Raw genomic sequence first — 62588 nt, 5'->3', positions numbered from 1 at the left:
AGGTTATGGGTTCTAGATTCACTAGAAGCACTCTCTTTTCTTTCCCTAGAGCCTCCTCTTCCACTCTCCTCTAAGTAGGATAAAGATTAAATTTAAAATTTATAAAAAAATCTCCTAAATCATATTTTATTACCGTTATTGAATTTGTTACATTATTATCATCATCATCATCATCATCATCATCATCATCGTCGTTCTTAGATATTATATAGAGAAGAGTAATTACATTTGTTTGGTTGATCAAGTTGTTTATTTTTGTTCCCTTCTCTTAAGTTGTGGATTTTAGATCCACTAGGAACACTCTCTTCACCTAGAATTTCATTTCTCCTCCCCTTTAGGTAATATTAGGATTAGATTTAGAATATATATATATATATAAGAATTGATTTTGGTAGTTTCTTTAAATAATAACTAAATTTAAATAGTATGTCAAAGTAAAATAATAACAAATCAATATGTTAAATTTAGAGTAATTATTTGATGAATTGATCGTTGAGGTTTTTAACTCAAATAAAATTAAGAAGTCAATATATATTCTTAATTGATATTCAAAATTTTGAAGATAAATTAAAAAATTATGCACAATGCACAATAAGAATTCTTTTATTATCATATTTAATAGCGATTTGAAAATTTTAATATTATTATAATTGTGATTTAAAAAGTTGTGAAAAATACACGAATCAACTTACTTAAGTGATTAAAAGAATCATTGTTATTCCTAGAGGTCATAAGTTCGAGCACCAACGACTGTAAAAAAATGATTGAGCGTTTATTGTAAAATTATTGAGAATATTTAAAACATATAATATTTTGTAATCATGTACTTAATAAAAAAATTGTGAAAATGTTTTTTTAACTTTATAAAAATAAATAAATATTTTAATATGTAGAGAGACAAATAAACACAACCATCTTTCTTTTATTTTCAGTAAATAAAAAAAACGTAATTGAGAATCCAATGCTTTTAATTTGTTCAGATCATCCCGTATACCCCTTAATTAATTTTTTTATTAAATTAAAGTGATTACAAAATAATATTTATTCTAAATATTTTTAATTATTTGACAATGACCGTTCAATCACCCTACTGCAACTTTGATGTTTGAACCCGTGATCTCTAAGAACAATAATAATTCTTTTAACCATTGAGGTAAGTTGGTTCATACTTCTACTTTCACCCTTGTGTATTATATATTCACATATTCAAATTAAATTTTAATATTCATACTCTTTTATCTTTTACAATATGATATCTTGAAAAAGTAATATTCCAAGAAGATGCGATGTTGCATAAACTTAGAGTAATTTAACAAATCATAAATACTATTTTTTTATCTTTTTAACTATTTAAAGGAGAATAATTTTAACAAATTTAATAAGATAATATATATTTTTTAGTTTTAATATATTTAATTATTTTTAGTTTTCTTGCCAGGCAAAATTTTGCCTTTACATCTCACTTGTCTTGCTATTTTATAGTAAAAACTCAAATCATTCTTAGTGTTAAATAGAAAAAATAACCAAACTCCGGTCCAGATCTTATATACCATATGTAGTGTCTCTCATGTAAATCAATAAACCTTAGTAATAAAAGAATTATTATTATTTTTGAGATTTTGAATTTAAGGAGCATTAGTATTAAGAATATGAGCGTTCAATATCAAATAATTAGGAGTCATCTTTAAACAGATGTACCTTTTACTTACCTCAATTCAATTCTACTTGTTCTATTTTATCTTTTCATAATTGATAGAGAATCATGTTTTTGAATCATAAAAAAATATGTCAATGTGGCGAATTACAATAATCTAAGATATTATTATCGCATGAAGCAAGCGATTTAGTGGTTAAGGGATTTGCTATTCTCCCTAGAGGTCCCATGTTTGAGTATCGATAGGGGTATGAGAGTTCATTGTCAATTGATTGAGATAATTTAAACATATACTACCTTGTATTTACCACAGATGTATAAAAAATATTATTATTTTTAATTAATCACCAATATCCGATCTATTGACTGACTAATCTAGATCAGGTACTGCAGAGGCAATGACGACCCCCAACCCAGTTTGATCCATTCACAGATGCCAGGGTTCGAACCTCTGACCTTACTTAAGGAATTTAACGTCTCATCCTATTAGACCAATTAGTTGTTGGTAAAAAAAATAAAAATTTATTAATCACAATATCATTTTTAAAGAATTACTTTATATTATCACGTTAATTAAAGAACTAAATTGATAAAATTTTAAAATAAAATATATTTAAATATAAAAAAAGTAAAAAACACAATTAATTTAATTTTCAAAAATTTAAAGACTTTACGAACTCTTAAGCCAAATGCAGTTAGCCTTGTAAAAGATCAAGTGCATATCGATTATTTTAGATAAATTATTCATTATAATTCAATATATTAAAAAATATAAAAAAATATGAAAATTTGTATTTCCATTTTATCGAAAGAAAAAGTAATGAATTTTTTTTATCTCCGTCCGTTAATTTCTAGATCCACCACTCCTTAAACCTTAATCAAATCAATGAAATTCAAAATAATTTTTTATTGTTTTTTGATAGTTACTTTGATAGTAATCATTTAATAATCAAAATTCATAAAATATATATTTAAAACTACTTGATTAAAGTTTTTTAAAATATATTTTTTATATTTCATTATTAATAACAAAATTTAAACAATAAAAAGTCAAATTTAACTTTTTTTTATGGATAATTTTAGTGGGAGGGTTTATAATTTATACAAAGCCTAGCAATGAAAAATCACCTAACCAATATGATTACAATGCAAACCTTACTAAATCCATAGTTTGGATGTCATATTCATCTTGAAGTTGCTTTCGTGTATTGTTATTATAACATTCAGCCAATGTTTATATTATTCAACTTTGAATTCATTTGAATGCTATACTTATATATATATATATATATATATATATATATATATACGACGTTAAATTTGAAACAAATGGGAAAAATATAACATATGTAATTAAGGAAGTTGATTTTCATAGGTCTTTCCCTTTGGGAAGAATGTAGCAAAAGTAGAAGGGAAAACTTGAAATAAGAAAGAAAATTTGCTATATTACCTAACCTTGCGGTGTTTTCTGGGTTTGGTTGCGTTGTTGTTCATGGGAGTGTTGATGCAGTTATTAAAACCAGCAATGTTGAGAATACCGCCGTGAGAGATAGTTCTAAGACCCAAGAAATCTCTTGTCAAGCATTTGCCTTGAGAATTACTAGTACCGCCAGTAGTTTCAGGATCATTTCTATCTGATCTTGTTGTTTCTGCTGGTGTAGTTGTTTTCGAGAATGGTTCGTCGATGAAACCCCCACTGGCCTTTGAGTTGAAGATCCCGGAAAACGATATATCATCGAACGAAACCGAATCGAATCCAGCGGCAGACGGCAAAGAATTCCTCATGTGTTGAAGTGGAGCCAAGTTGAGGCCAAAACCAACAGCTGCAGGTGTAGCAGTGGTAGCTACTGCCGATGATGAGCTAGTTTTGGTGCTCATGGTTGTTCCCATCTGGGCTGCTTTCTGAAGTAATGCAGTAGCCGACATGTGCGGTGAAGGCACTGCTGTTGTTGGATGGAAAGGAGGAAGAGAGGGGTTAGGGTTTTCTTGGAGTGATAAATCATGGTAATGTGCTTGTGTGAATTCTTGATGATAATCGAATGTTGGGGAGAAGATTGACGATGATGAAGGGGAAAGGTCAATCTTCTGGGGTGGACCAAGATTAGTCCCAAGCATTAGTTGGGTGACGAGCCATGGAGGAATCTCCGGCCTTACGGATGTGTAACTTTGTTGCTCCTTTTTAAGTGAAAATGCTCGGATATCTTGGGGATTGAGCTGAGCTGCTGCACCAGGTGGTTCAAGTGGGTTAGCCCTGGCACTCTCCTCTGCCAAGGCATCACAGAAGGCTCTGTGAGTGATGAAACTATCCCTCCTGGAGAAGATAGTCCCACAGTCGCATCTGTATTCTCTAGTGCCACAGGTCTTGGAGTGAGCTTTCCAATCCGATTGAACCGCATACTTTTTGGAACACTTTTCACATTTCCACTTCTTCTCACCATGTTTCCTGAAGAAATGCTTCTTGATTCCAGTCAAGTCACCAAGCACCCTTGATGGGTCATGGTGCACGCAGCTGGGTTCAGGACACACATACACTTTCTTCCTCACCTCTTTACTCGTTCTTTGCTTTAGCTTCCATGGCAAATTATGACCTCTTCTATGAAGCTGAAGGTTCTGGTCTCTTTGAAACCCTTTGCCGCAGATCTCACACATGAATCTGTTTGTGGACATCAGTGTTTTTGGGGACAAAGCTATTACTTCTGCATCCGGGTCTGGTTCAAATCAAACATGGACAACTTTTAAGAATGAAAACAAAAGTAAAAAGGGCTTGAAGACTGAAGCAAAACCAACCTGGGTTGCCTGGGGGGTTTCTCTTTCTCTTAACTGGCTGAGTTTGAGCTGGTGGAACAGCAAAGTATCCAACTTCACCTCTATTCTCTGAAGAAACACTTGCCTCACCAGATGCAGATGTCAAATTAGACATATTCTCTTCCAAAACTTGCAGCTTTTGTTGTTGGTGGTGGAATAACAAGCCTGTCATCATCCTTACCTCTTACATAAAACTCTCAAGTGATAAAAAAGATTGATACTTTGATAACTGACAAGTAGCTAAGCTTAACTCATATGAACAATACCATAATCTTCATCATACATGTATGTATGTACGTATGTATGTATTGAAAGTGAGTAAGAAGAAGAAGAAGTAAGAAAAAAAGAAGACTCAGTTCATGATAAAACTCAGATAAAGAGACAGAGAGAGAGATGTGGACGAAAGAAGATTCCTCTGTGATCTTGAAGCAGTCCAAAAACAACAAGCCAGAACCACAAAACTAACCCTACGGGGATAACTATGACGTTGTACTTTCTGTCTTTTCCGTTGTTCTCTTCCCATCCTCAGCCCTAAACAAAACGTCCCTTCTTTCTTTCTTTATTGTCCATTTGCCTTTAACAAAGCTTATTTTCCCCTCTTAAATTTATTTTCTACCACTAATATATACTTTGGTTCAATCTGCCACTTTTCCCCAACTCTCAACAAGCAAAAGAGAAATAAATAAAGCTAAACTACTCCTACCTTCTTCATCTTTTTATAGTTTTTACTTTGAGGAAATTACATAAATATTCATTAAATTATATTAAAATATTTCTTTTGACCGTTAAAGTTTCAGAAAATACAAAATGATCATTAGCATTATCGAACTGTTACAAAATAATCATTGCACATTATAAAATAACGCTAAATTCCGATAAGTTTAAGGAACATTTTTAATATTTTGATTGGTTTAATGACCATTTCATAATAATCCAAAAAAAGTTTAATAGTCAAAAAGATTATTTTAACATAGTTTACTGATTATTCATATACTTTACCCTTTGCTTTTTTACCCATAGATCTTGGGGTGGTAAACCTTTCTTTTAACTTTCTACATTTGAGGGCGACATGATTGAGCCATTGATTAAATTTCTAGTAGGCATAGCTAAAAGTTACGTCCACTTAGATTTCTTTTCTACTTTTTATGCTTCATTTCACTATAACTTCACACATTGTTTTACTATTTTACAAACCTCGGACAATTGAATTTTGTTACTCAAATTTCCTTGTAAAATGAATCATGATTAAACTAAATATAATTAATGTGTTGGTGCAAGAAGAATTAATTTCAGCTATGCTCATGATTGTGGAGGTTGTTAAAAATCAAGGTAATTGATAATCATAGACCATATAATAATGATATGTCGAACGCACTGTGGTTGACTTCAGTGGCGGAGTCACATAGAGTTGAGGGTGGACACGTATTCACCCTGAAATTCAATTTTTTTTCGATTAGTTCTTTATTTTATTAGTGGTGCCCACCCTGAAATTTATTTTGTGCCCTAAAATTTTATTTGTACTACCCATTCAAAAATTTTGTGATCCTAATCTATAGGTTCCTACCCTTAAATTTTTTTTTTGGCACCGATTGACTTCCTTGTCAATTTCAGTAACTAATGCAAAGCAAAAACCCATGACGAGGCCTTTACACGAAATTGACCTGCTTAATCATGATAATAATACCAGTTGATTAAATGTATCTTAACTTGATTAGTTGAATAACAACCAATTTAGCATCAATGTCCAACTTATCATCTTTCATAATTAGTTTAGACTATTTAACTACATCAAAATAGAGTTTTAGCAGCGTTTTTAAGAGCCGCTAAAAGCACTCGCGGCGAGAGCAAAAACGCCGACCATATCAGCGCTGCTAACGTTAACGGCATTTGAGAACAAAAAATGCCGCTAAAGGTCAAGATCTATAGCGCGTTTTTGGAACAAACGCTTCAAAAGGTCGAAATCTATAGCGACATTTTTGGAAAAACGCCGTAAAAGGTCAAGATCTATAAGTGCATTTTTGGAACAAACATCGCAAAAGTTCAGATCTATAGCTGCGTTTTTGGAACAAACACCACAAAAGGTCTAGACCTATAGCGACGTTTTTGGAACAAACACTGCAAAAGGTCTATAGCGACGTTTTTTGAACAAACACCGTAAAAGGTCAAAGCTATAGCGGCGTTTTTGGACCAAATGTTGCAAAATGTTAGATCTATAGTGGCGATTTTGGATACAAACGCCGTTAATTACCTTTCTTTAGCTTAGATTAATTGATTTTTGCATATTTCATTTTTGCTCCACATCACCTAAATTTAATATCATGTAGCTTTATCTAATTAACAATAACCATAAATTTTAATTAAGACACAAATTATGCAGAAAAATTCTTAACAAAAAAATAAATTAAAATTTATAAACATTACAATTAAATGTAATGTAGTTTGACATTGTTATGTAGAATTTAGTCTAGGTTCTTTCACTTTCAATTAAAAAAATATTGTTCACTAGAATTTAGTCTTCATTGCTCCTTCGTGGGGAAAGAAAGTGAAAAAAAAGCAGCTTTTCTTGTTTGATGAAGCATGGTTAATTTTTCCTCTGCGTAAATTGTATATGGAGAAACTCTTCATCCATTTCACCAAATATATCCCCTAGGTCTGGTTCACCAAGAAGACTCCTTGCGCGCTTCAGTGAAGCACTTGAAACAGATAACGACCTTTCACTTACAATATGAAACTTGATTGGAGCTGGCTTGGGAATGAATCAAACATTAAACAAAAAAATTAAAGTAAAAGAGAGAAGTGTTTACTTGGAGTAACAGTAGAGGCAGCGTCATATTCATTGAGGATAGATAATGCTTTTACAATTGAAGATTCTTTCAGCGCCATAGATTTCCCCAATCCGGTTCTAAACATTGGGTATTTATCCACTCCTCTATCATCATTCTCAATAAGCTTCAAACATCCTACGTACGATCTATGAAATTTGAGAGTACAAAATAAAAATATAGCAGCGAAAATATTCAGAGATTATTACCTTGAAGTAGGAGATCGACCATGGAAGGATATTGATCAATAGGAGTTCCTTTCGAGTCATCATCGGGTTTCGACGGCAAAACGGACCGAAAGCCTCCCAATGATAATTTGATTCATCTTCAGAGCTAATACGCCACTTGGACATTCTGATGATTTTGCTTAGGGATTGTGAATTAAATTCTCCAAAGTTTAATCCACAATCAATTTCTCTTACTCTGTCCATACATATGGGTGATCGAGTTACTTACTGCATGTCTTTTGATGTTTCAACATTAGTAAACACAAGTGAACACAAACCAAAGCAAACAAGAAAAACAAACATGCAATAACCGAAGCTAAATACTAAACTTGCTGTAGTGAATGAATGTCACTTTACCCTCTAAAAGTAATGTGCCTCTTCATAGATAATTCCTAAGTATTGGTTCATCATTATTTTACTAACTTATTTGATATATTATTTAAAACCAAAGAATAGTATAGATAAGTTGAAATGGTTACAAGTGAGTCAAGTTCATAACAGAATCCTAATCCAGCAAACAACAATAAATAGTAGCAAACAACAACATCAACAAGATTGAATTTCAAATAAGAACCCTAATCAGTTTTAACAAAAACAGCAACAAGATTGAATTTTGGCAGCTAAACAAAAACTAAATCTAACCTCGGTCCACAACAAGTAGCAAGTGAGGAAACCCCCGAATTACTCCTAGGGTAAACTACACTTTTAGTAACTAAACTATTAGTTTTGTTTGATTTTAGTATCTAAAGTTGCATTTGTTTCAAAATTATACCAAATCAAAGCAACATATCCAAAATCATAAAATAAAAAAGAAAACCGAAAAAACAAACAATACCCAAATCTCCAATTGGAGTAAAAACTAAGAAAATAGGGGAAATCTGAAGACTAAATGAGTAAAAACCCTAATACAAATGGTAATTCTAGTTGCTGCCCCAATTGCATCAGAACCCTAATAATTAGCAAACACATAAGCATTGGCTCTTCTTGAGACAAGATAGTAGATGGGTGGATGAGATGTTTATCATTTTTACAAATGCTAATCACCTAATAGAAGAATTATCCCAAGTTTTTTCAATGAAAGACTAAGCACCAGAATTTGTTCTATTCTATTTATTTTTTAAGTTCAAATATTTACCATTGCAGCATACCTAAATGTTGTGCTAAAATGCTTCCTCCCGTCCCTTCCCTGCTTTCACAGTTATGTTGCATCTATTAGCCTCTCCCACTCCATTAGCTGAATCTATAAATTTTAGATGATTTAAGTCATAAATATCTTCATCAATTTACTATAAAAAGTTTATAAACTTGCACCACCGAGTTCTGCTTCAGAACTTTTAAGCTCATGATGTCTCACTGCTCTTAAGAATATCGTACATTGTGAACCAGTTTGAAAACTCAACTACAGAGAACAATAAAGCAATTACCACCTAAAATGTTTAAATTGTCATTATTAAACATAGAAAAGACTTATTCAACATCTAAAAGTCCATACATGTTGGATAACCATTAAAAAGATAGATGCATTGATGTCAAGCCAATTGTTAATTATTCAAGATACAAAAGCAAAATTCAGTAATCACCAAATTTACCACATAGGAAAAAATAAAATAAAGACTATGGTTTTTACATGGTCAAATGAAAGGGTAAACAAACTATGATAAGAACTAGGTCACAACAAAGATATTAAACCAAATACAACTCGAAATTGGAATCACGTACTGAGAAGAGAAGGGTTAGAAGAAGCAGTTCCAACTTGAACTTCAAGAAACTCCAAACGACGTTCTAAAGTGTCGAGCTTCTCGTTCAATGATGCTAATTTGCTCTTCGTCGTAGCCTCTGAAAACAAAAGACAACTTAGAAATAATTTTGCTTTAAAAAGGGGTAAACCAGTAAAAGAGTACCGATTTTTTAGCCTTGAGGGGTGAGTGGCGGCGCGCCAATGATGATTGGTGGCGCAACAGTGGTCACTGGCAGCGCGTCGGTGGTGTGAGGTGCACCGATTTGATGAAGATGCACTGCTAATCAAAGGAAGAACTTTAGAGAGATAGAAGATGTGCTAAAAAAATAAGGATCAGGAAGGAGAATTGGGGATATATGATAAAGGATTGCACAATGGCGGCGTTTATATTAAAAACGCCATTAAGATACATAACTATTGCGGCGTTTATTACAAACAAACACCACTAAATTACGAGTATTTTTCGACATTTAATCAAAAAACACCGCTATATAGCTCTATTGCGGCGTTTGTTGAAAAAAACCGCCTTGTACTCATGGAGTTCTGAGGTAACTTCTTCGGGGGTTGTGAATAACACCTCTCCTGTAAAGTCAGTACTATCCGCCATCTTTGCCATCGCATCGGCTACTTGATTCGCCTCTCTTTTGATTAGCGTAAACTTCACTTCTCAGCTCTTCTTCAATAACCTGTCGATTTGCTGCATTATTGTCGGTGTTGTAGTCCCTTGTTTCGTCTTTGAGCATAGATGGAATGCCTCTGCGTTATCCGTTCCCACTATTTCCTTTCTAGCTTCCGCTTGCCAAGTGCGTGATAAATCTTCCTGCCATAAACATTTTTTTTTTAAAAATAATTAAATATATATTTTTTTTAAAAACCATTATGAATTTTATTTAAAAAATTGTTGATTTTGTATTAATTTGAATTAAATTGAAAGGGAGTCGCCATCGACCTTTGAGTTAGGTAGGTCGAATACCTAAAAGCGTATTTTAAAATAATTTTAAGGAAAAATCGTTTTTAAGAAAAAGTAGGTCGAATACCTAAAAGCGTATTTTAAAATAATTTTAAGGAAAAATCGTTTTTAAGAAAAAGTTAGTATTCGTTTACCAAAAATTCGATCCGAGAGTCGATTACGCGTGGGGAAGGATTAACACCCCCACAACACCCAAAATTGACACTTGATCGCTTACACGTTTTTGTAATGGTAGAAATCATGAATCATATGTAAAGTTAAAATATGATCTATTTATTAACTTGCTACAAATTATTTGTATTATTAGGAAAAAATTTAACTACAAAAGAAATCTCGAAATTAGCAATCCTTCATCGGGAAAGCTATCTCGGCTATTTCTTATCAGTAAAAGAATATTCCCTCCTCATTTATTTAAAAAATGTGAATCGAATATAAATGAAGAATCGACATTTGCGTTGAATAAATTACCGCATAAAAACACATTGAATTATTTGAATAAACAAGATTTAAGTAGTAAAATGAACTAGATTTATTTCAAGTTCCCATTTCATTCGAATGTCGTATCGGATCTCACTACTTCGACCAATCAGTGTTTTCCATACTCATTCTACAAATCGGTGTTCTTGAAAAATATTCGAGTGAAATATTTAAAATATTAAAATCAAGTACAAGAGATATTGACAATTGAGCATTTTAAAAATGAAATAGTTAAATAAGATCAAACAAAATAAATTAAACACTAATAATATACTGAAATACATGTAAGTAATATGATATATAAAATACATTCATCTTACAATAAAAAAACTATGATATGTATGTAGTAATAGGCGAATGTACAAAATATGTATGTGTAAGTCAAGGACTAATATATAAACATGGAATCATTGAAGACTGGAATGTAAACAAATGAAACTAAGCATACTATGTCATTAAAAAGGTTAAATAATAATAGTATTACCTTGGAAAGCTAAAAAACAACCAAAACAATAATCAGGACGAAAATAGGAAATATTAAACAATAAAACATTAAGGATGCAAATAAACTACAAATAATGTTTAGGACTAAAATGAAAATCATCACAAATAAATGTCCAATTCGAAAGATTATAAAAACACGAACCAAGAGATACTTAGGACCAAAATGAAAAGCGGGTAAAGTCATATGCTTAAAATAATAAGATTCCATTTCATGACCCAAATACAAGAGTTTATACAAAATACGAGGGTTGGGTATGCAAATATCCCCTCACATCAAAACACACAGCCCCATCTCCCTACCAAACGGCGTCGTTTCATGCTTAGGTATAAAGGGCCAAAAACCAAGCCAAACCGGCCAAAGTCCCCCCATTCCTCTTATCTCTCTTTTCTCTTTTAACCCTAAATAAAATAAACTCTCTCCCCTCCCATAGTTTTTATCCGTCGCAAAAAGAGAAGAGAGTGCCACAACCGCAGTAAACCGGTGGTGAGAGCGAGCGAATTAAACCCTAATTTCCTCTCTACCCTCATTCACCCTAAAGTTTTAAGTCTTGATCTTTCTCCCCCTTAAAACCCTAAAATCAAAACCTAAACCCCAAAAGCAAGAGTTTTACCTTTAAAGCTAGAATATGGTTGCTCCGACGAAACAACGGTGGCTGAATCTTTGCCTAAAGGTGAGTTTCTTTGGATAGTGGTTTGTTTTTGGTTCGGAACTCCCCTTCGAATAGTTTGTTTTGTTTAGATCTTCTTTTTTCGATTCTTGAGGGTTTTTCTCTCTCTGTTTTTTCTTTTCCCGAAAACTCTATATTTTCTCTGTCGAATGCCTTCCCCTCTATCTTCTCTCTGCTCCCTCTCTTTTATCCCCTTGTATGTTGATTTAAGGTGAGATGATGAGGCCAAAGAATAAGGGAATGATTCCCCTAAGCTTGGGTTAGTGAGAAAATCTCTGATCCCCGATTTAATTTGATGTTGTTTTTTTAACTGGGTTTTCATTAATATTTGTTGACTGATTTGGTGATGGATAGTTGTCAATGTTTTATATGGATTGATGACGACGACGGCTCGGGAAGCAATTGGCGGTGGCTCACGCGGCTGGGGAGTAGGGCGGTGAAGCTCACGCACCGGTCTGGTGGCTTGGTAGTTGCGGTAGCTGGCAGTAAAATATGAGCTAGGGTTTCAAAACTCTAATTGAACCGGGTCGGGTAGACTGTTGGGTTTTGTCCTTGTAGTTGGGTTCTAGGTGAGGGCCTGATCCGTGTTTGGGCTTGTACTGGCTTGTAATATGGGCCTGCAATGCAAATTAATTGTAATAATAATAATAATAATAATAATAATAATAATAATAATAATAATAATAATAATAATAATAAAAGACCCGGAAAAAAACGGGTGTCTACGTCTGCCATTCTTTGCACATTCTTGTGTTAACAAAAATAGGGCAAAGACGAACAGACAACGAGTTTTTTTCCGGTTCTCTTTTAGTTTTGAAATTTGATAGAAGAGACGCCACTTCTGATCCGCGATGAAGAGTTCTGGTCGTTTTTGGTAAATTTAGAGATAACACGGTTCCTACGTGATGAGGAAGTCTGACTATCTAAGGTTGAGGCAACCTACGTGATGAGAGGATCTGGTCGGTAGATGAGACGGTTCCTACGTGATGAGGACGGCTGGCCATCTTTAGGGATAATGTAGATAACACGATTCCTACGTGATGAGGACAAACTGGTTATCTAAGGTTGACGTGACTCATACGTGATGAGGATATCTGGTTGGTGGATAACACGGTTCCTACGTGATGAGGACGGCTGACCATTTTTAGGGATAAATAGTGATAACACGATTTCTACGTGATGAGGATGGCTGGTTATCTAAGGTTGACACGACTCCTACGTGATGAGGAGAACTGGTTGGTAGATGAAACGGTTCCTACGTGATGAAAACAACTAGCTATCTTTAGGGATAAATGGTGATAATACAATTTCTACGTGATGAGAACGACTGGTTATCTATGGTTGACACGGCTCCTACGTGATGAGGAGATCTGGTCGATGGATTACACGGTTCTTACGTGATGAGGATGGTTGGTCATCTTTAGGGATAATTTGTTTCAAAAGAAATAATCTCAAGTGAGACAAAATATGTTTCAAGGGAAATAATCACAATGTTTAATGTTTAAAGATAAACTGTCTTAAGAGAGACAAAAAGTTGTTTCAAGAGAAACAATCTCAAAGTTTGACGTTTAAAGATAAACTGTCTCAAGAGAGACAAAATTTGTTTCGAGTGAAACAATCTTAAAGTTTATCAGTTTTGTTTCAAGTGAAATATTTTCCAAAATTTATATTTTGAAGAAAAACTGTCTCAAGCGAGACGAATCTGTTTAAAAAAAATCTCAAGTGAGATTAATTTTGTTTCAAGTAAAACAACTTTGAAATTTGTGTTCCGAGGGAAACTGTCTCAAGTGAGACGAAATTTGCTTTGAGTAAAAACAATATCAAATGTTTTTGTCTTAAGGAAGACTGTCTCAAGTGAGACAAATTTTGTTTTGAGAAAAATAATCTCAAGTGAGATCAACTTTGTTTCAAGTGAAACAAATTCGAAATTTGCATCTCAAAGGAAAAATGTCTCAAGCGAGACAAAATTTGTTTTGAGAGAAATTGTCTCAAGAGAGACCAAATTGGTTTTTTTTAAGAAAAACTGTCTTTAGCAAGATGACACTTTGTTTCGACAAAAACAATCTCAAAGGCAACATACAGTCTGCTTGTTCCTGCATGTTGAGGAAATCCCTTCAGAAGATCTGATTGTTCACTTCATGATGTTGAATCTGTAGATGACATTGTTTCTTCAGGTTAGAGACATCTGGTCATTTCCAAACTTTTATTTCCTGAATGATCAATAAATGACGCATTTATGAATGACTATCTTGGATGTTATGATGGATGCCAAGATGAAGTTTATTTTATGTGTTTGATTTGATGAGTTTTTGAATTTTTCGTTATGAGAGGGGAAACTATCTTTAATAAAGACAAGATTTCAAGTGAAATTTCTAAAAGTATCCTCATGAGAGGGAAAATCTAAGTCTTTATTGCACATGATGATGAATGTTTGATGCAAAGATGAAAATTCCATGTAACATGTATATATGTGTTGATATATGTTTTCTTGATCAATTGTGGGAATGATTGCATGGGTAGTCTTCATTCTTTGCTTTCACCAGTGTGCATCTTAGCAAATCTGGACTCGTGTCAATTTCTTCTTGCCCCAACAAATTTTTGCCCCTGATAAAAAATTGGCTTTCTCTTCTTGAACTTATATAGAAATCCAACAAAGCCTCCCTCATGATATCATCATCATCCCTGCCAAATGGTTTTGAAAAGAGAATATATCTTTTCAAGCTTCAAAGATTATATACGCACAATAATCCTGTATCAAGAAATCAAAGGCCACTGTCTGAAACTAATCAACGTAGCAATTGATGAAATATAGATTGTCCAGGAGAGCCAAGAGGAACATCCATGCCAAAGATGATGGTTAGAACCTTAGAAACAACTGGATTTGAAGATGTTTGATCAATTTCTAACATCGAATTCAATCCTCCAAGCTTTGCGTTGAATTTTAGAAGCAAATTCGTAAGGTGTTGATCATTGACCCTAGTTGGAACCATACATTGTGACAATGCCAAACTCGACAAGACTCATGGAGATCAGAATTTTCTTGTCATGTAAAACACAAAGGAGGAACTGTGAAGCTCTAGAAATTTTGGAAGTCTTCAAACATTCAATAACTTATTCATCATTTCCTGTGGCTTATGTCTAGATTTTTTTCAACCAGAGAAACGCTTTCATGGTGTTCAAGGCTTTTTTATAGTGTTGCAAGAACACCAAAGAACAAAACTCAGTGGGACGTAAGTGGGACATTTTAGCTTGCTAGAATTAATGCACGGGAAATCACCAGAACAATGCAACTGTATGTTGTGACAATGGACAAAACAATCATGTATAATGAGCTCCACTATCTCTGTTTCACCATTTTCAATCTTCATGCTTTTTTGCCTCATTGAAAATGAATGTTTGCTCAATTCAATAATCTTGTATTCTTGGAAGATATGGGTCTCCAAAAATGCCCCAACATTCATCATTTCTTGCTTCAACACTGATTCTAAGCATGCATTTTGTGTTTAAGAGTCACATGTCAACTACCAAGATCCACTCTGGAGAAATTGCCTTGTTTGAAAATGTTTTTCTTTTTCTTTTATTTTCAAAAATTTGAAAAATATCAATCAAAAGAATTTTGAAAAATGTTTAATCAGAATTTTTTAAAAAAAAAATACCCATTTCTAGATTTCACAATTGAGACAAATCATAAAACAAGAGTTCATTGGATATCAAAGAATTAATTACACTTTAAATTCTTCATAAAATTATAGCTATTTGACAAATGTTAAGATTAATGCTATCTTTGAGGTAGGGTTAAGTAAAGAAAGAATCAGGTGTCTTGGGATGTTGTCATTAGTTGAGATCTGGCATTATCGTTTCTTTGATGTTCACTGATCTGATGGAATAGATTCTATGCTCATCTACTAGAAGTGTTCTCCGGTTTTCAACTCTCATGAGCACATTCGGGTTGTGCAATGCCTTATTAAGGGATTTGTGAGATTGTCTCCCTGTATAACAGTTGCACGATCTTCATATTTGACCACCTTTTCAGGTTTTCAACTCGAACCCTCCTTTGGTTTCAAGATGTTATTCAACATTTTATGTCTTGAACCCACCTTTGTCATTTTTTCTCTATCATGCATTAAAGATTTTAGAAAACCTTTTGTAAAATAAAGATTAATCCCGATGGAAGGGATGAAATCTGAAGATAGTATCTTCTGTTTAGAAATCCATGTATGATTAGAAGAGACTTTTAGGCACGTAATGTAGGCTATGGTTCATAGTTATGGAAGAAAGGGATAAATAGACCCAAATAAGTGTTTAAGGGTAATTAAACTAAGGATCAATTCATTCTGATGCCTTCAGTCTTGTTTTGCTCAATTTGAATATGCTCGTATGTGTCTTTTATTTTCTCTGGATGTTCTATGATCTTTTGGTGAACTGATTCTAGAATAATTGTACTTGATCAATCTTATGGTTTGAAGCTTGATGCATCATTTGACTCTAGTGACTCTTTGTATATGTTTCTTGTCTTCTTTTCTTTCTTTTTTTAGTTCTTTTTCTTTTTTCTTTGCTTTTTTTCTCTTTGTTTTTTCTTCTCTTTGCTTCTTTTCTCTTTTTTTTTCTTTCTTTGCTTTTTCTATTTGCTTTAATTTGATCTTTACACTTTTTATTTGGTTCACCTTTTGGTATCTTATCTGGATTGATGGTCTTCACTCATACGAGCAGATTTCCTTCACCTTACCCCCCAGTGTAGAGGGTGACCCTTGGTTAGGGTTGAATCAGAAGAAAACATAATTCAGGCTCAAATGGGGACACAAAGGACATATATTTTCTCCTTTTGTGAAGGGATAATGAAATAAAGCCATTCATCATTTCATACACGAAAGTCTTTACAGAAGAGGTATCACTAGGGGAATAGATTTTCAGGATTAATTTTATTCACATGAAAACAGTGTAATTAATGCATGATAAAATTATTTTGAATTAATTTCCTTTTTTTTGCTTCTTGCTCCCAGCATGTCTCAATTGTTCAGGCTCATCTTTTGAAACTTGATTCGAGATGCCATACGTTGTGTATTCTTGTATAAAGGCTCATGTTCAAGTGAACATCTTGTACTCAATCTCTTCAAGTTTTATTGGTAGGAAAAAAATGTTGGTTTTGCGTATAAGAAGACGATGGTGTGACCTTATTAGCTCAACAAAAGGTCATGGTATGACTTTTGTGTCTTGAAAAAGATAAAGTTTCAAAGAGATGTAATGTCAAAATTTGATTCTTTGGTAGTGACCATGAATTATTTCGGGTAAAGAATCGAGAGATTTTATTTCTGGTTTTGGATGGTATAAGAAAGGTCTAATCTTACCATATGTCAAAAATCTATAATTCTTGAAGAACTAAAAAAATATGTAAATCATTCGATATTCGAAAAGCTACAAGATTAAAACTCGTTCAATTATTCAACCTTAGAAAGTAGCATAAATTCAATCATTAAGATTTAAAAAGTATTTAAGAAAATATTAAAGACAAAACAAAAACAAGTTCCAACAAAACAATGCTCTTTAATGCAATTGCAAAATATTTTCTGGTAGATGCAAAGATCTCTTCTTGATTATTATTATAATGCCCCATCATTCTTCGAATATCCATGCCCCTGAATCAATCAAGTTCTGGACCTTGCTTCAATACTCCAGAATTCTCTGTGGAATGTCCTAAGCTTTCTATGTGATAAATGCATATGACATCACCATCGTAGCTCTCATGATATGATAACTCTTCTAGCTTGTACTGAATGGGATTCACAAGGATTTTCTCAACCATCGTTAGAAGTAATTCCTCACAGGTAATTGGAATTAGATCACATTGACTCTCTTTTCTTGAATCATCCTATAAGGTTCATCTCTACGGCTGGCTGAGTAGGCTCCCAACGTACTGATTTCAGTTTCTTTCTTTAATTGTTCAAATCTTGCTTCTATTCTTAATGTGGTGTCACGTGATTAGGACCACTTCATTGAATTCTCCATGAATTAATTACATGTTTTCATGAATGATGCATGCGAAAATGCTTAAAAATAAAATGCAGATGCAAAATACAAATATGCAAATGCAGATGTAAAAATATTGATCCCAACAGTGAATATCTCAGAACAATTTTCACCAGAGATAAAAGCCTTCACATTACAAGATATTCCATTTTACAGACATGCTTTCGCTTAGATTTTAAGTCAGAAATGGTGCTTCATCTCAGATATTCGTCCTTGAAAATTATGCCCTCAAATGCTCTGTAACCTAACTCAGTTAATGCCCCTGCGGTGCTGAAGTCAGTGTGTCACTCCTTGATAACTATTGATGGAATGATAGTAGATAAGACTATACTACTGGATTACTTCTCGGATCAATGGATCATCTTTCCAGTCTCGAATATTGCACGATCTTCGAGCAAGTCTCATTCTTGTACTCTGAACTTCTTTTAGCCCTCTATGCATGTCTGTGTATGCTACCGCTTGATTGAAAACTTTTACCTCTTCTTGTGAAACTTTTCTCTCAAATATCCCCTTGCGGATCAACACTTTCGCATTATGTTATGTTGATGAGATGCAATGCAAAAATGATGAAAAATGACACAAAGAAAAGAATAAAAATAAGTTAGTACGGGCAAGATAATCAATAAAATTAAAAGATGCTATTTAAAGATAAATACAACACCTACTCAATCATGATATCTACCCGAGCATGCTTTTATTAGATAGTAATCCTACCCGGACATGCTTTCTACCCAAAATGATTCATTTTCAAGAAAATAATCCTAACCACATGGTATCTAGTTCGCATGCTTTTATTCGGTCAAATTGAAAGAAAAAGGTAAAGGTTTAGAAACGCTACTCCTTTTTGTACACTTATTTTGGGTACCTACTAATTGACAGAGGTTCGATATAACTATACCTAGGGTGATTGTTCTACGGTTCGCTATATGCATGGTTTTGGCTCTATGAGGAAAGGGTATTCGAATTGTCCTTGATGTCGGTGCCCCATTGGGATGGCAAACCCTCGATCCTTACCCCGCCAAACCCTCGATCCTTACCCCTTACAAGTTTCGAACGGAATGAGTTCAATTCTAGGGTATTCACTATCTTATACTCATACGAGGAATAAATCCCTACGAAGGTATAATGTATGTATCCCATGGGTTATTTGCCAAAACTCATACAAAGAATAAATTCTTACGAGAGTAAAGCATTCACCCCGACTTATTTGGATCGAAGCTCGGGTATAGAGCTTATGCCATGCAAATGCACATGATATGTGTGAGGAGGAACATTCAAACCTTTGACTAAAAAGGAAACGAAAAAAACTTGACAAAATCTTCAACAGAGCTGAAAAAAATAAATTAAAACGTTAGTACGATAAACATACAGAAATTAAAAAAATCAATAAATGGATCATAAACTAACTATAGACTCGAACTCTTGATTTCCACTACAATAATAAGGTGTAAGCTACTTATAACTTGACTCTCTAAGGGCCCGTTTGGATCAAAGATTTTAGGATTCCCTGGTAGATATATTTTTTTCCTGACTAAGGATACTCATGTTTGGTTGGGTAAGATTCCCAAGTGAAAGTAATATTTCTTTCCCAACAGTAAATATTGTGTGTTTATTCCTGGAATATTATTCCCATACACATGTTAGGTATTCTTTTATTCCGGTGTGTTAATGGCTAAAATACATATCTTCTTCTCCCCGTGAGCTTGCCTGGTAAGATTTTTCTCCTCTCCCTTTCGTGATGTCTCGCATTTTAAGTTTTTTTTTCTTCTTCTCTTTCGTCATTTCTTTGGTTTTAAGATTCTGAGGGTTCTGTTTTCTCCCTTTTGAGACCATGGCTGGTCGTTTTATGAGGTTTTTGTATCTGGGTTTTTTGTTTCAGATGCTGGGTTTGTTTGGTTTTTGAACAGAAATTTCAGCTTTGAGCTCGCTTCATACTACAAATTCTGATCTTTTTTAAGCTGACTCTGGTTTCTTGTTCTGTGTAGATCTCTGAGCTTTTCGTTTTGAAAATGGAAAATTTTGTATGTTGAATGATGACGAAAGTGAAATTTGTGATTTGTAGTTTATGTTTGTTGGGTCGAAGAACGATGATTGAGAGATAGGGCTTGATTCTGGTTTTATTTGGTTTTTTTTTTTGCAAGTTATTCAGCTAGGAAAAGCATGGATAGAATGATTCAACCTCCATTGGTAAGCTAATTAACTCATTCCTGCTTATTATCTGTTTGAAATTACTAGCTTTAAAGTTGAAATCTATTATGTTATCTTTCAGCATATCATTTGTGTTTAGTAGTTAATTGTCTTATTCTATTCATGTGGCTCTCAATTGAAGAGCTTTCAATACATACTGCTTCCGCTCGAGGCTCTTGTTCTTTAAGTATCGGTGGAATTATTTTTGGTTTTCTATTTTGATGCTAGCTCACTCCCTAATGGTTCGGTTTGTTACTTGGATCTTGCAACTGTTTTCCCCCCTTTTAAATTGATTAAAGATAACAGAGTTCAACATCACTTTAGATTGTAATTGTGCATGCTAGAACTGTTGTATATCATCATAAATTGATGATATCGTCGTCGTTGTCGATGTTGCTATCAGCCTAGTGCATCTTACCAGCTTCATGTTACTGTGATAAGAAAGTATAAAGGGAAAAATAAGATGTAAAGAATATATATATTCGTCAATTGTGAATGTTCTTGGAATAGAAATGTCAGTCTCTCATCTGGAAGTTATAGAGGTAATGCTGGATACGGTGGTGGTAACTATGGAGGCCAAGGAAATTATGGTGGTTTTGATCAATCTGCTGCAATCAATTTCGATGGTGGGAATTTCAATGTTGCTGCTACTGGTGACGTTGCCACCGGAGGTCCTGCTGGATATGGAAGCCAGAATACGGGATTTGATGGTAGTGATCAATTCGGTAGTGCTGAAGATGGCTTCAAGGAGGGAAGAGAAGCATTCGACTCAAACGAGCCAATGAATGAGAACTTCCGGGACAACGACGATGAGAATAGAAGTGATTTCGCCAAAAGGGCATGAAGCAAGTCTGTGTCAAGTAGCAGTAAATTGTTTGGTTATTTAGTTATGGTCGTTACTTTCTGGGAAACTAATTTTTATGTGATTTGAGTTCGAATAAATTTAATTTCTTACTTATTTGAATTATGTTTTTGTAATATAAATTCATGGGATAAATAATAATGATAAAGTATGAAGAATTAAGTATAAATATAAAAAATAAATAAATAAATAAATTATTGTATATATAAGATATAATAAATATTATATCTTAGATAACAAAAATAATTTACATCTTTTTATTATTATAAATATCTATAAAGAATTTTCACAATGTAAACATTTAGTTAAATGTTGATGTAAAATTTTAATATATTTTTAGATAAATTATGTAAAATTTAATATTAATTAAAATTAAATAATACATGATATATTTAAATACTCAAGTAATATATTATCAACAAATGTAATTTTTATATAAATAATTTTTATTTAAATATTTATAATTTCACTTGTTAAAAAATATAAAACAAAGACAATTTGGTAAAATATGCATTCCTGTAATCTTTTATTCCTTCAACCAAACACTGTAATCTTACATTCCTGTCAAACTAACCAAACACAGTAATGTAACATTCCCAATAATCCTATTCCCTGGTAATCTTTTATTCCCACTGGTAATCTTACATTCCGTGAACCAAACAAACCCTAAAAAAACTCCCCAGTAGAGCCGTCAAGCTGTCATAACCATTTTTTAAAAATAATTAAATATTATTTTTTTAAAAACCATTATGACTTTATTTGATTTTATATTAATTTTAATTAAATTGAAAGAGAGTCGTCATCGACTTTGAGTTAGGTAGGTCAAATACCTAAAAGTGTCTTTTAAAACAATTTTAAGGAAAAATCGTTTTTTAAGACAAAAGTTGGTTTGCTCTTACCAAAAATTCGATTTAACAGGTCCAGGAGTCGATTACGTATGGGAAAGGATTATCACCCCCACAACGCCCAAAATTGGTACTTGATCGCTTACACGTTGTCGTAATAGTGGAAATCATGAATCACATATAAAGATAAAATATGATATATATTTATTAAGTTGCTTCAAATTATTTATATTATTAGGGAAAATTCTTTAATTAGAAAAGAAATCTCGAAATTAGCAATCCTCAATCGGGAAAGATATCTTGCCTATTTCTTATCAGTAAAAGAATATTCATTCATCATTTATTTTAAAAACGCTAATTGAATATAAATGGATAATCTACATTTACGTAGAATAAATTACCACATAAAAACACATTGAATTATTTGAATAAACAAGATTTAATTAGTAAAATGAACTAGATTTATTTCAAGTTCTCATTTTGTTCGAATGTCGTATCAGATCACACTACTTCGACCAAGTAGTGCTTTCCATGCTCATTCTACAAATAGGTGTTCTTGAAAAATATTCAAGTGAAATATTTAAAATATTAACATCAAGTACAAGATATATTGACAATTGGGCATTTTAAAAATGAAATAGTTAAATAAGATCAAACAAAATAAATTAAACACTAATAATATACTGAAATACATGCAAGTAATATGATATATAAAATACATTCATCTTATAATAAAAAAACTATGATATGTATATAGTAATATTCACATGTACAAAATATGTATGTGTAAGTCAAGGACTAATATATAAACATGTAATCATTGAAGACTGGAATGTAAACAAATGAAACTAAGCATACTAGGTCATTAAAAAGACTAAATAATAATAGTATTACCTTGGAAAGCTAAACTACCACAACAATAATCCAGATGAAAATAGGAAATATTAAACAATTAAACACTAAAGATGCAAATAAACTACAAATAATGTTTAGGACTAAAATGAAAATCATCACAAATAAATGTCCAATTCAAAAGATTATAAAAACACGAACCAAGAGATACTTAGGACCAAAATGAAACGCGAGTAAAGTCATATGCTTAAAATAAGAAGATTCCATTTCATGACCCAAATACAAGAGTTTATACAAAATACGAGGGATGGGTATGAAAATATCTGCTCACATCAAAACGCATAGCCCCATCTCTCTACCGAACAATGTCGTTTCACGCTTAGGTATAAAGGGCCAAAAACCAAGCCAAACCGGCCAAAGCTCCTCATTCCTCTTATATCTCTTTTCTATTTTAACCCTAAATGAAATAAGCTCTCTCCCCTCCCCTAGTTTTCATCTGCCGCAAAAAGAGAAGAGAGTGTCACAACCGCCGTAAACCGACAGTGAGAGCGAGCGAACCAAGCCCTAATCTCCTCTCTACCCCTCGTTCACCCTAAAGTTTTAAGTCTTGTTCTTTCTCCCCCTTAAAACCCTAAAATCAAAACCCAAACCACAAAGGCAAGAGTTTTACCTTCGAAGTTGGAATATAGTTGCTCCGGCGAAATAACAGTGGTCGAATCTTTGCCCAAACGTGAGTTTCTTTGGATAGTGGCTTGTTTTTGGGTTCAGAACTCCTCTTGTCCGAATAGTTTTTTTTTGTTTAGATCTCATTCCTTTTTTCGATTCTTGAGGGTTTTCTTCTCTCTGTTTTTTTCTTTCCCCAAAAACTCTCTGTTTTCTCTGTCGAATGCCCTCCCCTCTAACTTCTCTCTACTCCCTCTCTTTTATCCCCTTGCATGTTGATTTAAGGTGAGATGATGAGGCTAAAGAATAGGGGAATGATTCCACTAAGCTTGGGTAAGTGAGAAAATCTATGATCCCTGATTTGATTTGATGTTGTTTTTTTTACTGGGCTTTCTATGATATTTGCCGACTTCTTTGGTGATGGATGGTGTCACTGTTTGGTATAGCTCAATGATGACAGCGGCTCGGGAAGCAATCGGCGATGGCTCATGCGGTTGGGGAGTTGGGCTGTGAAGCTAACGGTGCCGGTCTGGTGGCTTGGTGGTTTCGGCGGCTGACAACAAAATATGAGCTAGGGTTTCAAAACTCTAATTGAATCGGGTCGTGTCGGCTGTTGGGCCGGTTCGGGTCGGATCCGGATCTGAACAACTGTTTGTAACTGGTTTGGGTTTTGTCCTTATAGTTGGGCTCTGGGTGAGGGCCTAATCCGTGTTTGGGGCTTGTGTTGGGCTTGTAATATTCTGGGCCTGTAATACAAATTAATTGTTAATAAAATAATAATAATAATAATAAATAATTAAAATATAAAAGAAAGACTCTGGACAAAAACGAGTTTCTACACTTCGAATATCCCATAATTCAGCTTCTAAAGTTGAGCAGATTCCCACAGCTTTAGTGAATCCCATTAACCAGTCTCCATTGTTGTTTCTTAACACACCTCCGCAAGTTGCAAATCCGCTGTGCGTATTCCTTGCTCCGTCCGTGTTTACCTTAACCCACTCGTTGGGAGGAGCTGTCCATTTTTTTATTCCATCTGTTTGTATATTCCCTGGTTATTCGTTTTGATCGTAGACACCAGGGCTCCATTGCTTTCCATTTGAATCCTTAAACCCTCTGTCAATATGGTTTCTCTTCCCAATTTATCCGGATCGAAAACACACAGATTCCTATGTTTCCAGATTGTCCATAAAATCTCCCCAAATAGGAGGTCCCATCCCTCTGGTGCAATCGCAAAGTAGTCAGGATTTAGTATCTTATAATTTATACATGACGAAAATATGAATATCTTAAACAAGGGAATGAAAAAAATAATCGGAGATCAATCTGAAAATTTATATTAATTACAGGTTAAAATGATGTTTTGTATCCTATAAACTTGATCGACTCATCTATCTTATTCTTGGTACAAGATATATAATACTAAAAAGTTAGGTAGGCTTTTCCACCAATTATGAAATTGAAGGACTCATGTTGTCAATTCAAAATACATACCTATCTTATTCTTTTATTGGAGAACATTATCTTATTCTTTTATTGGAGAACATTTAAGCTTATATATTTTAGAAGGGAATCATTTTGTAGCATGCATGAACAAGTCTTTAAATAGTTCGACAATAATTAGACTTCTGGTACCAAACGTTCCCACAATATATGAGGACATTAATTTATATATATTCTTACATAAAAACGAGAAATCACTCACAGAATAAAATAATATTAATAGAATTACAGACAAAATATAAATAATATTCTATGAATATGTATACTCATTAAAGAATCAAGTATTGTGTCCTAAATCGATGTTGGTGGAGATTCCTCACCGACAGCGTTCCTCGGACACGGAACTAACATGCAAACAGAAACAATTCGAAAGTTGAGCTTGACAAGTTTAGTAAAACACATATATTCTACTATACTTCATGTAATTCATAAATATATGTATACAAATCAATTGGTACATTGGGGAAGTGAAAATTTGGTCCATGTTAAAGTTATCTAGCTTCTACGAGCATTAGGTATTGCATCGTCTTCAAATCTTCTACTTCATCTCCTACTTTCAAAAATTTTTCAAATTGGTTCATGACTTTCAACTGTTGGCTTCAGCATCAAATCTTCTTGAGTCCAACTTGTTATCTTAGCAGGTAGATGTCTGGCTTATCTCCTTAGTAGGTAGACTCTCTCTTGACGCTACTCGATTTACGTAGAGAATCTTTGAAATTGTATCGAACCCAATAAAAGGCATTGTTGTGGGCATTATTTTTCAAGAATCTTCTAAAAGATAAGTTATTTCATGGATCAATATCTTTGAAGGATATGTAATGTTCACGCAAAAATACAATAAAACACAAGACAAGACAAAAGGAAGCCAAGTTAGTGAAATAATGATCAAATAAAAGAAATGTGTGTTAAAAGATCTGAAATGATTAAATTCAATCGGTAAATAAACCATGAATATAGTGAATAAAGAAAACAGATAAAATTAAAACTCTAATTGCATGCATTCTAGTTCTCTTAGGGTATCCACATGGCTCTAGCGGGGTAGGTCTACTAAATTCTCTAGATGAGGTTGAGTTCTATCAAAGGGTCCCCAAGCCATGTTTACAACCTGCTAAGGTTGACTCCAATTCTAGTCCATTACAGACTTGCGAATCAGATTCGGCTCAGGGGATCACACAGTTAAAAGTGTGCATCGAAACTGATATTCGAACATGCAACTTAGGATGCTTTCTAGACGTAATTTGTCAGACCCACACGAGGGAGCCCAATGCTCCACATGAGGTGTGATATTTCCCTCTTCTTAAGTAAATCAGGATTGAGCTCGAGTTTAGAGCTATGATATGCAACAGTCCTAAAAATTCACAGAAGTGTAAGTATTAACCAGAGAGAACATCTTGTTTTCTTTTTCTTTGAAATAACATAATGAACTATAAATTAAATAAGATCGAACTTGTAATTTCCAGAATTCTAAATATTGGGTAACCAACTCATGGCTCGACTCTCAAGTTGTTTTAAAAACAAAAGTCCCAAAGGAGTCGCCAAGCCGTCGACACCGTTTTTCACCTGGACGGGGGAGAATAATGTCGACTTGGGGGTTTTTTCTTTGAAAAGGTTTTGAAATGTAAGGAGTCACCACCAATCATTTAAGGTGTGAATGGGACACTATAAAAACCATGTGTTTTTAATAATTTTTTTCATTTTTATTAAAATACCAAGTTTTAGGCTTTGCAAAATCCAGAAATCAGGTTTGGGAGTCGGTTACGCGTGGGGAATGATTAGCACCCCCACAAACACCCAAAAATTGGTACCTAGTTGATTACCCTATATTTAGAATCGAAAATTTTGAGTTCTAACCTTATCTAATTTAAAAACCATTATGGATGCAAAGTTGAAAATGATATTCATTTATTAAAGTCAATAGCATTCGCCCCTAGCATGAATGCAGGAGATAAACTATTTTTCCCAATAAACGAACATTGCTTCAATATTTTAGAAATCATGATGCGACTTTGAAAAGGATGTCGACCTATTTCAGGAATCACCAGTAGTCACCCTTGAGCATACTCGCGGGAGATATACTATCGAATCCCTAATAAATTAACATTGCCTTAAATTTTAAAATAAAATGCAATCAAATAAATTTTTATTAATCCTAATTAAACAAAAGGATATATTTAGGCTTTTTCTTTCTTGAAGTGTCAAGTTATGAAAATTAAAGAACCTAGAGGCATAAACCTAAAAATGTAGGTTCTAATATTAATCCTATTTGATTTTAATCCATTATTGAATCGAATAATCGAGATAGTCCCTTGAGCATTTAGGCAAGGGCCGACTCAAATTATTCCCTAAATTAAGAGGACTATATTGAAATCTAATCTAAAGTGGAGGTTCTAACATTAACTTAAATTAATTTTAATCAATAATATTGCAATTTGAATAATTAAATTGGAACATCGAGCAAAAGCGATGACCAAATTAAGAATTCTCTTAATCTAATGACTAAATATTAATCGAATAATTAAAAGATTATGGACTAAATCTAAAACAAAGGTGATCCATCATGGACTAAATCAAAAGGATACAAATATTAAAGATGATTAAAATATATAAAAGACTAAAATTAAATTACTGAAAATGAAGGGTAAATAAATAATAAATATAAAATATAAAATAGATGTGTGACTAAATAAATAGTTTACCCTTAATCTTTATTGTAAAGTTGCTTCTATATTTATATATATTCTTTAAATAAAACAACTAAAAACCATCACTTAAATTTAAGTGCGAAATTAATAACTCCCAAACAAAAATTTTACCACTTATAATATTAACGAATATAATATTATAGTCGTTAATATTAACTAAAAACAAATCATTTTATATGAAATATTATAGTCGTTAATATTATAAGTGTAGTAAAATCTAATCGATTTTAAAAATATTTTTAAAAGCAAAACATTTTTGGTTTGGAAGTTTGAAATAATAGTTACCAAAGGAACTTCCTAAAATTTAGGTTGAACTAATCATTTCAGTGTCTCAACCAACAATCGGATCTTCCCTAAAATTTTGTTGGATATATTGAAGCCTACTAATAGTTATTTTTTTTTTAATTTTGAGTGATTATATAGTAGTATATGTTCAAAAGATTTTTTTAAGTTATTAACAACGTACGCACACTATGCAGATACAACTATTAAAATTCTAAATTTCTAGCGAGAACAACATTACTCTTAATAATTGAAACCGCTAAATGGGTTCAATTTATAGAAAGTCGCTAATTTTATTAAAAATAGAAAATATTCAGAATTACAATGAAAATTTACAAGCATAACCGTAAAATAAACTAAATTATAATTAGAACATTTTCCTATAAATATTGACACAAAAACTAGCCACCTAGATCACACAATGACCAAAAAAAGAAAATATTAAAAAATCTAATCAATGCTCCAACAAAATAAAGATACGAACAAATCTGACTGTATCAGTAAACGAACCACAAAAAGGAATGAAGCTATTAAAGACCACTGACAAGTCGCAAATCAGAGTCAATCGACGTGAGAAAACTATCCACAAATGTAAAACGTGTATCCAAATCAATCTGAGGGTCCAAAGCATGGAAGATCAACATGGTAACAAATAAATGCCATCTTGATTAGTTGTAGCGATATCAAATCCAACCCTAAGAAAAAATATAAATGAAAACAACAGCAAAAAAAGCATAAACTACCAAAAGACAGAAAAACATGTCATAAAGACAGAGATAAATATATCATAAGACAGAGAACATTTCACAAAGACATAAATATTCTTATTAGAAAAACTAATAAAAAACAAAGAAAAAGACAACCTACGGACCGCAACCAATATCAAAATCGGTGATGCCACCGATTAAACAAAATTAAAGAAGAAAAAATTGGATTGATTAATAAAATTGATACGACTTGTAAAGAATAAAAAAAGGGAAGAGAGAGAATTATCTACTTACTTTTAATTCAATATTAAACTGATTTATTTAATTATCAAAATAAACATAAAAATTTATGTCACTAAAATTAATAAATTAAAATATTGAAAAAATTAAATTTCAAAATTAAAAAGTAATTGACAAAAATCAATTATGACAACATAATTCAGATCTAAATAGAAAATTAATGAAAATATGTTTCTTTAAAAGGAGGTAAAAGTTGGGCGTAGACCTTTTTCTAGCCCAAGAGAGAACTTATTAATGTCGATAGGTTTTTGAGTTTACCTAATCCATTTTGGGCCCAATTTATTATATATCTATACTATATTCTATTATAATTACCTTGCTTAAGTTTGATTTTACAAGTTAGACGATGTCAATTCAGCAAATTAGAAGTAAAACAAAATTAATATATCTTAAAATTAAAAATAAAATAGAAATAGGTATATATGTTTTTTTAAAAACAATTTCTTTAAATTTACCCACTTCTCTTAAATTATCTATCTACCTAGGGATAGACATGGGTCGGATCGGGACAGATCGAATTTTTGCTCAACCAGACCCGACCCAAAAATATATACCCTATATCTAAAATCTGACTCTAACTTAAACCCGATATGACTTTTTAAGATAAAATTCAAATATGACCTGACCCAAAATAAATATATTTATAAAAAATATTATTTTATTCAATAAAAATAGAGATCTAATTGGAAAAAAAATAATATATACAGGGTATAATTATTGTAATTATCCCTAAATATATAAGGTAAATTTATATTATTTTCAAGTCAGGTCGAATATTTTTCACCTTAAGCCCGAATCCTACCTAACCCGAATCTGATTTTTTTATAAAAAAAACTCGATCCGATCGGGTCAGATTGAATCATAACCCATCAAATTCGGGTCCTATGTCCATCCCTATATCCACCTAATATTTTTAAAAAATCTACTTAAAAGTTAAAATTTAATTAAACTACTATTATTTTAGTAATTTTCATCAATAAAATATTTTATCTAGTACCCTTTTCGTATAGAAGCCGTTAATTTTATTATAAATAGAAAATATTCAAATTACAATAAAGGTTTATAACCACAATCGTAAACTAAACACATAATAATGATATTTTCCTAAACATGAGAAAACTAACTACTTAAGATCACAAGGACCATACAAGAAAAATGTTAAAAAAATCTAACCAAATAAACTCGAAGAAAAGGTATATGCGAACAGATCTGACCGCATCGACAAACGAACTACAAAAGCTAAGGAAGCTATTGAAAACCATTACAAATTGCAAATCAGAACTGAGTAACATGAAAATACTATCTACGAACACAAATAAAGTATCATCTAGATCAGTCGTGGCGTTATCAAATCCAATCCTGAAAAAAAAAGATAAATGAAAATAACGATCAAATGACCGAAAACTTACCATAAAAATAGAGAAAAAATGACATAAAGGCAGAAGAAGACTTGTCATAAAGATAGAATTATTAAAAGTAAAATAAATAAATAAATGAATGTATGCTATAATAAAGCAAAAAAAAAAAACTATGAATATCGGTGGTCATCGATCAGCCTTGACGAGCAGCATCAAAACTGATATCATCGCCGATCACAAAGATTAAGAAGAAAAAAGACTAACAACGACTAAGGAAAAATTAAAAATAAATAAAAATAAATAAACTCTATTATTTTTTGTGTTTTTTTTACATAGGGAATTAAAACGGCGTCGCATCGACGCTTACATTCTTAGGGCTTTTACACCATCTGTATCAGCCTTGAATAGAGGAATGAGATCTGGTGGGGGGATCTCTCAACTCATAGACTCCATTTTCCATTCTGATTGTCATTCTTGTTAATCTGTCCGCACATCGGTTGCCCTCTCTCCATCGATGGCGAACTTCAACTACTCATTCTTCATTTCTTAATGCGATGATTTTCTAACCATTCTTTCTTGCTGCAGGTCTTCTGGGATTTCTCCATTCAGGGTGTCGACGACTCCTAACGCGTCCGTTTCTATTATCAGTTTCTTAACTCCCAATGATTTTGCATATATTTTTTTATTCTTGTAATAAGTGTGACAAATTTTAATATATTTATACTATAGTAAATAATATAAATCATTGTGTAAATTATAATATTTATGGGAGAAAACTCATTCATTTTAATTACGTAAAACATTTTTTTATCTTTCATCGTCTAATATATAAAATAAATAGTTTCAAGAAAAAAAATGGAAACTCAACGGGTAGGTCTCTAATTATGACAAGTGGCTACCCTCATTGTTGTTTATTTTAAATCATCTTTAATATTAAATATTAATAAAAAAATTATATTATAATAAATATAATAATAAAATAATCCATTTCATCAAAGAATGACTAAAATATGATTAATTCAAGATATTAATGGTTAAATTGAAAAAAAATAAAATTTAATATAATAATATGAGTAAACTAATTAAAATTAATTAAGTTTATATTTTTAATTTTAAATTAATTCATATTAATTAAGTTGATATTTTACTTTTAAATTGTTAAATATTTTTACTAAACCTAAACCCTAAACTATAAATTCTAACACATAAATGTTAAATCCTAAATCTTAAATTATGTACAAACTAAGTGGCTTCTGTGGTAAAAGAATTGTTGTTGTTCATGGAAGACCTGGGTTCAAGCTGTCACGGACCGCGAGCCCACAACCGGGGTCAACACACGAGGAGTAGGCCAATAGCACTTATGTGGCGTGTTGGACCTTTCTGGACCCATGAAGACTGGCCCATTCTATGGAGATGAAGAGCCTTGCACGTTTATGGCAGGAGAATCCTTGGTTTAATGCAAAATCCTCATGATTATTTCCATAAACTTTGTAATCTTTTATCTAAGGCAACATATAGCTAGCTTGATAGAGTTTCCTTACTTAAGAGAGATTTTGTAATCATAATCCCTTGATTTGTGGGATTTAGGAGATTGTATTTAATCTAGGTCGTCGATGTACTTAGATCTTAGCCGTTCATTGAGGGGAGCTTCCACTATAAATAGAGGCATCTCCTCCTCATTTGTACTCACTTCTTCATTTTGAGAAATCACAAAGCATTCTCTTATAGTTCTCTTGTCTTTCTTTTTGTGCTAAGTTCTCTTGTTTTTGCTTCCGTTGGAAATCTAAGCATCTTTGCTTGGGTTGTTTTCAGGCTGACTTAGCCGCAATCACAGAGAAGGTGACTAAGGCCGCACGTTCGAGGTGTTTAAGTTCCAAGGGCGTGACAAAGCACTATGAATGCTGGATATATATCATTTAATGTTAAAAAGTTAAAAAGTTATTTTTAAACATATATTGTCTTGTACTTACCCTAGATTTATCAAATAAATGTTAAACTGTAAACCTTAAATTATTTTTCTATTCTACAAATTAAAAATATGAATTGATTAATTTTTATGTTCATATTTTATAAATTTTTTAATTTTTTTATTCTTAATTTAAAATTTTAAAAATAAATTACAGAGAAATTATAAAGGAAAGAAAATTGAAAAAAGGACACATGGCATAATTTTATTGAAGGGGCATAAATGGGAATAGGAAATAGAGGCAGAGGAATTGTATTAAAAATTTTGTGATTTTTTTATTAAGGGATTACAAAGTATTATCTGTCCTAATTCTTAAATACTTTTTAACTATTTGATAATAAACACTTAATCACTCTATTGCAGTTGTTGGTGCTCGAACCATTGACCTCTGAGAACAACGATTTTTTCAACCATTGAGATAAATTGATTCATGCAAAATTTGAGAGTTTTTAAAGTACTTTTACCACGTCCAAATTTAATACTTAAAAGGAGTATGTTGTCTATACGGAGGCTTTAAAAATACGGCTAACAACATTCCTAATGGAATGAATAATAATACAAAGAATAATGAAAAATAACAAACCTGAATTGAAATTGAATTGTAAATAAAAAAATCTCAATTAGAGTCAAACTAAAGTTTAAAACTAAAATTATTAATCCATTCAATTTCGTCTATAATTTATTAATAATCTGTAAAAATGAATTTGAAATAGTCAAAATAATTACAAAATCACGTAAACAACCTTAAATTTAGAATTTGTATGAATGAGAATGGAAATATCAAACTTTCCTAACTTTTTCATTAAAAATTTTAGGGGACGATCGTCTCTCTGAACCGTATTGACAGTACGTACTCATGTCATAGCTCAATTATCCGAATGAGGGTATGAACTAGTAGCTTTCGATTTCTTTTCTTCTTTTCTTACATACTATTCCATACCTTTTGAAATGCCTTCGTCCTATATGACAACTCAAAATCACTTGCATTTTGATTTCCTCTATTAGAATATCTTCAATCTTCGATATTTCTTCTCTTTAGGCAAGATAATTTCTAAAACAAGATGGTAGGGCCTTAGAAATTCAGTGTAACACCCTCAACCACGTCTGGAAGACGAACCCGAATAGAAGATGTCACATTAAACCACCAAGGTGATCTGACAATAAAAAAAACTTAGAAAAATACAACTTACTTAAAATTTAAAACAATAATGCAAGGTACAAAAAATATAATTATTTACAAAAGGAGGAACTCATTTATTTGAAAACCAAAATTCATAAAATAAGTGATTTACAAAATACTCGAATAAAATCATAATCTATACATTCCCACTCAAGTTCTCGTCACTATACTCTGGTACTCCCGCTTAGACTCATTTTATGATATCATTCTCCCATTGTGGTCCATAAGACTTGTAACCTGGAGATGTAATAATTTAAAGAGGGTTAGCTTATAAGCTCAACGAGTACACGATTATTCCACTGTATTCACTTAAGTCTCATAAAGATAAACATGCTAGCCACTTATGAACTTATAACCATAAATTTTCCAATTTTATTATCATAATCTCTTGTTCAAAAATCACCGCAATTCATAATGGGAGTCTTCCTAGTTTCATTATACATAAGTATTATAATCCTCTCAATCTAAAAGGCCACATTTATTCACAATCATAAGTATTATCTTGAAGTATGATAAGTAAATCATTATTTTATCTTAAATATGTGAATCTCATTCTCAAGGTCAAACCACATATATAATCCATGCACATGCCATAATAAAAGTCATGTCATGTTTACCCAATAATAAATCATAATCACAAGAATACCCAAAGTAACATAGAAGAGCTAGCTTATGATACATGATTCGACAGAATGAAATAAATTCCTACAATGCACTGAAGTGCTACAAAATGCACTAAGTGCCGAAATATAGCTGTTAGACTCTATGTCATGCCAACTATACCCTAATGCTATTACAAAATTACTTGGGCAATTTATATCACAATGTATATATCGATGTACATGATACATAATATCACAATGATAAGTCATACAATATCAATAATGTAACACCCTAATCCAATTTGACCCGAAGATCGATGGATCACAATGTCACAGTACTACCGAAATAGTGACCCAAATTTTTTTCTTTAAAAATTGCTTTTAATCCACTGAAATAGTTCATCCATGAAATTCAAAACAAACCATAGTAATAATCTGAATTTACAAATATTGGGGAGCTCCCAAAATATATCCAAAATAAATACAGTACCAGTACAAATCAAAGCTACGAGTGAATATACAAAAAAGGTCCATAAATAGTACATTCCCTCTAAAGAAGACTCAAGACGTACTCTGATAGTCACTGTTGATCCGGTCTACTGCACTGGAATGTCTGTTGATAAATAACTCCTCACGATCTGCCCCTAAGAATCTGCGCACGCAAACACATTCTGAACGCTGAGCTTACGAGCTTAATGCCTCACTAATAATTGTTTTATACTCTATGCATTCATTTAAATAGTTGACTAGCGGCACATGTCTAAAATATATGAAGACATAAGAAACTGATACCTAATATGCTAAACTGTAGCATGCAACATGGTGCGGTTGAGGGATTCTTTTATCTCAGAGCTCACACCCCTCTAGCCTACCGGGTGGGAATCCGAAATTCTATCCTTGGAAACTTACACCCGACAACCACTCTATCGCGTCTTGGGGCATCTAGCACCTAATCGACTGCTGAAGTATCGTGGTACTGATTTGGATCTACTGACTGTCGTATTTCTGGTAAGAGTAGCTCAGGTGTCCTCAATGTTTCCCGAGAGTTAAACAAGGCTAGTTTTATGTGAAATTAGTTGTTATTATTTCTACTATTCTGATATTAATTACTGGTATCGCTTGAAGTTTTATTTGTTGTTATTCAAGTGTAATTGGGGAACCTCGAGTCTGATCCCTTAACCCTTGGATTATTTATCAAATTCTACTCATGGGTATCAAACCCTTCAGTATTGATACACCCTGTTTGGCGTGGCTGTTGAGCTAAAGAAGTATTGATACTCTAGGTTGAGTATCAATACTTTGGTTGTAACAACCCGAAAATTTTAAAATAATATTTAATTGGGAATTGAGGTTTTAATTGAGTAATTGGTGAAAATTTGGGGACTAAATTGGAAGTTTTTAAAACTTGAAGCTTGTTTTAGAGTTAAAGAAAATTTAGGGACCAAGCCCTGAATTTACCCTAAAATGTTAGGTATGGGCTGTTATACGTGAATTGGTTTCTGAAAATCAGAAACCAATTCCTCTCAAATTCCCTCTCCCAACCTCAACTTTCGATGACGATCCCGACGCCGTCCGAATTCCGATCGTCATTTTAAAACCATCATCGTGTTCATCATCGAGCGAAGAACAAACCCTTCAATTTAATTGAAGCAAAACGCTGCCAAACACCGTGAATTTCAAGTCAAAGCATCGACGTTTTTTTAGCTCAATCGCCTAGAAAATCCTAAATTCATCGTCGATCGCTACTCCGTTTACGACACCTCCCGCACCATCGTGTTCCTTGTGCCGTTCCGAGTCCGCCGGTGTCATCCTCGATCTCCGTTGACGGCGGCGCGTGGGGAGGTGGATCAGTCAAAGATTCGGCCGAGTCGAAATCGAGCTCTCCGCCGTTCAAAAATTTGAACCGATCTTTGTAAGTATCTCGAAATCTCTCAAAATAATTTTTAGAAATTTTTCCGTGATTTTTAGAGCCCCGGAGGACGTCGCACGCGCCACACGCGCAGCCCCAGGCGAGTGAACGCTGGAAACCGGTTTTGACCGGTTTAGCCGGTTTTGGACCGGTTTTGACCGGTTTGACCGGTCACGACCCGTTTACCCGACCCGTTGACCCGACCCAACCCGTTGACCGTTGACCGGTGCTATTTTGGGAATTAATTCGGTTTTGGTGCTATTCTGGGAATTAATTCAAAATGGGTACTATTTTGGTATTTTTTAAAAAAAGGGTGCTATTTGTGTAAAATGTTTGACAGTTTGTTGACCTCCTTTGACCAGAACTTTGACTGGCTTTGACCAGCTATTAAACGACCTTTGTTTTCGACCAAGAATACCTATCCTGATAGTTTTTGACGTCCCAAATCTATTATTGGGGTCCGTTTTGCTAAATTTAAACCCGAAAGTCTCCAAATCATCAGTCAAATCCGTTGACTTTAATTTTGACCAAGAATTTGAAATTTTGGAAGATCATACTTTATGTTTTTCGACGTCCTGAATTTGATTCCGAAGTCCGTTTTGCCAAATTCTGACCCAAAATTCCTGAATCGAGCTTGTAAACCCAAAAGGCTTAATATTTTAATATTTTGATTATTAAATGAGATTGGTCAAGGATTTATTCAATAAAAATATTTTATGAAGGTACTCGTGTTTCACCTGAGCAAGGATCAATTAGGTCGGTGTTATCCGTTCGTTAGATCAGCCTGAACCGCGTACTACGAGAATTACCGTAGGTTCCGTATATATATTTAAATAATATTTAGATTATTTATATTAGGATTCCAATATGGATTTTTCTAATTCGTAGGATCTAGCGCTGCAGCAGAACGTGATCGACAAACCCAATAGTAGGATTCCCTATCCGATTTCTCAGAGTGTGACAGGTGTGTTTCCTGACAGTGTTGTTTTACTGTTTTAAAATATTATTTGAATTATTTCAGAATGGTGATTATTCAAAATATTGTTATGACATGATACATGATATCTGATTTCTGAATAATGGTTACCGACATCTGATTATCGTATTTCTGTATATGATTTTCAAGCATGATCCATTTTCATGTTCTAATGGATTAATCACCATTTTTACTCGAATACATATTTGTTTATTACTGTCATTGGGGGAAAGAATTGTTGGAGGAAGAAAATATTGCAGGCTCCTCGGCTTTGTGCTCAGGGCCTTACTGGTCGTGACGGGGTGTATGGTTATGGGAACCTACACAATTTGTTCGTGACGGATGGGGGTAGTGTTCATATTTAAAAAAAACATGTTGCATAAATCGATTTTTATTGATAATAACTTATTAATATGTTTTTGTACGCTGTATGGAACACACTGGGCTTTTTAGCTCATTCTGTAAATTTTAACCTTTTTCAGATAACAGCAGACCGTAAGCTAGCAGATTTGGCATCAGGAGAAATCAACTACTTTTTTTGTACGAACATATATTCTATATGTTTTCGGTTATGTTTGGTGACATGTATTTTATTATCGTTTTGGACATATCTGTATTATTAATATTATGTTCTATATTATATTTAACGTTCTATAAGTTATATATAAAAAAAACCTCTGAATGAGATATGTGACCACTTAGGTTTGGGTCTAACTCACAGACCGGGTCTAGGGGGTTACATTTGGTGGTATCAGAGCTTTCGGTTTTAAACACTAGGACTGTATATGGGTCCTAAATTTTGGATTTTTAAGAAATAAAAAAAATGTCACCTTATGTTATGATTTAAAGTTTTCTCGAGATCCCTGATGCTAATCTGACACATGTTTCAAATTTTTTTCTGTAGAGCCTTATAGATCCAACGATGAATGCTGCTAGAGGTCGTAGGACAGGACGTGGACGTGGTAGAGGGCGAGTCATTCGACCTTCTGTTACGATAGACGATCCGATGTCACCACGTGATCCTCCTGTTCCGCAAGTAGATCCGACTCTTTCTCATGATGATCAGTTTACTCCTATGAGAGACCCTCCCGTCACTGAAGATGAGGATTCTGAGATGAATGAAGACGCCATTAATAGAGCTATCTTCCGCATGTTTCAGAGAGCTGCTAGAGCCCCTAGTAACATGACTGCAGTGGAGATTTCAAATTCTCTGGTTGCTGCTGGTGTAGTACCATTCGAGGGTATTACTGGTGGACCTCCGACAGACGCTGAGTATTGGCTGGAGGACACAGAGAGGATTATGGATGAGATGGACCTCGATCTCCGTTGACGGTGGCGCGTGGGGAGGTGGATCAGTCAAAGATTCGGCCGAGTCGAAATCGAGCTCTCCGCCGTTCAAAAATTTGAACCGATCTTTGTAAGTATCTCGAAATCTCTCAAAATAATTTTTAGAAATTTTTTCGTGATTTTTAGAGCCCCGGAGGACGTCGCACGCGCCACACGCGCCGCCGCAGGCGAGTGAACGCTGGAAACCGGTTTTGACCGGTTTAGCAGGTTTTGAACCGGTTTTGACCGGTTTGACCGGTCACGACCCGTTTACCCGTTTACCTGACCCGTTGACCCGACCCAACCCGTTGACCGTTGACCGGTGCTATTTTGGGAATTAATTTGATTTTAGTGCTATTCTGGGAATTAATTCGAAATGGGTGCTATTTTGGTAATTTTTTAAAAAAAGAATGCTATTTGTGTAAAATGTTTGACAGTTTGTTGACCTCCTTTGACCGGCTTTGACCAGCTATTAAACGACCTTTTTTTTCGACCAAGAATACCTATCCTGATAGTTTTTGACGTCCCAAATCTATTTTTGGGGTCCGTTTCGCTAAATTCAAACCCGAAAGTCTCCAAATCGTCAGTCAAATCCATGGACTTTAATTTTGACCAAGAATTTGAAATTTCAGAAGATCATACTTTATGTTTTTCGACGTCCTGAATTTGATTCCGAAGTCCGTTTTGCCAAATTCTGACCCAAAATTCCTGAATCGAGCTTGTAAACCCAAAAGGCTTAATATTTTAATATTTTGATTATTTAAATGAGATTTGGTCAAGGATTTATTCAATAAAAATATTTTATGAAGGTACTCGTGTTTCACCTGAGCAAGGATCAATTAGGTCCGGTGTTATCCGTTCGTTAGATCAGCCTGAACCGCGTACTACGAGAATTACCCGTAGGTTTCCGTATATTATTTAAATAATATTTAGATTATTTATATTAGGATTCCAATATGAATTTTTCTAATTCGTAGGATCTAGCGCTGCAGCAGAACGTGATCGACAAACCCAATAGTAGGATTCCCTATCCGATTTCTTAGAGTGTGACAGGTGTGTTTCCTGACAGTGTTGTTTTACTGTTTTAAAATATTATTTGAATTATTTCAGAATGGTGATTATTCAAAATATTGTTATGACATGATACATGATATCTGATTTCTGAATAATGGTTACCGACATCTGATTACCGTATTTCTGTATATGATTTTCAAGCATGATCCATTTTCATGTTTTAATGGATTAATCACCATTTTTACTCGAATACATATTTGTTTATTACTGTCATTGGGGGGGAAAGAATTGTTGGAGGAAGAAAATATTGCAGGCTCCTCGGCTTTGTGCTCAGGGCCTTACTGGTCGTGACGGGGTGTATGGTTATGGGAACCTACACAATTTGTTCGTGACGGATGGGGGTAGTGTTCATATTTAAAAAAAACATGTTGCATAAATCGATTTTTATTGATAATATCTTATTAATATGTTTTTGTATGCTGTATGGAACACACTGGGCTTTTTAGCTCATTCTGTAAATTTTAACCTTTTTCAGATAACAGCAGACCGTAAGCTAGCAGATTTGGCATCAGGAGAAATCAACTACTTTATTTTGTATGAACATATATTTCTATATGTTTTTCGGTTATGTTTGGTGACATGTATTTTATTATCGTTTTGGACATATCTGTATTATTAATATTATGTTATATATTATATTTAACGTTCTATAAGTTATATAAAAAAAACTCTGAATGGGATATGTGACCACTTAGGTTTGGGTCTAACTCACAGACCGGGTCTAGGGGGTTACATTGGTGTTGGGGTATCGATATTTAACCAAGTATCGATTCCAAATTTAGGTTCGATGTTTTAAAAATTACCAAGTATCCATACCCCTATGAGGAGTATTGATACTCATACCTTGGTATCGATACTCAATATCGATAATACCCTTATAAAAATGCCTAATTTATGTCTAATTGAAGAAAATTATCAATATTGTTCTTACAGTGTCGATACTGCGCTTTGTTTGGCACATAAAATTCTATATTTCTACCCCCAAATGTCCCATTGAGGTCCCCAGCTGATGTTTAAGTGTTCTATATGATATTAGGGGTCAGAAAGAGTCTATAAACCTGGAAAAAATATTGAATTTATGCAATATACCATGATCATGCTTCAAGCCTATACAACAAACTAATCTCATCTAAATGAGCTACAAATGGCATAGATGAGTCAGAAGTGAGAAATCTTGAGCGTCTAGACTATTGAGAGAGTAAATAGCTCAACCTAAGGTGAGCTTTTCCTTCCCTCTTGCTTGAGAGCCTTCCTCATATTCTCTTACTGCAAGATAATCAAAGCATTGATCGGTAATTGGTTTTAGGGATTAAGGATGTAACATCCCAAAAACTGGGTTAGTGACCAAAGTATAAGATTTTAAAACATCATGCATAATTTTAAAAAGATTGAAAAAGTTTAAGGATTTAATGTAAATTTCTTTGTGTAGGATGAATTAGGAAAAATTGAATGATGGAAGGGAAAAATGGTTATTAGGTAAGAAATGAATTTATTTCTTACAAGATATTTAATTAAAGAGATGGGAAAGGGAGAAGTATCTGGAAAAAGTTCTTATTTTTATTCTTCTTATTCCTTTATCCGTGAGTTCCATTTCAACGGTGAGTTCCTTACAAGTTGATTGTTTCTTTAATTTTTTAGTTTGGTTTTGGTCTCTAGGTGATATTTAAGCTTAAGGAAAGCTTAAGGTTGCTTAAAACTAAAAGATTGATAAGTTATGAGAGATTGAACATAGGATTTTAAGTGAATTGTTGAGAGAGAATTTGTAAATAAATTTTGAAGTCATAATGGACTTGTCATCAGATAGAATAAGAGATTTAAAGTGATAGAAATGATTAAGAACAAAGTTGAATATTTGGTATGATTTTTTATTTCAAGTGTTCTAGTTAGATATTGGAAGTTAGGATGAGTTAAGTTGATATAAGTTGATTAGAATAAGTGTAGTTAAGTTTAAAGGCTTTAAAGAAGAGTAAAGTGAGAAAGTTAGCAAAGTTTTGGAAATTTTCGGGTTAAATGAGTAAGTTTTGTGCAAGGGATATCGATACTGGATGAACAGTACCGATACTTCAAAGTGAAATTAGGCAATAATTGGGTTTGGGTATAGATATTGGACGAACAATATCGATACCATATGTTAAAAGTTTACAAGTCCTTCATGAGGTATCGATACCGAAGTAGTAGCATCGATACCAAGGGTATTGATATCAATGATTAAGTATCAATACCATTTTTAGGGTCGAATTCCAGAATGTAATAAGGAAAGTATCGGTACCACATTAGGGAAGTATCGGTATTGTACCTTGGGTACTGATACTATTCATACAGAATTTGTGAATTAAGTGTTTTGTTTAGCTTATGTTAATGAGAATTGATTATAGTTATATGAATTTCGATATTCATATGGATCATATATTTGTGTAGATATCGATCGAACGCAAGTACAAGACGAGTCAATGAGATAGATTGATCAAGTGAGAATTTAGAGTTGTGCTTTGACTAAGTGAGGTTAAGGTGAGTGCATACTATTATAAGATATGATTATATGGAAATTAGACTTGCGATGAGTCTATTTCCAATGTTCTAAATTCATGATTGCATGAATACTAATATGTGGCTAATATGATTTTTATGTGTAAATGACTATGAGTATATATTATGTGTGTTATATGCATTGTTCTATATGATTTATGTATTACATATCATCCAATGTGATTACATGAAAATGTGAGATAAGTTATGCAACATGGAGTTATAGGATTACATTAAAAGATGATATAAGTTATGTGAAAGTGATCTACGTGATTATATGTCTATTTTATACAAGTTATGTGATATATATATATATATAAATAGTAAAGCCTATAGTATGATATATGGGAGCTAAGGGTATAACTAGCATGCCAAGAGTCGAGGGTTCTACGCGGTCCTTTGAGACAATTCTATGTGGTTATTCGGGACATTTCTACGTGGTCGTTCGGGATAATACTATGTGGTCCTTCGGGACATTTCTATGTGGCATTTCAGTGCAATTTCTACACGACACTTTGGTGCAATTTCTACGTGACACTTCGGTGCAATTTATACGAGCTGTGGTGATAGCATTTATGCACAACCTCAATGCACTCACATACCTTAAGTTCTCAGAAATGTACTATGGGCTAATAAAAGATATAACACTAATTAACATTGCGTAATGTGATTTATTATTGTTGGTTAAATGTATGATCATATATGTTCTTGTTGATTTGAGATATGATGATTCATGTAAGTTATAAAAGTATGTAATTGTATGTTTCATTATTTCATTTATGCATATTGTTGGCATGTAATTAAAGGTTGGAATGGTATATGCTCTGATCAATTTTGTAAACCTTTTTTATTGTATTTATGTAAATTATTAAGTTTTATTTTAATGTAAATTTGAATTTTCAACTATCTTGTAAAAGCAAATGATTTTGCAAAGTCAATTTGACACCTCGGATTCGTATCCGGGTCAAACATGGGTTGGGGGTATTACATTTAATGGTATCATAGCTAAGGTTTAGTCGATTCTAGGCATAAACTGAAGTCAAAAGTGTTGTAAAAAGATACATGCCAACAAAATAATGAAAACTTCTGATCTGATAGAGTAATGAGTATGTTGTCTTACTAATAAAGTTATATGGTTATGTCTTATAAAATGTCTGATCACGAGAGCTCCCAAAATGAAGTGGGAGATGATAGGGAAGAAGGTAGTAGCAATTCACCTGCCCTGGCTAGGCAAGGTGAAGAACAAACGTCTCAGAGAGTGTATGTACAAGATCAGGGACCTTTTGACATTGGACGCTATCCTGAGACGTTTCTAACCTGCTTCTCCCTCAACTCCTAGAATGAATGTTGCGAAAGAGTTGAAAGGATTAAGAGCTCCTGAATTCAAATGTGAAGCTGAGGAAGGTTTCTGTTGTAGGGGACCTTTGGTTTAACGATGTTAAGATCATGTTGGAAGGTCTCCACTATTCTAAAGTGGAGAAGTTAGATGGAGTGGTTTTATTACTACGAGGGCAAGCTAGAGTATGGTGGACGAATGTCACTATGAGAATGCCAAGTGATCAATTGACATGGTCCTTATTCTTAGAAGAGTTTAAGCACAAGTTTATTGGAGATCAATTCATAAGGAAAATGAAACAATAATTTATGAGTTTGAAGCAGAGGAATCACACCGTTTATAAATACGAGTACGAGTTTAATAAGTTGAGCCGATTTACTGTCAAACTTATTCCAACCGAAAAAAATGCCTGTGAATGGTTTGTTGAGGGCTTACATCCTAGACTGAAAGAAATGTTGATAGTTTTGAATCTGTCATCATTCCAATATGTGGTCAATCATGCAAAAGCTCTTGAGAGAGCTCAGAATGAGAGGTTTGGAGAACAGAAAGCTCAGATGTCCAAGAGAGCTAGTGTTTCCTCGAGTTCAGTGCCATCTAAGAGGGGCAGAGATTCTGGGTTTCAATCTCAGGCGAGGTCTGAGTCAGCTGCATCCTCTGTTAGAGGATCAAATTAGATGAGAGCTAGACAGACTAATTCTGTATAGTCTAAAATTGGGAGATCAAATCAAGGTCAACCAAAGCAAGGCCATCATTGTGGAAGAATCATTCAGGAGTATGTCGAGTAGTATCCGGAGCCTGTTTTCGATGTGGGGACACCAGACATTTTATTCGGGATTGTCCCATGATGACATAAGAGACGGCCTAGGCTAAGTTAATGACTTAACGTGTAAGTGTTTCACACGTAGGATCAAAGAAGCCAAATGAGCAAAGATAGGAAGTTGGGACAACATATCTTTACCTGGGATCAGATCAGAAGCAATATAAATAGTAGGGTATTTTGTTATATTAAATATTGTTGGCATGTAATTAAAGGTTGGAATGGTATATGCTCTGATAAATTTTGTAAACCTTTTTTATGGTATTTATGTAAATTATTAAGTTTTATTTTAATGTAAATTTGAATTTTCAACTATCTTGTAAAAGCATATGATTTTGCAAAGTCAATGTGATACATCGGATTTATATCCGGGTCGGATATGGGTTGAGAGTATTATATTTAATGGTATCAGAGCTAAGGTTTAACCGATTCTAGGCATAAACCAAAGTCAAAAGTGTTGTAAAAATATACATGCCAACAAAATAATGAAAACTTCTGATCTGATAGAGTAATGAGTAGTTGTCTTACTAATAGAGTTATATGATTATGTCTTATTAGATGTCTGATCACGAGAGCTCCCGAAATGAAGCGGGAGATGATAAGCAAGAAGGTAGTAGTAATTTACCTACCCTGGCCAGGCAAGGTGAAGAACAGACGTCTCAGGGAGTGCCTGTACAAGATCAGAGAGCCTTTTTCAAGACATTGGACACTATCCTGACGCGTTTCCAACCTGCTTCTCCCTTAACTCCTGGAATGAATGTTGCGAAAGAGTTGAAAGGATTAGGAGCTCTTGAATTCAAAGGTGAAGATGAGGAATGTCCTGTTGTTGTAGACTTTTGGTTGATCGATGTTAAGATCATGCTAGAAGGTCTCCACTATTCTGAAGTGGAGAAGTTAGATGGAGTGGTTTCATTGCTGCGAGGGCAAGCTAGAGTATGGTGGACGAATGTCACCATGAGAATTCCAAGTGATCAATTGACATGGTCCTTTTTCTTAGAAGAGTTTAAGCACAAGTTTATTGGATATCAATTAATAAGGCAAATGAAGCAAGAATTTATGAGTTTGAAGCAGTGGAATCGTACCGTGTATAAATACGAGTGCGAGTTTAATAAGTTAAGTCAATTTACTGTCGAACTTATTCCAACCGAAAAAGATGTATGTGAATTGTTTGTTGAGGGCTTACGTCCTGAACTAAAATAAATGTTGATAGTTTTGAATCTGTCATCGTTCCAAGATGTGGTCAATCGTAAAAAACTCTTGAGAGAGCTCAGAATGAGAGATATGGAGAACAGAAAGCTCAGAGATCCAAGAGAGCTAGTGTTCCCTCGAGTTCAACGCCATCTAAGAGGGGAAGAGATTCTGGTTTTCGATCTCATGCGAACTCTCAGTCAGTTGCATCCTCGGCCAAACGGTCAAATCAGATGAGAGCTAGACAGACTAAATTAGTAGGGTCTGAAATTAAGAGATCAAATCAGGGTCAACCAAGGCAGTGTCATCATTGTGGGAAACATCATTCAGGAGTATATCGGGTAGTCTCTGGAGCATGTTTCTAATATGGGGACACCAGACATTTTATCTGGGATTGTCCTATGATGACAGGAGAGATGGCCCAGTCTGAGTGATCTACTTTTGTATCTTTGAGAAGAAGAGAAAGAGGTAGATGAAGAAATTAGTCGGAGTCTTCCACTCAGCAGAAGATACGTTTAATTGCCCGAGTTTACAACATAAAGACAAATGAAGAACGTGATGATCCAGAGATCATTACAGGTACTTTTCAGTTACATGATAAATTTGTTTTGGTATTGATTAATCCAGGTTCCACTTATTTATATATTAGTAGCAAGTTAGTGAAAGATTTGAGAATCTAACTAGAAGCAACAAGTAGTGATGTGATAGTGACTAAACCATTAGGGCATAATGCTCAGGTAAATCGAGTGTGTCAAGGGTGTTCCATATTCAGGAAATTAAATTCCCTGCTAATCTGATGGAATTACCCTTTGATAAATTTGAAGTGATTTTGGGAATGGATTGTTATATCATTATCATGCAAATGTTGATTGTAGATTGAAGAGATTAACTCTGATTAGTCCTGATGGATTAGAAGTGATTATGATTAGTGAGAGATTTAATTCATTGGCAAACATTATATCAGTGATGTCTACAAAGAAGTTATTGTTACAAGGATGTCAAGGTTTCATTGCTAATGTGATTGATTCTCGAGTCAAGGAAAGTGGAATAGAGGATATTTTGACGGTGAGAGAGTTTCCAGATGTCTTTCCTGCTGAGTTTCCAGGATTACCTCCAGACAGGGAGGTTGAGTTTTAAATCGAGGTAATACCTTGAACAACACCGATTGCAATGTCCCCTTATCATATGGCTCCAAAAGAATTGAGCCAGTTAAAGATTCAGTTGCAAGAATTGTTAGACAAAGGATTTATTATACCTAGTGTGTCACCTTGGGGAGCTCCAGTGTTGTTTGTTAAGAAGAATGATGGTTCAATGCGTCTCTGTATCGATTATCGACAATTTAAAAAGATTACGATCAAGACTAAGTATCCCCTCTCTAGAATCGATGATTTGTTTAATCAGTTAAAGGGAGCTTCGGTCTTCTCTAACATAGATCAATGTTCTGGTTATCATCAATTGAAGATTCAAGAAAAAGACATTCCAAAGACGGCTTTCAGAACAAGATATGGTCATTATGAGTTCATTGTTATGCCCTTTGGACTGACTAATGTGCCTATTGTGTTTATGGATCTTATGAATAGAATGTTTCAACCTTATCTTGATCAATTCGTAGTTGTTTTCATTGATGATATTTTGGTATATTCAAAGACCAGTGAAGAGCATGACTCACACCTTAGAATAGTTCTGCAAACTCTACGAGATAAGAAGCTATATATCAAACTGTCTAAGTGTGAGTTTTGGTTAAATGAAGTGGCATTCATTGGGCATGTAATCTCTGCAGAGGGGATTTAGGTAGATCCTCAGAAGATTAAAGCCATTTTATATTGGGAAATTCCAAAGAACGTGTTAGAAGTTTAGAGTTTCCTACGTATTGTAGGTTATTATCGAAGGTTTGTTAAGAACTTTTCGATGATAGCTTTGCCTTTGACCAGGTTGCTAAGGAAAAATGTATCATTTACTTGGACCCCTGAATGTCAAAAGAGTTTTAAATCATTAAAGATAATTTTGACAGAAGCTCCGGTATTGGTCCAACCCAAATCTGGTAAGAACTATGTGGTTTACAGTTACGCATCCCATAACGGCTTGGGATGTGTATTGATGCAAGAAGGTAAAGTGGTTGCTTATGTATCGAGATAATTGAAACTGCACGAGAAGAACTATCTGACACATGACTTAGAATTGGTTGTAGTGGTGTTTGCTCTCAAGATATGACATCACTAGTTATATGGTGAACGTTGCTATCTTTATACGGATCACAAGAGTTTAAAATATTTGATGACTTAAAAAGAGTTAAATTTGAGACAAAGAAGATGGGTTGAGTTTCTCAAAGATTATGATGTGATAATTGACTTTCATCCTGGGAAAACGAATGTGGTAGTTGATGCACTAAGTCAAAAAATGTTCTCAGCCTTTCGAGCTTTAGATGTGAGACTGTCATTGAATGGAAATGGTGCTTTATATGTAGAATTAAAGCTTAAGCCAACGTTGTTGGATCGAATCAAAGATTTGCAAAGTAAAGATGTTAATTGTTTAAAAGGAATGGAGCAAGTGAAAAATGAAGGGAGTAAAGATTTTGAAGTTAAGCTCGATGGAAATCTGTATTATCAAGGAAGGTTTATTATTCCAGACAATGAGTAATTAAATAATGATTTGTTGACAGAAGTTCATTGTACTCCATTGACTATGTACCCTGGTGGAAACAATATGTATATGGATCTTAAGAGTCGCTATTGGTGGACAGAAATGAAAAGATGTGTCACGGAATATATGTCCAAATGTTTGACGTGTCAACAAATTAAAGCTAAGCATCAAGTTCCTTCGGGATTGTTGTAAGCAATCTCTATTCCACAATGGAAATTGGAGAATGTGACAATGGACTTTGTGACGAGATTACCATTGACTCAAAATAAAAGAGATTTCATATAGGTAATTATTAATCGATTGACCAAGTCATCACATTTCATTCCTATTAGAATTGATTTCTCAATGGAAAAGTATGTTGAGTTGTACATGAGAGAGATTATTCGATTGCATGGTGTTCATGTTTCAATAGTTTCTGACCTAGATCCTCGATTTACATCGAGATTTTGGAAAGCTTTACACGGAGCCTTAGGGACTCGATTAAACTTCAGTAAAACCTTTCACCATCAGTCAGATAGACAGTCCAAGCGGACTATCCAAATCTGGAAGTCATGCTAAGAGTATGTGTTATCGAGTTCAAATGGTCTTGGGAGAAGTACTTACCACTTGTCGAATTTGCCTACAACAATACCTACCAGTCAAGCATTAAGATAGCTCCCTATGAGGCTTTATATGAGAGGAAGTGTCATACGCCATTGAATTGGTACGAGATCAAAGAAGTGTAGGAGAAAGTTCAAGTAATTCAGCACAATCTCAAAGTGGCGTTCGACAGACAGAAATCATATGTTGATCTTAAGAGAAAAAAGATTGAGTTCGAAGTTGGAGATAAAGTTTTCCTGAAGGTATCTCCTTGGAAAAAGGTGTTACGGTTTGGACAAAAAGGAAAACTTAGTCCCAGATTTATCGGGCCATATGATATTGTTAAGAGAGTGGGACCAGTGGCATATCAGTTAGCATTGCCACTAGAAATGGAGAAAATTCATAATGTTTTTCATATTTCTATGCTTCGAACGTATCGATCTTATCCTTCTCACATCATTGCATTGAAAGAGATAGAAGTCCAGCCTGACTTGACTTATGAGAAAGAACCTGTGTAGATTTTGGCATATTCGATTGCATGGTGTTCATGTTTCAATAGTTTCTGGCCTAGATCCTCGATTTACATCGAGATTTTGGAAAGCTTTACACGGAGCCTTAGGGACTCGATTAAACTTCAGTACAACATTTCACCATCAATCAGATAGACAGTCCAAGCGGACTATCCAAATCTGGAAGACATGCTAAGAGCATGTGTTATCGAGTTCAAATGGTCTTGGGAGAAGTACTTACCACTTGTCGAATTTGCCTACAACAATATCTACCAGTCAAGCATTAAGATAGCTCCCTATGAGGCTTTATATGGGAGAAAGTGTCGTACGCCATTGAATTGGTACGAGATCAAGGAAGTGTAGGAGAAAGTTCAAGTAATTCAGCACAATCTCAAAGTGGCGTTCGACAGACAGAAATCATATGTTGATCTTAAGAGAAAAGAGATTGAGTTCGAAGTTGGAGATAAAGTTTTCCTGAAGGTATCTCCTTGGAAAAAGGTGTTACGATTTGGACATAAAGGAAAACTTAGTCCCAGATTTATCGGGCCATATGATATTGTTAAGAGAGTGGGACCAGTGGCATATCAGTTAGCATTGCCACTAGAAATGGAGAAAATTCATAATGTTTTTCATATTTCTATGCTTCGAAAATATCGATCTTATCCTTCTCACATCATTGCATTGAAAGAGATAGAAGTCCAGCCTGACTTGACTTATGAGAAAGAACCTGTGTAGATTTTGGCATATGAAGTTAAGCAGCTAAGGAATAAAACGATTTTGTTAGTCAAAGTTTTGTGGAGGAATCACAAAGTAGAAGAAGCAACATAGGAACGTGAAGAAGATATGCGTATACAATTTCCCCATCTCTTTGTGCAATGAAACTTTAAGGACAAATTTTCTTAAGGGGAGATTTGTAATATCCCAAAAATCGGGTTAGTGACCAAAGTATAAGATTTTAAAACTTCATGAATAATTTTGAAAAGAATGAAAAAGTTCAGGGATTTAATTAAAATTTCTTTGTGTATGATGGATTAGCAAAGATATTTAAGTAAAGAGATGGGAAATGGAGAAGTATATGGAAAAAGTGTTTATTTCTCTTCTTCTTCTTCCCTTAGTCGTGAGTTCCATTTCAACGGTGAGTTCCTTACAAGTTGATTGTTTCTTAAATTTTTTTAGTTTGGTTTTGGTCTCTAGGTGATATTTAAGCTTAAGGAAAGCTTAAGGTCGCTTAAAACTAAAAGATTGATAAGTTATGAGAGATTGAACATAAAGGGGTTTTAAGTGAATTATTGAGAAAGAGTTTATAAATGAATTTTAAAGTCATAATTGACTTGTCATCAGATAAAATAAGAGATTTAAAGTGATAGAAATGATTAAGAACAAAGTTGAATATTTGGTATGATTTTTTATTTCAAGTGTTCTAGTTAGATATTGGAAGTTAGGATGAGTTAAGTTGATATAAGTTGATTTGAATAAGTGTAGTTAAGTTTAAAGGCTTTCAAGAAGAGTAAAGTGAGAAAGTTAGCAAATTTTTGGAAATTTTCGGGTTAAATGAGTAAGTTCTGGGCAAGGGGTATCGGTACTGGATGAACAATATTGATACTTCAAAGTTAAATTATGTAATAAATGGGTATGGGTATTGATACTGGATGAAAATTATCGATAAAATAAGCTAAAAGTTGACAAGTCCTTCATGAGGTATCGATACCAAAGTAGTAGCATCGATACCAAGGGTATCGATACCAATATTTAAGTATCGGTACCATTTTTAGGGCTGAATTCCAGAATGTAATAAGGGTATCGATAGTGAAGTGTAGTATCGATACCACAGTAGGGAAGTATTGGTATTGTACCTTGGGTACTTATACTATTCATATGGAATTTGTGAATTAAGTGCTTTGTTTAGCTTATGTTAATAAGAATTGATTATAGTGATATGAATTCTGATATTCATATGGATCATATATCTATATAGATATTGATCGAAAGCAAGTACAAGACGAGTCAACGAGATAGATTGATCAAGTGAGAATTTAGAGTTGTGCTTTGACTGAGTGAGGTTAAGGTAAGTGCATACTATTATAAGATATGATTATATGGAAATTAGACTTGTTATGAGTTTATTTCCAATGTTCTGAATTCGTGATTGCATGAATACTAATATGTGGCTAATATGATTTCTATGTGTACATGACCATGAGCATGAGCATATGTTATGTGTTTTATATGCATTGTTCTACCTGATTTATGTACTACATATCATTCAATTTGATTACATGAAAATGTGAGACAAGTTATGTAGCATGAAGTTATATGATTACATGAAGAGATGATATAAGCTATGTGAAAGTGATCTACGTGATTATATATCTATGTGATACAAGTTATGTGATATATATATATATATAAATGGTAAAGCCCATAGTATGTGATGTGAGAACTGAGGGTATAATTGGCATGCCAAGAGTTGAGGGTTCTATGCGATTCTTTGGGACAATTCTATGTGGGGCAATTTATACGAGTTGTAGTGACAACATTTGTTCACAACCTCAATGCACTCACATACCTTTAGTTCTCAGTAATGTACCGTGGGCTAATAAAAGCTATAACACTAATTAACATTGCATAATGTGATATGTTATTATTGGTTAAATGCATGATCATATATGTTCTTGTTGATTTGAGATATGATGATTCATGTAAGTTATGAAAGTATGTAATTGCATGTTTCATTATTTCATTTATGCATATATTCCTCACTAAGTCAATGACTTAGCGTGTGAGTGTTTCACACGTAGGATCAAAGAAGCGATATGAGCAAGGATAGGAAGTCGGCACAACATATCTTTACTTGGGATCAGATCAGAAGCAATATAAATAGTAGGATCTTTTGTTATATTAAATATTGTTGGCATGTAATTAAAGGTTGGAATGCTATACGCTCTGATCGATTTTGTAAACCTTTTTTTATTGTATTTATGTAAATTATTAAGTTTTATTTTAATGTAAATTTGAATTTTCAACTATCTTGTAAAAGCAAATGATTTTACAAAGTCAATGTGACACCTCATATTCGTATCCGGTCGAATATGGGTTGGGGTGTTATAAAAGAGGATTTAAAGACACTTCCTAAAGCTAGAAACATCCGAAAACGGGTTGAAATCTTAAAATATATTAAACTCCACAAAAACACATTCTTGGTTCCCATGGGGAAATGGTAAGTTGAGGGCTCAATCTAAAGCTCTGAAGATGTTGAGTTCAAGCATTTCCTTGGATTGCTAAGAGGTGTTGGTATTAATCTAAAGTTTCTACCTTAGCTTCAGCTTCCAAAAGGAAGAGAAAAAGAAAATGAAGAGTTGAGAAAAAGGAATAGGGGACAATGTGAGATCACCCATAATTAAGAACTATTTAGCTTTTGAAATCTTTAATGGTGAAATTGTTTCCTTATTCCCTTAACTTCCGATTGTGAAATAAAATTACCCTCATTTTATTATTTATTGGGCTTGTCTCTAGCCCAAATCCATCTCAATTTGGGTCAAAACTTGGGTTAGCCCAAACCTTTTAACCCAGAATCTAGGGCGTTACAAATAATCCTACCTTACCCAAATAAGGATCACACATGTGGAATTGCTTACCACAAGCCTCATAAGTCATCATGTAATGTATGATATATATTACAATATCCATTATTGCATTATAACACACACTCAGTCATTTTTAACTCTTAGAGATTCATTTACTACCCATAATTTTCATAATTTTCCCTACTCGGAAATATTTTAGTCTTTTAGACTCAAATGGATTTTCAATTCATTTTCAACCATATAGGGGTATATATTTCATTTCAAAATTACCAACTCAATTAACCACTATGTTATGATCATTTAGTTACACAAGGGTATTTTGGTAATTTTATCTCTAATGAGTCTTTTAACCATTTCCTAGTTAAAAGGGCAACTCAGACATTCTCATGATCACAAACTTTATTATTCTTATCACAATATTATCACTTAACCTTTTCAGTCCCTAAGGCATTTCAGAATCTCACACAATTAACAATTTACCACTTAAGCGTAGTTTGGTCATTTGGCCCTAAAGGGTATTTTGGTCATTTTCTTATTCACGTGGATATTTTTGTCTGTTCACTCTTAATAGAACTTAATATTTTACCTTAGTACAATTTGTGCCATTCACTTAACACATAAGGGTAATTTGAAATTTTTTACCCTCTAAGGGTACTTCAATAATTTATCACACTCACAAGCGTATTATGTTTATTAAAGCTTATGGAAGAGTACTTAATCATTTATTGGTATCTTCACACCTTTTTGTGCACTCTTAGGCATTACTTAACACTTATTCTAGGATTTTATACACATACAATCTTATTTATGATAATACTATGAGTCCATAGCCTCCCAGGTAACATTTCAGACTTAAATGGCTATTTCTAGTCAAAGGTTTTGAAACCACTAAAGGGGGTTTCAAAACCACTGCACAAAAATCTTAATTTTTACATTTTGGATAATAGGTTTCGAAACCTTGCCTCTCTTGGCTTAACGAAGAAGATAAATAATTCTTTTTCATCTTTTATTTCTTTAACCTAGACATATAAACCCATTTTCTTATTTAATATAAATTATACCCAAATTCTTTGATCTAATTGCTCCAATTAAAGATGAGAGTCCATCTAATCTACTGACCCATCTTCACCCAAGCAAAATATATTATAACTTTTTGGGATAATTAATTCATTAAAGAGTTCAACTCTTCCCTTATTTTTACTTTTTGAGATGTGTGATTCCTTTATTTCAATTTAGTCACTAATCTTCCACAAACTAAATTCTAAGAATTAATTCCCCATCTCATAATCCAAACTTAATTCCACAACACATAAAAATTATCTAACTAGTCCTCGAAACAATTTTATTTACCTATTTAGTCCTCAATGAAATTTTAGGGTGTTACGTTCAGTCTCATACTAAGCCATAAAATTGTTTCCTTCAAACAAATCCATAAACGAATATTATTTGCTCCTTTATATAGATCTCCCCAATAGGCCAATATACCTCTCACGAAAGGCTTTCAAAAATGAATCCCAAGTTTGTCTCACCACATGTAGTGTAATACCCTAAAATTTGACTAGTGACTAAAATATAATTTTTAAAAGTTTGGTAGTTAAAGTAGAAATTTAGGAAAAGTTTAAGGACCAAATTAATAATTTTCCCAAAAATATTTATTCCATAAACTAATAGTTCATCTTTAAGAATGGATTCTACATGGAATTTAGTTTTGGTCAGGTGATTGTGTAAAACTCTATGAAGATATAAAGTCCGGTAAAATGCTTGAATAACCAGATCGAATCGGGAAATTAGGGAAAATTGAAGGATGATGAAAAAAGGTTAGAAATATTACTTCTATATTTTAGAATGTTAAACTTTGACATGAATCCATGGAATTTAGATGAATTTTCCATGTTAAACCGAAATTATTAATTATGGTGACTAGTTTGTAATTTTGGAAAATTAAAAGGGTAAATTGGGAGAGTATGAAATAATTTGTTCATATTTTACTTTGAAAATGATAAAAGGAAGATGATATGGACAAGTGATATGGTAATTAGGTAATTATCATGATTTTTAAAGGATAGAGTTGTAATTTTACATTAAAAATTTATATTCAATTAAATAGTTTTTTTAGAAGTGTACGAAAGATATTTTATAGGAGATATCTAGAAAACTTGTTTCTTCCTATATATATATATACGTGAACTAAAAAGAAGAAAAAAAGGCAAGGTAAGTTTTCTTATTTTCTTCATTTTAGTTTAATTTTTGGATTATGCTATGAAATAGAAAAATGATTTATATTAAATTCTCTATCAATTGGTGGGGATATTTCATTGTTTCCATGCTTGAATCATTGGTTTGATTGTTAGAGTGAATGATGAACAAGTTGAATGTTAATGATTTAAGGATCGATTATTGTGTTGTTCATATTATAGAGTTGATTCTAAGCTTGAATAATGATTAAAATCAAATGAAAATGTTTGAAAATGAACTTGGTAAAGGTTAGGGTTAGGGAATTGATTGAGATTGCATTGAAATGATTATAGGAACTTGAATTTATGTATAGTTAAAACTCTATAAATTAATAATGTCAGGACCGGAGAAATTTATTAATTTAGAGAGATATTAATTTATCGATAAATTAATAATTATTAATTTAAAGAGTGTTTAAGTAATTATACTGTACATACCAAACAAAAAGGCAAATTAGTCTATGCCTCTTAGAATTACCTTGCAAGAGATGAGTTAAATTAATAATGAGCTCCAAATAGACTTGAACTTTAAAGAAAAACAGAAAACTATTGAATCATATTTCAATAGAGTGTAATATATTTTTTTCAGTTTCTATGAATTATTAATTTATGATTTTCTTGTGACCAAAAATTATAAAGGGATCTCACGAAAAATTATTATCTTATTATTTTATCGAGTTTTTCAATTTTTTACGTTGGCCCAAGTCGGGACCGGACAAATTTATTATTTTAGAGAGTTTATTAATTTAACGAGTATTAATTTAAAGATTTTCTACTGTATATGTGTTCATTTGATAAGTTAATAGAATTAATGAATAAGCTAAGAAACGCAAATTAGAAAAATATGTTTAAATGGAAAATCCAAACATTAAGTTTATAAATTCACCATAAATTCTACAAGAATTATTAGAAGATTATTTTTATACCGTTGGATTCGTATATCAGTATAGTTTTATTTAAAATAAACGTATACTGATTTAGAAGTGTATACAAAAAGATAATATATTTTAACCGAAGAAAGGTCAGAAAGTTGAGCAGCAGATTCTGTAAGTTGGATTAGAAAATTTACCATAAATTGTACAAGTTGAAATAAAAGAAGTTCATTATATGGTTAGATTATTATATAAGTCTAGTTTCTAATGGTACAAACGGAATAATTTTTAAGTGCCTAGATTAATACAAAATAATATTTCTTTGAGGGTAGTGCAAACGGCCAGAATATGAAATTAAGGTAAATTATGCATTTTGTGATATTTTTATGTTATATGTTATCTTATTTGTTTGAAATGTACCAAATTTATTATCTTAACATGATAATTATGACATTTATCATATGATGAAATGATGAGAATTTCATGGAAATGTTAATTAGAGGAAGACTTAATGCTTGAATCAAAATATAATCCATGCTAAGAAAACTTAGAAATATTCGGCCAAGGGAAATAAATAAGGAAAATTTGTGGTAAAAATTATACAAGATTTAGAAATGAAGTATGAGTGAATCTACATGCTTAGAATATGATCATGTTGTTTAATAGTATAAAATGAAAAATATGGACATTTATGTGCACTTGTTTAATAATTGATGTATCATGTTGAAATTAAAAGTTGTAGTGCTAGATTTGATGTTTAGATGGTTTTGGATTAAATTGAAAATTTGAGGATTATATGGACCTACTTGAAATTTATGGAAAAGTTGGGGAATAAAGTGTAATTATTTAATAGATGATGCAATATTCTTGAATTTAAAAGTTAGAATGTTGAATTTGATGCTAGAGTGTGAAATTGGACTAATTTGGAAATTTGATAAAGTTTGGGAACTAAATCATAAATTATGGATAAATTAGGGTTGAAAATTGTGAAATTATTGAGGTATTATGTTTTAGTTAAAATGCTGGAAATTTGACTATATTAATTAAAGCTTGAATTGAAGTTAAATTTATAAAATTGTAAAGATTGAGGACTAAAGTATAAATTATATAAGTTGTGGGTTTTGAAATGGAAAAATTGTATAAGTTAAGAAATAGAAATTAAACATGTTACAATATTTGAATTTGTGTTAGGATGATTGAATTTAGGATTAAATGGTAAAAATAACTATATTAAATAAAATAGAAAAGTTGAGATGAAAATTTAAAAGAATTTAACTTATGGTTAAAATTATGATATTATGGCTTTAGAATCGAATTTGGAAGAATGTATAAGCTAAAGAAATAAATTGTAAATATGGAGAAATTGGGGATTAAAGTAGAGATTGAGTATTATATAATGTGTAAAGTCTAAATAATTATTAGAGGGACTTGAATAGTTAAATTGAAATTTGGCTTCGTAAGTTTTAGGAAAATTGGTGGTGAAATGACAATTATGTAAAGTTAATGCATTAGATTGGATATAATGTGAAAATAAGTAATATGGATTTAAATTAAATATTAAGGAACTAATTTGGATATATTTGAAATATTGGTTTTATAATTGAAAGAAAAATTTATTAGTGGTTAAATGTAAAATGTTGAAAAATCAAGTGAATGGCTGTAAAAATAATAATGATGATTATTTAAGGGGCTAGATATAATTAAAGTTAATTTTGATTTGGTAAAAGAAATTAGTATCGAATATATGTTAATAATACTTTTAGAATATTTATATGAACATGAGTTATTAAGTTAATTAAAGTATTAATATATGTTAAAATAATATATGAAGTTGATAATTATTCTATAAATGTTTTATAATATAAAGGATATAAAATATTATATATGTTATATGATACAAAACATATCACTCATATGACTCATGTACCTTTGTGGTGCATAAGGTGGAGTCATAATTGAATACTGTACAGATCATTCATATGACTCATGTACCTTTGTGGTACATGAGATGGAGTGATAATTGAATACTGTACATACCACTCATATGACTCATGTACCTTTGTGGTGCATGAAGTGAAGTGATAATTGAATATTATATAGACCATCCATATGACTCATGTACCTTTGTGGTGCATGAGATGAATGATATTTGAATAATGTACATACCACTCATATGACTCACGTACCTTTGTGGTGTATAAGGTGGAGTGATAATTGAATATTGTACTGATCACTCACATGATTCTTGTACCTTTGTGGTACATGAGGTGGAGTGACTATATGATATATGTTTATATGACACCTATGGTGCAATTCTACAAGGTACTTTTGAGTGCAAATATATCTGCGAGGCACTTTTAAGTGCATACAAGTGTTCACTCAATGAAACTCGGGTATTATACATTCTCACGATTTTGTACTGGCTATAAAATGAAATTAAAGAAATAATACAGTAAATGGTATAGTATATGAAATAGTACAGTAAAAGAATTAGTACAAAAAAAGGAACGATATAGGAAAAAGAATAGTATAGTGAGAGGATTAGTACAAGAAAAAGAGAAAATATAGGAAAAGAAACGATACAAGTTTAATTATTATATTTTACAGTAAAATTTTATAAACATAGTGTAAATTACATTGAATGATTTATAGATAAGGAGTTATATTAGGTTGAAGAGTCATATGAATGATAAGTATATATGTGAGTAAATATGAGAGTTGTGACAAGTATATGAAAGAAAAGAATATGAGAATGAAATGAAAGTTCTAGAACATGTATGAATAAACAAAATATGAAATGTTTGTTAAACTCTTACGAAAGTTTAAATGATTCTTGATAAAATTATGAGATGATATTGTCAGGTTTCCAAAGAGGAAATTGGCTTGAATAGTTCTATTTGAAAATTATATATATATATATATATATATATATATATATATATATATATATATATATATATATATATATATATATATATATATATATATATATATATATATATATTTGTGTGTGTGTGAGTGAATGCGATAATAAATTATGTTATGAAGACTAAGTGGTTTAGATTTAAAATTAGGCAGTTTTAATTGTGATATGAAACAATATTAAATTTTTCAGTGGATGCCTAAAAACTTATGTAAACTGGAAATTAAAATATATTATTACGCATTTATGTTATTAAATAGTATGATAATATATGTTAAATTATGAGATTTTAAAAGAAACAAAATTTTATCGGCCTTTGAACAGTAAATGCTATACAAAAACATGTGACATCCTTAACTTGTATTCAAATATGAATACGGGTTAAGAGTGTCACATGTAGACCTAACAAGAGTGGTCCACCAATGATATATTAGAATAAAAACCAAGCATAAACAATAAAACGGCCGAATATAAATACCTTCATTCATTGTCTAATTGATGTAAAAATCAATGTGGTTGCACCATTATCAAATATGACGAAATATTATTGACCATCGCGAACTACCATCGGACATTTTGAGTTTGATTGCACCAAAGACTAAAACCACAAAATTGTATTATAGGCACTCTAAACCCAGCTAGATTGAATATAATTACTTTTATCTTAAAATGAACTTGCTTTAAATGTTTTAGTGTTTAGAAACGTTATGCTAAATGAATATTTATAGTTGTATTTTTCATTAAAAAAAAGGCCACCCACAGTCATACTATATCTCACACGTCTATTATCGCCCACTCAAATATGAATGAAGTGTGAGCATCAATAAGGCTGAAAACAAGCACAAAATAGTTCCAAATTGGAACGTAGGATTGTCAAATGTGGATATAAATCCCACGTATCAATGCACCTCCAATATTCTCCCACTAGGTTCATAATACCCTTGAATGCTTAAAGTCTTATATAATGCACGAATCATATGTTATTTTCTTTCAAATTTAAGTAGAATATTTCATGCATCACAATATATCATATCTCAACATTTTAACCAAATTTTTAATGAATAAACCTAATATTTATTCTAAATCTCAACTCTCAAAATAATTAAATTAATATGCACATAATAAAAATGGGAAACATCAAACTTAATAAAGTTTCTTTACAATCGTTCTTACCAAAAAAATATTTAAAAAGTAAGGATAAGTCTTATATTAACAACATGATCATTAAATTTATATAGTAACATTCTTTTAATTAAACGATCAAAACAATTACTTAGTGTTATTGTGCTCGATGACAACTTTTCTTTTAAAAAGTAAGAATATGTTCTTTTAATACGCTATTGTAATTTTGATTACTCTATTTTTAATTAATGAAATTCATTTTTCATTTAAAAAAATATATATATTCTTATTGAAATCCTATAAGGTAGAAATAAGTCAACATATAATTAATGGTTAAATGAGATTTTAGGTATAAGATTGACCACGTGAGATGTAGATACCACTATACATGCATAGCAAATTAGCAATAAAAGGGATTTTGTTTATATAAATAAATATATAAAGTGGGAGGCTCCACACAATTCCTCATACTTTTCAAACGTATGACTGTTATACGCTTCAAACATTATATGAAAAATCTCTAATTTCTTTTATTTCAAAATTATATTTTATTTAAAAAAATTAAAGAAAATTTTATTGATAAACCTACTTATTTAAATATTATCAATATGACAATACAAGTTCGATCAAGTTTAAGAATTATCATTTGACAATTTAAAATTATTAAGCTTTTGACATGATATTCATAAATCTCACATTATTTATTTACGAATTCTTAAAAATGATTAAATATAATATTCTAAATATACACCTTGAATGGTTGAAGATAGTGCATTCATTTAATTTGTAAAAAATAATACATTAAATATTTTGAGTTAGGTTAAATAAATAATAATTTCATTGTTTGTAATTTTAGTATTAAGGATTTATATCGATTTCATGGTATTATTTAAAATTAGATTTTATTGTTTCAATACATTTTTAGGATTAAACATACTTATTTTTAATATATGATATGATATTCAATGAAGTGTCGAAGAATGATGATTAACAATAAAGAACAACAATTTGTGACGAGACAATTAGATTTATATATGAAATTTTATCGATTCAAACTTCCATTCATGAATGTAAATAAAACTTAATTATATTATTTTTTTATTCTATATATGATTTATTTCATATTAATTTTTTATTTTATTTATTTTTCACGTAAAAATTCCTCAGAGAAAAAAAAATTAGATGATATCAATGACACCTTCAACTTGCCTCGTACAATTAAAGATTTTAAATAAACTCATAAAAAGAAAAAGAGAAAAGAACTGCTTTAAATTGAATAATTAATGTATTAATCACGCGTAATAACCACGGGCTCCAAGGCAAGTGGCATTTGATTTTATACATAATCACGGGAAATCAATTTGCTTCTAAACTATAATCTATGGCAAAATTCCCCAAATATTGTGATGCAAAAAAAAAAAAATCCATACAAGGCGAGAAAAGAATAATTTTTTGATCTGGTGTGGTTGCTACAATACTCGTTGGAGCACGTTCGGACGACACAACATCTTCCCTCAACTACATGCGCACCTGAAAGTTTAGAACGATATAGTCTTGCCAAAAGAATGTTCTATCGTTCGAGCGTTTTCCAAAAGACGTCGTGTCTTTTGGACATCTTCCGACGTACACTGTAACAACCGCACTAGATCATATAATTCGTGTTAGACCCTAGATGAAAAAAACTTTCCATCGCATTATTCAACAAAGAATTTCCCATGATCTTTAGTATCATTTAAGGGAACTTGAATATAAAGATATTTACTCAAACTGAATTTTCTACTCTTTATCTGCGCGCAAAGGACAAGTTTCTCCGCCCGCGACCCTGTATCTATATTTTAATCTTTATTTTAAATGATTTTTTTCTAATCATTTAGAACTAGATAAAAAAGAATTTGAGTCCTACAACTCTAACAACACATGATTTTTAAATATACAAACACGATTCTAAAAATTTTAATTAACAGAATATAACTGGACGAATTAAAAAAAACAAATATTTTTTTATTAAATTCAATTAATTTATATTCCAAGAATTAAGAAAGAAAGGGGGCTGCAATTGCTTGGATGTTTTCCTCCATTTTTATATATATACACATTTTGTTTATTAAGAATAGAACACCTAAACAAAATATTCAACCATTGTTCATCAAATATATTATAATTAAAATTTGTCTAAAGACTTTGTCGAAACGATTTTTTCTTAAAAAAATATGAGATTTTAAAAACCATACATTTCCCTTAATAATTGATTAATTTTTAATTAAAAAAACAATGTGATGAAAAAACATCTCGTTTCGAAAAACTTGAAATTTCCTTTACGATAGAAAAATACGGTTCGATGAGTCGCCACTAATATTTTATTAGGGTGTGATTGGGCACCTAAAAACATTGTCATTTTAAATAAAAATTAATTTTAATTAAAACAACAAATTGGGGTATGTGTTACCAAAAAATGATTTTGGGAGTCGGTTACGAGTGGGAAAGGATTAGCACCCCACAGCGCCCTAAATCGATACCTAATCGATTAATCAATGTCTTTGCAATGAGTTTTACAAATTCGAGTTTTGATTTGATTTATGAACCCTTAAAACAACAAAAATATAAATTTTACAATGAAATATAATAATATTAAATTATTTTATATCAAGACGAAATAAACACCTCATACCTTGAGACAATCAATTCTTACTCTAATCGAAATAAAGAAGTATTATAATTTCATTATAATAGTCAAATGTACCAAAATAGATTAAATTAAAATTACCAAACCTTGTTAAAAAGATGAAGAATATTTGATTATTTAAAAATATCGAGATCAAATCTTAGATAAATTCTAACAATCTTTTCTCGAAAAATTTAAATAACTGAACATTTATTTTTCTTTTGTTCCCAAATTTTAAGGTGACAAATCATTTTTTAGGTTTCACTGATGGGATACATGTTTAATTTAAAATCATCAAGAACGACTCTCTAATAAATTAAGACAAACCATTCGAAACAATTTTAAATTAAAAGTGTATTACCCTTAATCCAATTATATAATTAGGTTGAGTTATGCTCGTGAAGATAAGATGCAAT

The 62588-nt window shown here is 32.4% G+C and overlaps 2 protein-coding genes across 2 annotated transcripts; one reads left to right on the top strand and one right to left on the bottom strand.

Annotated features, from left to right (window-relative positions):
* Window positions 1-3100: 3100 nt before the first annotated feature.
* LOC120193273 (protein indeterminate-domain 7-like) lies at window positions 3101-4713 on the bottom strand. The gene is made up of 2 exons (XM_039195811.1): window positions 4442-4713; window positions 3101-4362 (listed from the first exon to the last, which is right to left on the bottom strand). The coding sequence occupies exons 1-2, from the start codon at window positions 4632-4634 to the stop codon at window positions 3101-3103; spliced, it is 1455 nt and encodes a 484-aa protein (XP_039051742.1). The 5' UTR covers window positions 4635-4713.
* A 15007-nt stretch (window positions 4714-19720) lies between these two features.
* Window positions 19721-20920, top strand: LOC120193285 (glycine-rich RNA-binding protein 3, mitochondrial-like). The gene is made up of 2 exons (XM_039195820.1): window positions 19721-19740; window positions 20587-20920. Exons 1-2 carry the CDS (start codon window positions 19721-19723, stop codon window positions 20918-20920), a joined length of 354 nt encoding a protein of 117 aa, XP_039051751.1.
* The last annotated feature ends 41668 nt before the right edge of the window (window positions 20921-62588 follow it).

This window comes from Hibiscus syriacus, unplaced genomic scaffold, assembly GCF_006381635.1.
Source record: "Hibiscus syriacus cultivar Baekdansim isolate YM2019G1 unplaced genomic scaffold, ASM638163v2 tig00116994_pilon, whole genome shotgun sequence".
Classification (NCBI taxonomy): Eukaryota; Viridiplantae; Streptophyta; class Magnoliopsida; order Malvales; family Malvaceae; genus Hibiscus; species Hibiscus syriacus.
Note: the sequence above shows the minus strand (reverse complement) of the source record. Positions and strands in the feature narration are given on the sequence as shown.

What these genes read in the sequence shown, in the direction of transcription:
- LOC120193273 (XM_039195811.1), bottom strand. Translation starts at nt 4,634, where the DNA reads ATGATGACAGGCTTGTTATTCCACCACCAACAACAAAAGCTGCAAGTT. An exon ending in AAACCCCCCAGGCAACCCAG is followed by an intron (nt 4,363 to 4,441) that starts GTTGGTTTTGCT and finishes GATTTGAACCAG; the next exon opens with ACCCGGATGCAGAAGTAATA.
- LOC120193285 (XM_039195820.1), top strand. Translation starts at nt 19,721, where the DNA reads ATGGCTGGTCGTTTTATGAG. An exon ending in ATGGCTGGTCGTTTTATGAG is followed by an intron (nt 19,741 to 20,586) that starts GTTTTTGTATCT and finishes TTCTTGGAATAG; the next exon opens with AAATGTCAGTCTCTCATCTG.